Raw genomic sequence first — 72,089 nt, 5'->3', positions numbered from 1 at the left:
CTCCAGATTTTTAACAATCTAAAACTCTGTCTATAGAAGGTTTCTTTATAAATACAAAAAATGTAAAGCACACTAAATATTCATCAGTAGGCTGTATACCTAAACCCTGAAATACTATTCATCAATAAAAAGAATTACTGTAACAAGTAAACACATGAAAGAATGAATCTCAGGGACATTATGTTGAACGGAAGATGCCAGACACAAAGTATATACGAGATTGGACAGTTAAGTTCCCGAACTCATCCTAGAAAAAGTGCTACACACCTCACTGCTGAATAGCACTACTGTCACCTTCAAAGTACTCGCCTTGGGAAGATATGCACCAACACCAGTGGCTAGTCCACCATTCAAAGCAATTTTGGAACTCTTTCTCTGGAATGGCCATCAGAGCTGTCGTCGTATTATCCCTGATGTACTGAAGGTCATCAAAATGTCTTCCTTTCAATATTTCCTTTATCTTTGGGTAAAGAAAGAAATCATTGGGGCCCAGATCAGGTGAGTAAGCAGGGTGTTCCAATACAGTTATCTGTTTCCTGGCTAAAAACTCCCTCACAGACAGTGCTGTGTGAGCTGGTGCATTGTTGTGATACAAGAGGCATGAATTGTTGGCAAAAAGTTCAGGTCATCTAACTTTTTCAAGCAGCCTTTTCAGCACTTCCAAATAGTAAACTTGATTAACTGTTTGTTCAGTTAGTACAAATTCATAATGAATAATCCCTCTGATATCCAAAAAAGGTTAGCAACGTCGTTGCAACAAGTTTGCAAACTTAATTGTCACACCTCATACACTACATGATTTCACTTATATGTCTCGGAATAATCTGCTTTAGAAAGCAAATCAGAAATTGCCTGGGGCTGATACAGGAGGAGGAATTAGCTTCTTTTGGGGGGGAGGAAATGAGAAATTTTATATCTTGATTGTTGTAGTTGATACAAAAGTATAAACAATTGATTAAACTTATCTATCTATATACTTAATGGGTTTATTTTATTCTTAAGTTTTTACTTTTTAAATTGTACTGTGTACTACACATAAAATTTATGATATTAAGCATTTAACCTGTACAGCTTAGTGGTATTAAACTTATTAACATTTTGCAGTCATCACCGTCATCCATCTCCAAAGCTCTTCTCATCTTGCAAAACTGAAATTCTTTACCTACTAAGCAACAATTATTCCTTCTTTCTTATCCCCAGCCCCTGGCCACCAAAATTCTATTTTCCGCCTCTGTGAATTTGACTACTCTAGGCACTCATATAATTGGAATCACACAGTATTTGTCTTGTTGTGATTAGGGGTGTGTTTCATTTTATACAAATTAAATCTCAGTAAAGTTGGTATATTAAAAATATATATATGCAAAATATTTGTGTAGCCATTAAATTAATGTATTATCTACATAAAGTATATCTATACTGTATTTTTAGTATTTTTCTCAAGTTTCTTTTTCCAGCATATTCTTACTGTACGTAGTGCTTGATATTATTTGTTATATTTTTCAGACTTTCATGTTCTGGTAAGTAAATTGGCATACCCAACAAATTATTTTCTGTAGACCAAAATAAAAAATATTCTTCCCACATCTGCTGAAGTACCTGGAAGCCTTAGATCACATCTTCTAAATATAGGTATAATATTGATTCAATATTTTTAGATAGAAAATATATAGTTCAGTTTCAATAATTTTATAAGCCCTAGCTCTCTTTTCTTTCATTAAGAATTGATATTTTCAACAAATATTTTTACTAAACAAAACTCATATATAAGTTGTCTGTGATTTATTTAAACGTTTTGCAAATTTTGATAATATAAACAGTAAGCCTTCTAATTCTCATTCCATTCCAACAGATAACATAAACTTATTCAATCAAAAATAGAAGCACCATCAAGGTTTTACCACTCTGATATTTTCTAAAAAGAAAGAAAAAAAATTATACATATTAAAACATGCTAAAAAAAGCCACTATATTTCAAAATGTGTATTAACGGAGCACATATAGACAGACAGATAGACAGGAGACATACAGACAGATGTAACTTCTTAATATTGCCAGTTTCTTTCCATGGGGTTTATGCCATTTTGCATTCCTTCCAGCAGTGTATTTACATTACAAATACTTTACATATTCAACAATGTAAATTAAGCAGGAGGAGAACACTGAAAAATTAAAAACAAATGGAAACAGATGAACCTAACTGTGCATCAAATTGATACCATATTCCCACAGAAAAGTGAAATTGTTCCAAGTGATTTCGAGTACAAAACTCCTGCATGGGATGTCTCACAGGGAAAATGAGATGTAATAAACTTTAAAATTCATTCAATTACTTAATTTTTAATAATAATGTTGGTATTATGATGTTGACATTATGATATATATATATATATATCCTTGATAAACCTGGATAAAAATAAATGAATCTGTTAATGTTAGTAGGAATAAAGGTTTTTCAACACAAGGGAAAAGAGATATAAATGTAAAAGAGGCATTGATGTAAAAAATAAACTTCAAATGTTGATTTTCATTGGGATTAGTCATTAAACCTCAAGGATCATAAAATTATTGATTTTTCAGTTGAAAAGAAGCTGAATGTCCAACTTATATTTTATAGCTAAGTCTCTTTTAAAAAATCCTCAGTGATTGATTTCTTGCTTCTTTTTGAATTACATTGGTGCCAAGGAAATGATTCTATTGTAGATTTAATATTAGTTCTGTGACAAAGTCCTCACTATCTCTACTAGATATTACTTAGAGAATTAGCTAAATCTCTCCAATCCCCTTCATCTATAAATGGAGATGATAAAATTGACAGGATTCATTCCTAAAAGGATTGGCCAGGCTGTCGGAACAATGATCTCTTATTACCAAGTCCTTCATGGCATTATCCAGGCACAAGGTCTTACATAAGAGTCATTTTTGTAAGTAATACTGAGATTTGGGGGTATTCTGGCACATCCCTCACCTTGAAAACCTTGACATTCTCTGAAGTAATGATCTGAGTGTTAACTTTTTGATAGTGTGGACAGTGCCTGCCTGCCACCAAATTGGTTTTAGATACCATACAGTACCTGTCAAGATGGTTTTTAAACTGGAAAACACCATAAAGAGCTGGTTATTATCATATTACTAAAATGAGCCATTTCAATTTTGTGTAGTTGGAATTTCTATAAATCTCCATAGCTTGACCTGAAATCATTCTCCTTGTAACTTCATTCTCATCAGTCTTTGTTCTGCCCTGTGGGATCTACTGAATGATTAATCTGTCTCATTGAAGGGAATACAAACAAAGTTGATCAATCAAAATAATAGAAAATATAAGTACTCAGTTCCTGCCTTCTTATGAATTATTTTATTAAATCACCAATGTGTACCCCTTACACACATGCATACAAGGACAGCCTTACTACCTACTTCTTTCCTTTATTTGCTCTGTGTTTTATTATAAACTGTCTACTAAAGAGTGACTATGGTTCCAGTTATGCAGTATTACCCCAAGACTTGTCATCTCAATAACTCTAATAGGTGGTTTCTTCTACTGGAACTATCTCCCTACAGTGATGATAATCAGGATTAATTCCTACCTTTTAGGGTGTGACTATTCTATACTTCCACATATGCCAACTTCTCTGCACATTTGTAGTTAGTTAATTAAGTAATATCCATGATATTCAAGAGGATTTAGACAGTTTCTGTTTTTTTTGTTCACTATTTCCTTTGTCTATTACAATGACTGACAAAGAGAAAAGTTATCTAAAAAAAACAAACCCTAATTTATTGAATGATACACCTTCATGAACCTTTTAGTAGTCTTAAAAATGGAGGCAATCTCCCACTTCGTCATACCTTATCACATAATTTTCAAGTTATACATAATCTAGTTATAGTTTTCATTATAATTGTGCATGTCACAATTTAACCATGTATTTATTATTCACCAGATAAATTCTTTTGATTACAAATACATGGGGGAAACAGAAAAATCTGTCAGTACAATATTTCGATTTCCAACAAAATGCAGCATAATATGTCAAACATAGGTGAAGTTGAAAAGACATTTTATAAATAAGTAAAAATGAAAAAATATATACTGCTCCTTACATATAATTAAAGTAATACCAACATGTATGGTGAAATATATTTTCTTAGTCCATCATAATCACTTACAACCTCCTGTCCTTTCTCTTCCCTCAACTCTGTCTTGTTCCAGTGGCTTATATGTACCAAATAAGTTAGAAATATGAGGTTCTACCTAAATAATTTAAATAAATTTAGCAAAACTAACCAATTTTGTATGTATATATATATGCACATAGGTGATCTCTTGGCTACCTTACTGTGAAGATATATATAGTATATCTTTTTTTGTATATGTGTGCATCGCAACATATACAAGATGTGATCAAAATATTTGGTGGATGTTTAAATAAAAAAAATTGTTACAATAAAAGACACATTGCCATTAATCTCCCTCAAAATACTTCCCCTCACTTCAGACACACTTATTCTATCGTTCTTGCCACTTTCTGAAGCAGTTCTGGAAGTCCTCTTTTGTGAGTGCTTACTTCACCCTCCATCATGACAATGCTCCATGTGACACATCACGTCTGGTACAGTAATTTATGTCAAATAAAAACATTACAGTGTGTCCTCATCTACCTAATTCACCAAATCTGGCACCATGCAACTTCTGGCTCTTTCCCAAAGTCAAAATGACCATGAAAGGAAAATGTTTTGAATCCATTCAGGACATCGAGGCAGTCACAACAGCACCACTAAAGACACTCATGAAAAAAGACTTCCAGAACTGCTTCAGAAAGTGTCAAGTGTGTTTGAAGCGAGGGGTGCATTTTGAGGGGAATTAATAGCAATGTGTCTTTTACTGTAATAATTTTTTTTTAATTTAAACATTCACTGTATTTTGTGATCACACCTTGTATATGCATCACATTAGGTCAAGAGAACACATATAGCTTACATTAAAGTCCTTCAAATCAAGGGAATATTATAATAATACAAAATAAATATATCCATGTAATTCTCAAGAGCATTTAATGCTAATTATGTATATTATCATGATAGAAATAAAAAAAAATACTCCTCGAATTAGGTGGGAGAAAGAGGCTGCTTTCTTTCTTTTCAGTATTTCAGAGATAATTTTATAGAAAAGATTAATGGAGTAGCTATGTAGAGAAATAACTAGCCACAAATCCAAAGTAATTCATCCAATAAAAATTGTAATACAAAACAATTATTTTCATTCAGTAAATAATTATTACATATTTTCTAAGTTTCAGGTTCCGAAGTAAAAAGCTCATGAGAAAAGAGGACAAAATATATAGTAAAACATGATTGTGACTCTTAAGGAAATTGTGTCTTCAAATTACTCTAGCACAGTGGTGTCATGCGTAAGGTTCTATGGATCCCAGAATGAGATGGTTAACTGGAGGGGGAAGTTAAGGACATCTTCACAGACACAGGGTCATTAGAACTGAGCATGAAAGAATGAAGTGTTTACAAGATGTCTACATGATGGAGAAGATGGGGTAGGTTGACCTCATCCAAAAAAGTAAATGGTGTGATCAAAGGCAGAATCAGATGTGATACAGATGTCTTTGGAGAAACTATGAGAAGTTGCAGTCATTGGAGCCCCATAGCATGTAAAGAAAGGAATGACAGGGATATAACTAGAATAGCAGAAAGGTGAGGACAGTGAAGGAAAAAAAATGCACACAAATACATTTTCTTTTGGGATAAAGAATGATTGTAGATTAAAGTTGAGTTGTATCTGTGATATGTGATACTATACTGTAAGATAATGCTACTGCATGAGTTTCTATCGCAGCATTTGAACAAATTTGAGAATACACAAAACACTTCTTGAAATTACTCAAATATTGTTAATATTTGAATGGATGAGTATTTCTTAGATATGTATCTAATTTTCTGATTAAGTTAGTATCCTTCAGGCATTTATATTGATTATTAGTTCCCAGAGTCTGTGGTCAGATGTGTGATCAGCTACTTCTGAAGGGACAGAATGACAAATTAAATAGCTTTTTTAGATATAAGTCTGTTCTTCATAATAACTATTTTACGAGAAGTGAAATATTTTATAAGATACTATTAGAGAAGTATTTTATAAGATACTATTCTACGAGAAGTGAAGTATTTTATAAGATGTATGTAAAGATGAAATTATAAGTATTATTATTAAGCACTGAATAAAATTACTAACAAATACGAATCACTTTAAAAAGATATGCCCCTACCATTTAATTTAATTTTATCCAACCTGATTTAATTTACAGACTGAACATTAAATGTCTACTCTGCTTGTGACTGGGAATACAAAAATAAGTGAGACAAAAACACCTTGAAATACAATTGTTGTAATAGTCCCAATAATCCATCTTCTCACCATTGCCATGTGACACCAGGTACTTTTATACTTCTCTGCGTTTATTTAAAAGGAATAGTATTCTTTCTTTTTTCAATTTGTTAAAGTTGGGCTACTTCTCAACTCTACAAGTCCAAGCCTAAATATCATGACTAGAGTGTAAACACTTTTGTGCAACTCAACCTTATCTTATTTGCCTTTTATTCACAATACCTAACATGCATTTTCTTATTCAGTGAATGATTGTTTAATAAATGAATTAATAAGCACATTTTAAGTATATATATTCCATCTCACAGATATAATTGACACAGACAACTGATTGATACAATTGGCTCACTCAAATGTGTTCCAGTCGACCTATAGAGACAGACAATTGAATTGCCTTAAAGTGCACCCCCAAATTACACTATCCTGATAAAAATATTTCATTAATTTCCAGCACCCACTAAGTTATAGATAAATTGTTTATCTTTGCTCATTTTATGACTCCACTAACTTTTTCAGAGAATTACACTACTTCTCTAAATTTACACTTTGCTTTGTTCATACTATACTAATTAGCATCCCCCCCATTTCAGGTATTCACATATTTTGGCCTCCAAAATGTGTTCATTAAATAGAATTTAGAAGGTAAATTAGGGCTGCATTAAGGCAATATCCTTTTTTTTTTTCCACAATAAAAATAAAGTCTATAGAGAAAATCAGTCTTCAGAAACAATACTTTTTGGAAATAGAGTTTCTAGAAAATCAAAAACAGAAACAGATTTAACATACAATGTGATTTGATGAAGACTAAAAGTAAATTTGTTCTTCTTCAATACACAATAGATTTTTCAGGAAGAACATAGTCACAAAACAATGAAAGCAAAATACCTTTCCTCCCCCTCAACTATTACTAAATGGATCTCTCAGAATTTCTTTGTTATTGTTACCAGCCCATGAGTGCTAGCAGTTAAGAGATAATTGCAGAGCTGGGGGGATTCTAAGAATAATCTCACCCAACATTCTCTCTGAAACATGTGATATGCATCCATTTTAGATGGTAGAGGCTAGTAATTAAAACTTTATAATAATAGCTATTATCGTTTTGTTATTTGTTATTTAGCTGTTAATTTCTTTCTTCAAATAAAGTTTTATATTTTTAAAAAATTGTGAAGAAGATATGCCAAAAGCCTTGAACCCCTGCATTCCCTTGAACAAATCAACCACTGTAGTGATCTTTGAAACTTGATAGATCCCTACATTTTATTGAAAAATTCTAATTTAGGCAACCCTGTATGTCAAGCTTGCCAATCTAAAAGAATCCCTTGGAGTCTATTTATTGTTCAATCAATAAATACATTTTTTGAATTAACTTTATATTTGTTACCAGGAAAACTGATTTGTCACAATTTAGAATCTTCTTACCCAATAATAACAGATGCAATATATTTAAAAATATAGTTATATTAGTTAAACCAATGAATTATTCTAAAATGTGTTTTTTCAAGAAGCTATCTGAAATGCTAGGGGGTCCATTCCAGAGGGAGCTTTCATGTGGTGTTGAGGTGTTTTATACTCAGTATCCTACTTTAAAGGCCAGGAGTATATAGAGTGCATGTTTTAGATTGTCTTGGCCTGCATTCTCCTTTCCCTTGTTCAACTGAAAGGTTATTTCTTACTATTCTGTACTGTCTGTAACATCCTACACTCCCTGCTTATCCTACAGTAGGATATTTAACTAAGAACTCTTATTATTAATTTTTTTAATGCAGAACTGGAATATATTACCTTCTCCATGTTAGCCACATAAGCTATATTTTAGGAAGAAAGATAAAAAAGAAGGAAGATTGACATAATTTCAACAGCTTTTTAGGTCCTGTTCATCAAAATATGCTAAAATATCATGAGGAAAAAAGTCTAGATGAGAATTTGAGGATGAATTTTTACAAAATGGAAGCCAAAATTTTATGGGTAGGTTTTCATTGTCATGAAGAAATGCTTAAATCAGAGTCAATTATAAAGAAGTTTACACTGTGAACAGGTATGCCAACTTTTATATATTTGAAAATGTTTATTCTTTTTTTTTGAGGTGAGTTTGAGGGAGCAAATAGCCTACTGCCACAATGCAAACCATCATTGGTAAAAGAGGGTTCTAATAAGTAATATGTTTTCTATTGCTTATGACAGTACCCAGTTATAAAATAAAATGTGATACCTGATAAAAAAAATTTTGAGATCAGTGGTTCTCAAACTTTTTGGTCTCAGGAACCCTCTACCCTCTTGAAAGTTATTGAGGGCCCTATAAAGTTTTTATTTGTGTGAAATATATCTACCAACATTTACAGATTAAAAAGGAAAACTGAGAAACTTTAAAAAGTACAAAAATTTATAAGCGCACATTGCAATAGCCACTAGAGCAAAGATGGCATCACATTTCATGTAACCGCTGGCAAACTCAATTGAGCAATTATAAGAGTGAGAGTAAACAGATCAAATTGTGCACATTCAATATCTATAGCTTTTTGTATGCCAGTCATACCTCAATAAAGCAGGTGGGAAAAAAAGTAATGAGAGTAAAAAATGGCAAAAACAAAAACTACTACTATTTTTAAAATTGTTTGGAATTCATAACCCCCTGGAGAGGTCATGGTGAATCCTTGGGGAGTCTCTGGACTACACTTTAAAAACAGTTATTCCAGATTAGCATATAAACAAAGCTTTCAATCTAGAATTGAAACATTTTGGCAATGAAATTAAATGACAGGAAAATATGGATTGAAATGGATTCTAATGTATGTTTTTATATGCAAACGAAGTGGTGATTGGTTCGGTTGACACAGCCAAGTTTTGAGGAACAAACCCAGTGGTGTCATTTTCCTAGTGGGAAGCTTATAGTACTATTATCCAACTTTCAAACAAAGAAAATATTCTTTGCAGTAAGTAGAAATAAAATTTCCTAAAATAATTTAGTTTTTTTTTTATTTTGTTTAAGTATAATTGACATATAACATTATCTTAGTTTCAGGTACACAACGCTATAATTCGATATTTGTCTATATGGCAAGATGATCACCACAATAAGTCTAGTTATCATCCATCACCATACACAGTTACAGAATATTTTTTCTTATGAAAACTTTTAAGATCTACTCTCAGTGACTTTCAAATACGCAATACGATCTTATTAACTATAGTCACCATACTGCTCATTAAATATCCATAAAATTTGTTTTAATACTGGAAGGTTGTACCTTTTGACTCCATCGACTAATTTCACCAACTCCCCAACCCCACCTGTGGCAACCACCACTCTATTCTCTGTACCTATGAACTCTTTATTTTTTAATTTCACATATAAGTGAGATCATACATTATTGAACTCTAAACTTCCCAGCAGTTTTTTAAACAATCTGGATCAATGCAACACTGGGTTTCCAAAACAATTATAGTTTGATGTAGTTCCCAAATACCCCAATACAACAATAACCAGAATTCCCTGCAATCTTAAATGTCTTTTTATAAATAAAGCAAAACAAAACAGGACAATAAGTGAACAAAAAAAAATAAAATAAAACCTTTTTAAAGTGATTTATGTAGGCTCCATATGATATCGTTACTGCATATAGCAGGAATTAAGCTTCTCATTCTCTCACTCCTATAAAGGGGTAATATCATCAGCTTTTAATGAAAATAGAAATGATAGTTACAAATCCCTCTCTTGGTAGAAAGATAGTATATTAGGGAAGAATGAAAATTCAAGTGTATTTTATTAAGGAAGATATTTCATGGGTAATTAATTTCATTTCATCAAATTCCAATTTTAGAATCAGCCTTTACAATGAGGATATTGAGTTCCACTTGGTAGTGTGAAAATAATAGTGTATATGTGTGTGTGTGTGTGTGAGACGTTCATTAAAATCACTAGCAAACTTAAAGAAACATTTACTTCTAACTAAAAATGTTCATCAATGCACAGTATTCTCATTAGAAAATGTGTTTTCAACTCAATTTTTTTCATACAAATTTATACCACTTCAGACAAGTATTTTAATATACTCAAATTAACAACTTGACATTTCAATATTTGAAAATATTAAAATATTTATTATATATTTTAATCAATATTGGGGGGAACTTGTATCCTCTGTGCTGTAAAGTGAAATTATTAATGATTAGACTGGATGAACTGCCAACTCAAAAGTAACTGCTCTGTCTCTTCCCTCCCTCTCTTCATTTTAAAAATAATTAATGAGCTCCACAAATATGAAAATCAGGAAGTAGTTATCAATAACCCTCTAAACAGTGCAGATGTGTTAATCATGTTACTTCCACTAAACGAAAAAAAAAAAAAAAAAAACTCTCTTGTTTTAATCTCCTCCTCTATATGTCCATTTCTACCCAATTTAATGCTAGAATTTCTTAGTAACTTCAAAATTTCTGCAGAGGCCTCCTTATAGTCTGTATTCTATCCACTTAATCAATTCAATATATAGTTGACCCTTGAACAATGTGGTGGATCAGGGGAGCCACCCCCACATAGTAAAAAATTCAAGTATAACTTTGACTTCCCTGAAACTCAGTAGTCTCTCAGTATCTGCAGGGGATTGGTTCCAGGACCTCCACAGACTCCAAAATCCAGGGATGATCAAGTCCCTTATATAAAATGGTGTAGATCAATGTATACAGTTGGCCCTCCACATCTGCAGATTCCCAACCATGGATTGAAAATACTGTTTTTGTCCATGGATGTTTGAATCTATAGATGCTAAACCAAAGGATACAGAGAGCTAACTGTATACTTATTGAAAAATCCTCATATAAGTGGACCCATGCAGTTTAAACCTGTGGTCAACTGTAGTACTGTAGAGACATACAACTTTAAGAAAAGTTGGTATTTGCTAATGGGTACCAAATGTCTTTAAAATGTATACTTGACTCAGAAAGGGAGCACGGGGCTTTCTGGAAATCTATATTTAAAAAATCAGTTTTTGATCTAGCAATGTCACTTCTAGATACCTACCCTGAAAATGCATCTCCAAAATAGGAAAATACATATGCACAAGGCTCTTCATTTCAATTTTGTGTGCAATTGCAAAATGGTAGAAAAAGTCCAAATGTCCATACATGGGGGAATGAGACTTACTTATGATACATCTACAGCATAAAGTAATATGCAGCTCTATAAAAGAATGAGGAATCTATGACCTGATAAAGAGTGATCTCTAGGATATATGAGTATTATTAGCTGAAGAAGAAAAAATGCCAAAAAATATATAAATAAAAATATCTCTAGGATGCTACCATGTACATCATAAAGAAGTAAAAGCAAAGAAAATTGTATCTGCCTATTTTAACAAAAGAAATAGAGGAAGATAAATCGGACGTTAATTACATTACTTACAGGAACAAAAAAGAATGGAGGGGAATAAACGGAGAAATAAGAATGGAGTTACAGGGAAGAAAGGCAACTATGCTTCCCTGGATGGATCTTTTTGTATAGTTCTAACACAATCCCATGGTTAATGTTTCACATATTCAAAAAATGAATAATTGAAATAAACAGAATGAGGGGCAAGTCTAAAATAAAATGCAAACAGTAACAACTGAATTTAACTGAATTATGAAGGGATAATATAACCATACTCTGTTTCACCATGAGCTGGTGAAAAAAGAAATAACATAAGTATATTTGGAGAACAATATTTTGACTGTGCTAGAACGCTAAACACAAGAAGATCTGTATACAGGCACTATATTCTAGTTAGTAAATGTGTTTTCCCCATTTGTTTCAGTTTGTGATTCTGAAATACTTCATGTGTTTACTAGGATTGAATAAACGTAAATTTATTGTGGTTAAGATCCAGATTTATCATAGTCAGAAAAAGTAAATACAAGTAAAGAAAGAGAGAAGACTAGAATCAACCCTGTAATAGTTGGACTGGAACTAGAAGTATTAATATGAATTCATGGTTTTAATTATATATGCAGATTGATAGACATAGAAATAAACATAGAGGCATGGGTATGTTGGTGGTAATATGCATAGCTTTATTTTCCAGCTCAGTCTGCTGACAGGTCCTAGCGGCAATGACGCACCAGTAGCAGAGAGCACTCATAGTCCCAGATCTCAGTTTGGAATAAGTAATAACCCTAAGTTTGGGGCAGAGAAACAACAAAATGGGTCTGGAATATTCTGATATCAGAAAGTAAGGAAGTGTTGGAAAGATGATGGGAAGTTATTGAAAAGACATAGAAGTCACTTGAAGAAACTCCCAATGGTCAAAAGCTAGAATAATTCTAGGAACAAAATAAATAATGATGTACTGAGTTATAACCAATATAATAAGTATCTATGAGTCCATAACCAATATAAGTAAATAGTTGAATGAATAAATGGGACAGAAGAAAAACTATTCCTTACAGTAGAACTGCAATTAGCAAATGTAAAAGGAATGATGGGAATATCAAATTTCCCCATTAGACAAGCATCTCAATACTTCTGCACACAAGAGAATCACTGGATGCTAAAATGAGTGGATGAAAGTCTGATGAGAATAGTGTATATGCAGTGTCAAATATGTCTATACAAGATACGTATTAGTGACAAAGGGAAAACAGTACCTTTATAGTGGAGAAATCTGCAGACACTACCTTAACCAAGTCATCCAGGTTAACATTGCCAGAAATAAAATATTTTGACATGTTCCCCTGAAATGTACTGAAAATGGCACAGTATCACTTCTGTGATATTCTTGCCGAAAATGCATATATTCAATCTAATGATGAGAAAACATAAGAACATCTCAAATGGTACAGTGTGTGGGTTAATTAATATATCAATGTCAGTTTTCTAGCTTTGATATTATTGTATCATTATCTAAGATTTAAGATGAGGGGAACCTGGGTGAAGGATATATTGGAAAACTGAACTACTTTTCACTTTTTTGGTAGGTCTAAAATTACTTCAAAACAAGAATTGAAAAAATAAAAAATAATCAGTTTCAATAACAATGTAGACTAAGAAGACTCTTTAAGAAGATTTATTGCAATAATATTTAAAATAATAAAACACTGGAAATACCATTTGTGTCAAAAATAAGGAATTGATATAACCATGTAATGGCATATTTTGCAGCAATCAAATTGAATTTTAACCAGAATATTTTTGGGACAAGGAAAAAAATGTACATGATGGATCAAGTTCAAATGCTACCAAGGAGTTGTACATGATCATTTTAAATGACATATAAATGCAAAGTTATGCACAAGAAAACCAAGTAGGGTTTTTTAATAAAATTTTTATGTGTCTATTTTTGTGTGTTTAACTTGTGGTTAATGATTTATTTTCTTGTTGATGGTGGTTTATGATTTTCCAAGTTGAGCATGTATTACTTCTGTCACAAGTTTAAAACTTAAACTAATTCCCTAAGCTTTGCTGAAGACAAATAAAATTCAAACTTAAAAAAGTTAATATAAGTAAAAAAATAATTCTGATTATATTTAGACTAAAGAAGATTAAACATTAATCCATTATAGGAAGAGCACATAGCGCCATCATTAAAAGAACATCGTTTTACGTTAATAGTTCTGTGATAGAATCCCTATAATAGTGTGCTTCCTAATGATTTTCTTCGCCAGGAATCCAATCTTTGTGTGTGTGTGGTATTATTGAATGTGGCTCTTGGTTTCTCTTTTTATTTTATTTTTTGTACCTCCATATAACACCCTATATACTTTATTTAAAAAAATAGAAGTCTTTTCAAACTGAAAACCAGGATTTATACCTAGAAATTCCATTCACACAAATTACTCTGCTACCCTAAGCCCTTCTAAGTGGCATCTCTCCAACACTATAGTTTTAGGTGCTTCAAAATGCTATTTTACATTTATTTAATATGCATAGTGTATATATTTCAGTCCTTTGCAATGGGAGTACTGATACATGAATTCACTTCTATCCACATTTTAAAGGTTATCTAATACCATCTTAGAAATACCTTAATATTTCTATTACAATTATTTTAATGAAAATTAAAGCTAGTCAAAAGTTTAGTATACTGCAGTTTTACCTAATTTTCATGATTTGATGTCAGTAACTAAGAAAGTAGAAACATTTTTTGTCACCCTCATTCAAAGAAAAGAAGAATTTATTGTGGTAGGTGCAGTTTTGACAGCCCAAATCGTGGGTTTGAACAAAGGTCTCTAACTTCTATAGTTTCCTGAGAAATCTCTCTTCAGTCTCCAAAAGAGTGGAGAAGAGTTTTTTAGGACAGACTTCATGTAGGATGTGAAACTTGTGGTTGTGCTGGGAATAATGTAAGTAAAGCCCTACCTGAACTAGTATTTCTTGATATCCTCTCTAGATGTGAGATGCATCAATAGAAAAATGTCATATTTTAAAATATTTTCTTTACATCTGAGTTGATTTTACTCAAATGTTTTGGTCAATTACAATCTAAACTAAAATTTTTACTTTTTCTAACTGAGAAATATTGAGAAACATAAACATAATTTGATGCTTGAAAGAAGTTATGAATGACTGAATAAATGAGCAAAGAAAAAATACTTTAGACGTAACTGGTAACCTTTTAAATATATTGCATATGAAAAATTAATTCTTCATTTCATTCGGGGTTAACTAATCCAGAATTAAGCTTTAGTATATTAGGTTGTTGCTAAGCAAGTTTGTTGTGGTTCATAATTTTAGGCCTTTATAACTAATTTATTGTTAATAGAATTTCCTATTAGTCCACAGAAACCAGACTTTGTTAGAAGGAAGAAATACAAAATAAAAGAGTGAAGCTTAAAATTGAATAATTACTCTACACATAAGCCTGCTAGAAAATTACATATGCTATACATGAATGAGCACTGAAGAAATTCAATTTATGTAGGGAAGGAAGGTCATTTTAGGAAATTAATTTTTAATATAGTAACATATTTTAAATTAATAGTAACTTTTCAAATGAAATGGTGATGGTTCCTTATATCATTCTTTTCCAGGAACATTGTTCCTCTCCCCATTGTAAGTCTTCACTTTTTCCCAAGGCAACTGTTTTGCTTTCAATTAGTACAGAACACACAATTGTTGAGTTCCATTAATAGAATGATTCTTCCCACTCATGGTTTTTTTCAATCTGTGAATGAAGGTCATTTAGTGTAATGGCTGGCTTGCCTCATCTCTTTCATAAACGTACAGTGACCTGCCCCAGTCCCGTGTTTCCTAGGGCTGAGTGGGCACGTCCTTCTAACTTAGAAGTTTGTCATTAGTCGGCCCATTTACCTTACCTAGATGTATAAGCACCCAACAATCTAAACTTCATTGGTAATAAAGGAAATAATTGTATCCAACCTCTTTGAAACTAGGTAGTGGAAAGGTATGTTATTTTAGAGATTCCATTGGTAGAATGCAATAAATATCAACTGTATAACAGCTATTTTGCTAAATATTAAGAATACAAACATAAGACACAAGGTACCAACAAAGTAGCAAAGCCAACAGAAAGATAAGCAGATGATTACAAAACCATGTATTAAACGTAATATGGTGAAAGGGTAGCCACGCCCTGTAATGGAAGAATGGAGGAGAAGGCTCTAACATTTCTGCAGCATTTGCCTGTGCTTAATCTTACAGCACAGAAATCAATCACACAGGTAAAGTTGGGAACCAGGAAGAGCATTATTAAACAGGAAAATAAAAATAGTACTTAGTTAAGAAGCAATATGATGTATTCCAGAAAACTGTAAGTTTCTTTTTTTTTTTTGAAACATAGTGAGGTGGATAGGCAGAGGAGATGGGGATAGCAGGAAAGAACAAGGAGGACCTGGTAGGTTACACAGACAAATTACCATACCCACTTTGTATTTTTGTTTTTTAGCTTGATATCATTTATCATTTTAAAATACTTCATGAACTGTTTTGTTGTTGTTTTTTTTAATTGTATGCACAACCATTAACATGTGCTAATGAGACTCTCATCGACTTTTCTGAACTTAGAGTGACACAATCCTCATACGAACATAAGTAAGCCTGGAATATCTAGGCTTTCATTCAAATATTTTCAAAATTATGTTTCACATCAAGATACAACGTGATATAGACTTGTAGATGATGTATTATAGAATTGCATTTTATTTTCAATTTTTATTGGGGAACATTGGCGAACAGTGTGTTTTTTCCAGGACCCATCAGCTCCATGTCACGTCATTGTTTTCCATCTAATTGTGGAAGGCACAGCTCACTGGCGCATGTGGGAATTGAACTGGTGACATTGGTGTTAGGAGCACTGCGTTCTAACCATGGAGACAACCAGCCACCCTAGAATTGTACTCCTGAAACCTATGTAATTTTACTAACCATTGTCACCCCAATAAACTTAATTAGGTACACACACATACAAATATGTATATGAATGATACTACGTAGAGAATAGAATCTTAAAGTACCTAGAATTCAACACTAAAGGAAATTTATAATCTCACCCAATCTCATCTTTTTCCACAGTCCCAGATCTCAAGAAATGCCACCATGACTCAAGCTGCTTCCCAAGAATGAAACCTGGAGGTCACTTTTGATTACTATTCCTTTGTCAAGTCTGTGCTTTGTCAATCAACAAGGCCCACTGATTCTACTTCCTAAAAAGATATACATCTGGCCACTTCTCCAGTCTGCTACCACTCCAGTAGAAGGTGCCACAGCATTTTTCTCCTGAACCACAACAATTATCACTACATGTGTAGCATTTATCTCTCTGCCAACCTTGAAATCCATTTTCTACATTACAGTTATGAGGATCTTTGTAAAACACAAATCTGATAATGTCACCTCCACTATTTAAAACACTACAATGATTTCAGATTGAATCTAGGGTAAACCTTCTTGAGACTGGATCTTTCCTCTCCAGGTTCATCTTCCTCCAATCTCCTCACGGCAGCTGTTTCAGCCCATCCTAAGGGCCTTGCAAATCCACGTTGCAGGATTCAGTCCCCTCTGCTTGGAATACTCATCTTTTCCCTTTCAGCCTAGTTATTTTCTATCTTTCAGATCTCAGCACAAAACTCCCTTGATTTTGTCAAGCACAAAACTTTTAATTTTATCAATCTCCCTGACTCACATCAGAGCCTCTCTAGTGGGTTTTTAAAGATGTCATACAGTTAGGCATAACCTTGTGTCACAGCAGCAATTTCGATACATTTATGCTAAAAACAAAAACAAAAAACCTTTAAGTCTTATAAAACATGTTTCATGAGGCTTTTCTTTACACTCATGAGAATATAAAATCAATGTTTTATCTGATATACAAACTCATACCCATGGAAGATATTCTCTGTGTTTTGATAAGAAGTTCTTAGCACAATACCTGTTCATAGAACATGACCTTTAACATATATGAGTTTCCTCTTTACATTAAATCCTTCTTCCCATGGCCAGGTTATTAGAATTAGACATTTACTTCTAAACAAGATAAATAAAAGAAGAAAATAGAAAATAATTTTAATATATTGATATGAAATTATTTTATGCCAAGAAGGCTAAATATAGCCACTAAAAAAAAGGACACCATAGATAATAGTAAAAATTATTAGCATTTATTACTATTATGTATATGATTGGAAATGCTTTCATATCATTCTTTCAATCAAAAATATGAATTAGCTATTTTAGCTATGAGGAAACAGTGAATTAAAGAAAGGAAGCAAATTTGTCAAGATTAAAGAAAGAACATTTTGGGGCTGACAATCAAATGTGGTTCTGTCCAAAATTTGTGCTCTATCCACTGATGGTCCTATAATAAGTGGAATTCAGTGTCTTGTGTTGCTAAATATAAACTTACATTAAAACATTTGGTGAAAGTCTATAGTTTAAAATTTTACTCCCTACCCAAGGAAAAATACAAATATTTTGTTGTACTTGCATGTAAGAGGAAGACCATGTCTTCACCAAAGGTAAATATTTTGTAATATTAATTTCAAGAAACATTAGAAATGTAAATTTTGCATGAACTTATTCACTTATATGAATTCTGGTATGTAAAAACCACATAAGGTAAAGTTCTATGTCAAGTACGTTTTATTATCAATATATTTCTGTGTATTGACATTTTATATGGGAGGGAATCTTGCTTAAGTCAATACTTTGTAGAAACAAAACACAATATTAAAGAAATATGCAGCATTTAAATTGTTTTACGATCTACCAGGACCTTTTATTTCTACAAATTTTCATCATTTTAATGCACAAGTCCACATTATAAAAAGTATCGCAAGCCCTTGAAAGTAGACCATCTGTTTCTTTCACAATACCAACAAGAATTTGAAGATAGAAAGTAACTAACTGAAATCTGTAAGATATAAAAGATCTACCCTACATGAAAAAAAGAATCTTTCTTCACATAAATTTCTTTCCCACTAAAAGCGGTATGTGGGATTCTGTTTCTTGTGAAGCCCAGAAATTTGACATCTGATAGTAAAACATTTGGAGAGAGTCTGTGTAATTAAACTATATTGAAGGAAGCTGGGAAACTTTATTCCCTACCCACCTACCCACTCTGTAAGTAGCAGGAACTGTAATCGCTTATATTAATGTGTGTGCAGTGTGAGTGTGTGTGTGTGTGTGTGTGTGTGTGTGTGTTGTTTTGGAGAAAAGATTCAGTGCATTGGTTCATCAAATAATGTTTATTTGTCCTGTTTCAATAGCCTAGAAAGCTGGCTAAGACATTTCTGCAGCCACACTTTTATTCTTCCCTATTCATATGGACACACAGCTCTCATGGGCCTAAAGTGTGAATTGAAAGTACTAGAACTGCCCCAAGCGAAGATGCCCCAATCAGTGTTCAGCACTTTTATTTTGGTGTATTTAGTGTCTTTCTCTGAGATTTCCCTCTTTTCTACCTTGCATGCTCTGCAAGCACACATAGAACTATTATTTCCTATAAGCAAATCTCCAAGCAATAGTATTTCATACCAGTTTCAGGTGTATAGCATAGTGATTAGACATCTATATAATTTATGCAGTGATCCCCCCTGCCCCTATTAATCTAGTACCCACCTGGTACTATACATAGTTGTTGCAACATTATTGACTATATTCGCTATTCTGTACTACACATCCCCATAATAATTTTGTAACTACCAATTTGTATTTCTTAATCCCATCACCCTTTTCAGCCCCTAATCAAGCCTCCTCCCCTCTGGCAACCATCAGTTTGTTCTCTGTATCTATGAGCCTGTTTCTATTTTGTTTTTAGTTTGTTTTGTTGTTCAGAGTCCACAGGTCAGTGGAGTCTTGAGAATTGACTGGATTATCACTTCAGCTGGTATGGGCTAAGTTATCCTTCCTAAATTAGAGTAAGTTGAGTTAAAGCATGACCACTGTGTAGTACTCCTCTGCGACCTGAACGCCATTTTGTAATAAGTGCATCTCTTCCCAGGGTAATAAAAGACTGGGAAAGAAAGGTTAGCCCAGGTCTGTGACCTATTTTCTCTCTTCATCAGACACACCCAGAAATAAAGAGCTGACCCAGTCAAATCCCCTTTTAAACATGCATACCCCTTGGTAAACACAATAATGGTATTCATTAGTAAAAGAGACAAAGGAGACCCAGAACTGATGGTGTAGTTTCAGTTCAAAGGCCTGAGACCAAGAGATTCAATGGTATAAACAGTCCAACTCAGGAAAATAAGCAATGCCCTAGCTCAAAGGCAATCAGGCAGGAAGAGTCAACAAAAACTGTCAGATTTTGTTTTACGCAGGCCTTCAACTGATAGGATGTCGTCTATCCACATTATGGTGAGCAATCTACTTTACTCAGTCAACAGTTGCAAATGTTCATCTAGCTTGCGCAAGCACAATCACAACCATACCCAGAATACCGTTTGGCCAAACATCTGGGTACCTCTATGGCCCAATTAAGGTGACACATAAAATTCACCATCGCCTTACCCTGCAAGCATCTTTCAAGTCCACATGGATCGCTTACAACCTCATAGGTTAAATTTGAATAGAGTGTGTCCGACTATAGGGAGAAAGATACAGGGAGCTTTGTTGATGATCTCAAACATCTCCATCTTTTGCCCAGTCCTTCCAATTGCCTGTGTCCTCTGCACTATTAACAGAATTTAGGACTGGTTAAGATCACTGCTTCCTGTGAGTTTGATTTGGTAATCTGACACTTGTGTTACCTTGAAGAATTATAAATTATTTTTTTAAAATGTATTAGACTTCTTCCCTGCCTAAAACTACTCAATTTTTTCCATGTTTTAACAAAATACTTGTTTAAAGAAGCATTGATAGAAAAATAAAACTAAAATGTCATTCTGACTCCTCCCTGCTCTAATTGTGCAAGTTAGTTTTTAAAGCCATTCTGTATACCTCTTTTGATCCCAAGAGTTTTTAAATTCTTCATTATTTTCTAAATGTGGGCTTGACAGACCCTCTCCTTTAAATTGAACATGTATCATTTGGCTGAGGGAGCATAACATTATTTCTCATTCCTGAGATACTTTCTCACATCCCTCCTTTTCCCAAACTGAACCACTCTGTCCTGAGCTTTCAGTTTTTGTTTTTGTTTTTGTTTTTCTCTTTTCTTTCTCTGAATAGGAGAGAAAAAGGTTTATTTTTTCCTTTTGTTCATATAATGAAAGACAAGACAATTTAAATATAAAACAAATATATTTAAATTGATCCATCAAGAGATGAGAAAATCTTATGCAGATTAATATCAGGGGTGTCAAAGAAGGAAGAACACAAACAAACACAGATTTGGTGTTTTTGGAAACACTGAAGGAGTAAATGAATCTTGAAGATATTCAAGATTAGATTCTGACACTAATTGCTTTGGATTTAAATAATCCTCCACAACATTCTTGATATCCCAAAGACATCTAGTAACTTTCTCCTTAGAAATTTATTTTCACAAACACCTAGCTATATTCTGGGGACTTACCCATAGATTCATGTAATCCCATAATTGTTGGTTCTTCTCTACTATCAGGCAGGTATTACACTTGATGGGCATGCGTGACTCTGGTGGAGATCAGATGACAGGAAAGGACAGATCACAGAAAAGATACAAGTCTCAAAAAAAAAAAAGAGGAGGGCGGGGTTGTAACAGATGGAGAGTGGGGAAGAGTAAGCTAGACTCAATACCAACAAATATTATAGATGGTTGAAAAAGTTCAGAGGCAATTTGTGCATGTTTCCATAAACCACCTTAACTCAACTATTGGAGGAAAATGTGGTTGGGGAAAATGGCTGTGTGGCTGTGAGAAGCTGCATAGCTTGGAACTAATATAATAGCACAAGTTCTGGAGACAGGTGGTTACAGATTCGAGGTTAGCCACGTATTAACTGTGTACCTTGGGCAAATTATAGCTGTATGCTTCAATTTCCCCATTTATATTATGGAAGTAAGAATACTATGTTAATATTAAGAGCAATACCTGACACATTAGTATTTGTTAAATAAAAAAACAAAAATGGCTACATATTACCATCAGTGCAGTTTTGACCTTGGTCTTCTCAATCCCTCTGCCTTTTGGCTGAGTATTACACAGACGGTAGGAGCCTTCTCTCTGTTATTTCAAAGTGATTTCTGAGAAGTCCTTCCTTGCAGGAAGAGGAGGGACAACTGGGCATCCAAGAGTCTCCTACACAGACAGGAAGTCGATGGCAGCACGCACCTCCCATGCAACTAGGAAGAAAAGCTCCAAGCAAAATTCCCTGCACAGCACATTTCTTCCAGGTCAACATCAACTGGGTCCAAACAAGATTGAATCCTAGGCTTGTGCCAACGCCCAGAAATTTGCAGAATTACTTGGGGAAAAAATAACTCCATGAAAAACAGGCCATCTTGCTACAGAGCTAAAAGGGATTATTCACTTTGTCAATCATTCAGGCCTCTGTATACTCATTTTATGCTGGTGTCACAGAAGTCCTAGAATCAAAAATGATCAAATAATTGGAGAATTACAAGCCTAGCTATAGGTTACTGTGAGTTTAATTTTCTAAAGTGTTATTTTTAGTATATTTAGGTATATGTAGAAATAAAACAGAAATAAGTTACTGCCATAGGAAAATGTGTGCTTTTATTTTTCTTTGTAACATGAACCTGTTCATGTATTCAGATGTGGAAAGTATGTGCTAGCCGAGGAAGAATGTGTACACATTTCAGAGATCACATAAACGTGTGCTAAGTATCAATTCACTGTAATTTTTAATAAAAGAGCTCTGTAATTAGAAACAGATAAGAAAGGTACTAAATTATTTTAGGAATAATTTTTAGGTTCACTGAACTGAAAAGAAAAAGGTCATTTTGACACCAAGAAATAAATCTCTGAATTTTTAAAATAAAGTTCTGCTTTTTTATATGAATTATGCATTGCCTCCAGTACTTCATTTGATATGTTATGCATTTGTTCCTTCTGGACATTTTCATAAGACCTTATCCAAATGAAAGATTGTGTTCTTTTCAAAGGAAAAAGTGAATAAGAAATAATATACTAAATATTTCACAAGAGAGAATTTAAGCATAACATATTCATTATGAAAAAATCAAATCTGGTATTTGGAACACAGAACATTTCATCAACTAAGACTAAAATATTTGTATTAAATAGTTTGTGAACATGTGGCCAATCATCAAAAATATGTAAAACACATTTACTCAATAAAAGAACTCTTACAGTTTGCTGTCAGTAGCAAATGATTGTGAAGTACAAAAAACAGTGATGGAGACTTCAGGTTTTTAATTAATCATATAGTGTGTTTGTAAGTATTATCGTATTTAGTTGAATTTTATTCATTAAAATATGAATTATTTGGAATTTCTAATAATTCTGAAAACTATGTAAGACAAAATGGTAAAGGTATGTATTCTACACATGCTGCAATTATATTTTAAATTCATATTATATCACGGAAATTTCTCTGAAAGATTATTTTCCTTTCCATTTCTTTCTTGTCCCATCCTAAGCTCCTAACCTCATAGACTATTAATGCATATATTAAATGGGGAAAAAAATTGATTAAATTAATGAAAGTATATGTATTTTTAACTCTTCTGTCCTACATATTCGTGTGTGTCCTTTTTCTCAGTAATTGTGAAAATCTTTCTTACTTTTCACAAAATTTGGAACACCACTGAAATCATTCAGATAGGCCTTATACCAGAAAAATGGCGATTTTATTTAGAAACATACAGAAGAGCTAATCATATGGTGATGGATTTTGTGCGTTAATAGATTTGAACACAACATACTCTAAAGGAAAAGGGCTGTGATGCTGGAGACTCACAATGAGCAGGGTCCTCCCTCCTTAGCTATATATGCAGTAGGCTCAGGCTCCACGAGACTGATTCAATTTCCATCTCTGAAAGATTCACTATCACCTTTCAATAAGTATCACGCCTCAATCAGGAGAGTGCCAAGGAATGGCCTGAATGCTGGTACCAAACGATGGAGGGTGATTAGAGGCCCAGAAAAGACTGACCGGAACCCTGAATGTGAATGACCAGGATCGTGAATGGAAACAAATCAGAATCAGCTTGTTTCTTTGTCTCTTTAAGAAAGTATCCAGTGCTACCTATGGATCAGCTGCAATGGAAAGTTTCTATCCAGACCCAATACTCAAAGCTCTGAAAATACAAAAACATTGAAAGAGTGGGAATTTGAGTGCATTGTCTACACTCACTCTACAATAAGTACTATAGTCAACTGACTCATTTGTTGTGCCACAATTTTTCATAAGTACATTTTTTCATGAATATTTTCATGAAATATCTAAGTTATTTATATTCGTTGAATTTAGATATCTTAAAAAAAAAAAAAACTTTTCCCTCTGGTCTCTTGGAGATTATCATGGATAATATCAAAAAGTTATTGTGATTATTTATTTTTATCTCTGTAAAGACATAATTTCCATTTTCTGTGTATGCTAAAATTCATATACATGTGCGCATGTATGTATATATAACGTGTGTATATATGTGGAAGAAAATTCCTGCTGTCAAAAAAAACAGACCCAAAAGAAAAAGACATTGAAGAAGTGCCACTGCCTAACAGCTGAGTTTAAAGTACTGGAATCAAATAGAATTTGGTTGAATTCCAGCTCTTGTTTTTGCTAATAATGTGTCTTGAGGAAGTCTCTTAGCCTCAGTTTCATTTGACTCTTATGGAACGTGGGAATAACCATATGTGCTCCCAGGGCTATTGTGAAAAATCAGTTATTTAATATGTATAAAACAGTCTTGCATTCTGTTACAGCTCCTTTTCTTCTTCAATCTTTCCTAAAGATTTTTTTTCATGTAGGAGGTCAGACAATTAAGTTCGCGAACTCATTCTAGAAAAAGGGCTACATACCTCATTGCTGAATATCACTATGGTCACCTTCGAAGTACTCCCCTTGGGAAGCTATGCACCAACGTCAGTGCCTAGTCCACCCTTCAAAGCAATTTTGGAACTCTTTTTCTGGAATGGCCATCAGAGCAGTTGTCATATTACACTTGATGTCCTGAATGTCATCAAAATTTCTTCCTTCCAATATTTCCTTTATCTTCAGGTAAAGAAAGAAGTCATTGGGGGCCAGATCAGGTGAGTAAGGAGAGTGTTCCAATACAGTTATTTATTTACTGGCTAAAAGCTCCCTCACAAACAGTGCCATGTGAGCTGGTGCATTGTCGTGAAGAAAGAGCCATGAATTGTTGGCAAAAAGTTCAGGTCGTCTAACTTTTTCATGTAGCCTTTCAGCAATTATAAATAGTGAACTTGGTTAACTGTTTAGTTGTTACAAATTCATAACGAATAATCTCTCTGATATCAAAAAAGGTTGCAATGAGTTTGCAAACTTAATGGTCTGATCTCACAGTTCTTACATCCTCCCATTTCTATGAAGTGAGAATTCTGCACTCAACAACAGCTCAGATAGATATTGCAAATGTGTGGAAACAGCCTGGAAGGAATCATTCAAAACCGTGTTTCATAATTATATCTCAAACAGCCATTGAAGACCAGGAGGTGTGTGTGTGGGATGAGAGCAGAGGTTTAGCACAGAAGTGGGTTTGTATTGTACCTTCTATATTGCTTGATTTTGTTCTAACAACAAGCATGCATTCATACATTATTGGAGCAAGTTTAAATAAAAAAGTTTAGTGCAAAAATAAGACTGACTTAAAAATTACTTAAACTGCCCTTTGGGTAAATTATACAAGGAATGAATACACTATTAACAGAAATTAGGTAAACGGTTATGCTTTGTTTTTCTGGTTTAAAAAAATATGTTTCTTTACAAATGTAACTGAATCATTTTGCAGTCTTCTTATTCAGTTATCAAGATGATTGAAGTATCTGCTGAAGCAACTTTCAGTTCTGTGATTCTTATTGCTACACATGGTTTTGTGATTTGGTCATTGACCAAAATGACATGTCTAGGGTAGGACCTCATTCAAGAAACAATGAAATGACAAAAGGGAAGAACAATGTGGCAAGAAATTGAAATGCCTTTGGAACTATTAGATATTAGCCATTTCTTAAGATACAACAGAATGGAGGTAGTTGTGTTATCAGGAGAGAAGGATCTTTTAAACTTAATTTCTAGAGAGTTCATTTAGAAAACCTTCATTAAATGTTCTTGCCTCTCTCCTGAGAAAAGCACCAAACAAGACAGAAATTATTCTTTAAATCTTCTAATGTACCACCAAAGGGAGCATGCTTCCAAGTCCATACCAATAAAGAACTTAGAGACAATCAAATAATTAGATGCAGTGACAACTTAAAAAATCACACGAATGCTTTTAGAGTACAATTATGCACTGATGTTTCAGTCACTGCTGAACCCCACATGCAACCTTGGTCCAATAATATTGTAATGGAGCTGAAAAATTCCTAAGGCCTAGTGACATTGTAGCTGTCCTAACTTTATGGGACAATGCATCAGTAACGTATTTGTGGTGATACTGGTGTAAACAAGTCTGCCCTGGCAGTCGTATAAGCATAGCACATACAATTATGTACAGTACATAATATTTCATAATGATAACAAATGACTGTATCACTGGTTTATGTATTTACCATATTATACTTTTAAAAATCATTTTAGAGTGTACTCTTGCTACCTACAAAAAAAAAAAGAAGTTTTCTGTAAAACAGCATGCCATGTTATCCCAGTAACAACCTCATACGAGGTCTGGCAATTGACTTCGCGAATTTGTTGTAATGATGTTGATAACATATATATGTATGTATGTATGTATGTATGTATGTATGTATATGTATATATATGTATGTATACATATGTATACATATATATTTCAGAGGGATTATATATCAGAGGGATTATTCATTATAAATTTGTACCAAGTGAACAAACAGTTAACCAAGTTTAGTATTTGGAAGTGTTGAAAAGGCTGCTTGAAAAAGTTAGGTGACGTGAACTTTTTGTCAACAATTCATGGCTCTTTCTTCACGACAATGCAGCTCACACGGCACTGTCTGTGAGGGAGTTTTTAGCTGGTAAACAAATCATTGTATTGGAACACCCTCCCTACTCACCTGATCTGGCCCCCAATGACTTCTTTCTTTACCTGAAGATAAAGGAAATATTGAAAGGGAGAAACTTTGATGACATTCAGGACATCAAAGGTAATATGACAACAGCTCTGATGGCCATTCCTGAAACAGACCTCCAAAATTGCTTTGAAGGGTGGACTAGGCTCTGGCATTGGTGCATAGCTTCCCAAGGGGAGCACTTCAAAGGTGACCATGGTGATATTCAGCACTTTTCTAGGATGAGTTCACGAACTTAATTGTGTGACCTCATACATCTCATGTTTACCACCTCTCTTGATTGCATCATTTTCTCTTGTGCTTAATTTAATTTTGTATTGTTTTGTACAGTAACGTGCTGTACAGGTTTGTAGCCTTGAAACAACAGGCTACACCATGTAGCTCACGTGTGTAGCAGGCTATACCATCTAGGTTTGTGTGAGTGCACTCTATGATGTTCACACAGTGACAACATCACCTAATGATGCATTTCTCAGAACGTATCCCTGTCATGAAGTGGCCCATGACTGTACTCCCTTCCCATGTCTCAGTATTAAATGCATTGTATAGCTTACTTTTGAAAATACCCTCAGCTGTACTATGAGGCTGGCACTTCTACTATGCACCACGAAGGAGGAAAATACAACTTTGAGAATTTTAGGCCCTTGCTTGCGGTTGGTTAGATGACTAATAAGTGACAAAGCCATAACAGGAACCTAGGATTGCCTGATGCCGAACCCTGTAATGATGCATACATTTTGAGGTATAAGCTGAATAAAAACAACTTTTTAAAAATTGGCTTTGATGATTTTTTTAAAGTCCTAAAACTATCGATAGAAAATCATACCCTAAGACCACTAAGCTATGAAAAATTGCATTTAAAAAAATAAAACACAGAGCAGCTGAGGAATTCCCTGCCGGCCACACACACACACAGGGAAGAGGTGCCCTAAGACTCAGGAGAGCTGGACACAGGGCTGGTGGTGCTATTCTCGGTGTGCATATGTGCCGGCAAGGGCAGAAACTGCACTGACTTTGTAAAACCTACTGTCCAGACCCCTCAGCCCCACGCATCTAAAGCTGCAGCCTCAGAGTCACTCTGGGCATCAGGTGACCGGCTCTACCTGCACAATACGCAGGGGATTACTTGGTGGGCTTAAGCCACAACTGGCGCTGTGTTTTTTTTTTTTCTCTTTCTTTCTTTTCTTTCTGTTTTGATTTGTCTTTATATTTTTGACATCTTTGCCTGTGTCGAGTGGGGATTCTGTGCTACAGCAGAGAACAACTTGGAGATTACTTGGTGGGCTTAAGCCACAACTGGCGCTGTGTTTTTTGTTTGTTTGTTTGTTTGTTGTTTGTTTGGTTTTTGTTTGTTTGTTTGTTTTTGTTCGGTGTTGATTTGTCTTTATTTTTGACATCTTTGCCTGTGTCGAGTGGGGATTCTGTGCTACAGCAGAGAACAACTTGGAGATCACTTGGTGGGCTTAAGCCACAACTGGCGCTGTGTTTTTTTGTTTGTTTGTTTGTTTTTTGTTTTTTGTTTGTTTGTTTGTTTGTTTGTTTTTGTTCTGTTTTGATTTGTCTTTATATTTTTGACATCTTTGCCTGTGTCGAGTGAGGACTCTGTGCTACAGCAGAGAACAACCTGGAGATTACTTGGTGGGCTTAAGCCACAACTGGCGCTGTGTTTTTTTGTTTGTTTGTTTTTGTTTGTTTGTTTTTGTTTGTTTGTTTGTTTTGTTCGGTGTTGATTTGTCTTTATATTTTGACATCTTTGCCTATGTCGAGTGGGGGTTGTCGATTGTTTTTACATGTGAATGTATTTGACTTTTTCCTTGTTGTTATTGTTGTGCTTGGTGATTTGCTTTGTTCTGTAATTGCCCTACCAGTGCCCAGCTTAAGAGGCACAAGATTCAACATACCCAGCGGCCAACTCCAGACCAAGCCAGAGTACTACCGGTTTGACCTACAAGTGACACACTCAGAGGGATTCTTTACAGGCACATAGAGGCCAAAGGGCAAACCACATCTAAGCGGTCAATCCTCACGCAGCAGAATACCCTCGTGGGCAAAGCCAAGTCTTACAACTAGTCAGCCTAGGAGTTAACTCCACCTACTCACAAGCGAAAAGCAATTAAGGATCTTCTTTAACAGGACAATATACACAACACAAGAGTCACTTTTAGAGCACACGAGGGAGAAGAACAGTAGTGCAAGTCAAATATAAAGGACATTTATTATATACTAATCCAGCAAGAACTAAGAACTCCAGGGCACCTATCTAATACATCAAGCAAACACAGAGAGTCAGCCAGAATGAGGAAACAAAGAAACATATCCCAAATAAAAGAACAGAAGAAACCTTCAGAAATGGAACTAAATGAAGCAGAGGTAACCAAACTGTCAGAGACAGAGTTCAGAATACTGATGATAAGAATGTTTAAGGAACTTAGAGAGGACATCAAGAAGGATGTAGAAATCATAACGAACAACCAGTTAGAACTAAAGAACACAGTTACGAAATAAAGAACTCACTTGAAGGAATTAACAGCAGGTTAGATGAAGCAGAGGATCGAATCAGCGACTTAGAAGACAAGTTAGCAGAGATCACCCAAACAGAACAACAGAAAGAAAAAGAATAAAAAACAATGAAGATGGTTTAAGAGACCTATGGGATAACATCAAGCGCAACAACATGCATCATAGGAATACCAGAAGGTGAAGAGAAGAAACAAGGGATTGAGAACATATTTGAAGTAATAATGTCTGAAAATTTCCCTAACCTGATGAAGGAAACCAACATACAAGTCCAGGAAGTGCAGAGAGTTCCAACCAGGATAAACCCAAACAGGTCCACTCCAAGACACATTATAGCTAAAATGGCAAAGATTAAAGACAAAGAGAGAATCCTAAAAGCAGCAAGAGAAAGACAGAGGGTTACATACAAGGGAACTCCCATAAGACTATCAAATGACTTTTCTGCAGAAACATTGAAGGCCAGGAGGGAGTGGCAGGAGATACTCAAAGTGATGGAAAACAAAGGCCTACAACCTAGGTTGCTTTATCCAGCAAGGCTATCACTTAAAATTGATGGGGAGATAAAGAGCTTCCCAGAAAAGAATAAGCTAAAGGAATTCATTACCACCAAGCCAGCATTGCAAGAAATACTAAAAGGACTTCTGTAAATAGAAGAAAGGCGAAAACAATTTATCCACAAATTTAAAAATGGCAATAACTATGTACTTATCAATAATCACTTTAAATGTAAATGGTTTAAATGCTCCAATCAAGAGACATAGGGTGGCTGAATGGATAAGAAAGCAAGACCCTTGTATATGCTGTATACAAGAGACTCACCTCAGATCAAAAGACACACACAGGCTAAAAGTGAAGGGTTGGAGTAAGATATTCCATGCAAATGGAAATGAGAAAAAAGCTGGAGTTGCAATACTTATCTCTGACAAAATAGACTTTAAAATGAAGAAAATATTAAAAGACAAAGATGGACACTATATAATAATAAAGGGATCAATTCGACAAGAGGATATAACTCTAGTAAACATCTATGCACCCAACATAGGAGCACCTAAATATATAAAACAGATATTGACTGACATAAAGATGGAGATCAACAGTAACACTATCATAGTAGGGGACTTCAACACACCTCTGACAACAAGGGACAGGTCTTCCAGACAGAAAATCAATACGGAAACAACAGCCTTAAATGACACATTGGACCACTTGGATTTAACCGATATTTTCAGAGCATTCCACCCCAATGCTGCAGAATACACGTTCTTCTCAAGCGCACATGGAACATTCTCCAAGATAGACCATATGTTAGGCCACAAAGCAAGTCTGGATAAATTTAAGAAAATTGAAATCATACCAATTGTCTTCTCTGACCACAGTGCTATGAAATTAGAAATGAACTACAGGAAAAAGACTGGAAGACACACAAATTCATGGAGGCTGAATAATATGTTACTAAACAATGAATGGGTCAAACAGGAGATCAAGGAAGAAATCAAAAGATATCTCGAGACAAACGAAAATGAAAATACAACGACCCAAAATCTATGGGATGCAGCGAAAGCAGTCCTAAGAGGGAAGTTCATAGCACTGCAGGCCTACCTAAAGAAACAAGAAACATCACTAATCAACAGTTTATCTTCACACTTAAGGGATCTGGAAAAGAACAACAAAATAAGCCCAAAGGGAGTACAAGGAAGGAGATAATAAAGATCAGAGCGGAAATAAATGAAATAGAAACCAGAAAAACAATACAAAAGATCAATGAATCCAAGAGTTGGTTCTTAGAGAAGATAAACAAAATTGACAAACCTTTAGCCAGACTCATTAAAAAAAGAGAGGACCCAAATTAATAAAATCAGTAATGAAAGAGGAGAAGTGACAACAGACACCGAGATACAAAAATCCTAAGAAATTACTATGAGCAACTGTATGCCAACAAATTTGACAACCTGGAAGAAATGGACAATTTCCTAGATGCATACAACCTCCCAAGGCTAACTCAAGAGGAGACAGAAAACCTGAATAGACTGATTACCACCAAGGAAATTGAATCAGTAATCAACAATCTCCCAACAAACAAAAGCCCTGGACCAGATGGCTTTACAGGTGAATTTTACAGAGCGTTCCAAAAGAATTGTCACCTATTCTCCTCAAACTCTTCCAAAAATCCAGAGGAGGAAGACTCCCAAACACTTTTTACGAAGCCACTATCACCCTGATCCCAAAATCAGACAAAGACACCACAAAAAAGAAAACTACAGGCCGATATCGCTAATGAACATAGATGCAAAAATCCTCAACAAAATACTAGCAAACAGAATTCAGCAATATATTAAAAAGATTATACACCATGATCAAGTGGGATTCATCCCTGGTATGCAAGGGTGGTTCAACATCCATAAATCAATTAATGTGATACACCACATTAACAAAATGAAAAATAAAAATCATATGATCATATCAATTGACGAAAAAGCATTTGATAAAATTCAGCAGCCATTCATGATAAAAACCCTTAAGAAAGTGGGAATAGAGGATCATATCTCAACATAATAAAGGCCATATATGATAGACCCACAGCTAACATCATACTCAATGGGGAAAAACTAAAACCATTCCCCTTAAAATCAGGAACAAGGCAAGGCTGCCCACTTTCTCCACTTCTATTCAACATAGTGCTGGAAGTTCTAGCCACAGCAATCAGACAAGAAAAAGAAATAAAAGGCATCCAAATCGGTAAGGAGGAAGTAAAACTGTCATTATATGCAGATGATATGATACTATATTTAGAGAACCCTAAAGACTCCACCAAGAAACTATTAGAGCTGATAGATGAATTTAGTAAAGTAGCAGGATACAAAATTAATATTCAGAAATCAGTTGCATTTGTATATACCAATAATAAAACATCAGAAGGAGAAATTAAAAAGCAATTCCGTTTACAATTGCTCCAAAGACTATAAAATACCTGGGAATAAATTTAACCAAAGAAGTAAAAGATCTGTACTCAGAAAATTATAAGACACTGAAGAAAGAAATGAAAGAAGATACAAATAGATGGAAACACATACCATGTTCATGGATAGGAAGAATTAATATAGTTAAAATGTCCATACTGCCTAAGGCAATATATATATTCAACGCAATTCCTATCAAACTACCAACGACATTTTTCACAGAAATAGAACATATAATCCTAAAATTTATATGGGATAACAAAAGACCCCGGATATCTTCAACAATCTTGAGAAATAAGAACAAAGTGGGAGGTATAACAATACCTGACTTCAAATTATACTACAAGGCTACAGTAATCAAAACAGCATGGTACTGGCATAAAAACAGACCCATAGATCAATGGAACAGAATAGAGAGTCCAGAAATAAATCCATGCCTATATGGCCACTTAATCTATGACAATGGAAGCAAGAATGTACGGTGGGGTAAAGACAGTCTATTCAATAAATGGTGCTGGGAAACTTGGACAGACACATGCAAAAAGATGAAGCTGGATCACCTCCTTACACCACATACAAAAATAAATTCAAAATGGCTTAAAGATTTAAATGTAAGATCTGAAACCATAAAATTCCTAGAAGAAAATATAGGAAGAAACTTCACAGACATTACCCGGAGTAAGATTTTTACTGATATATCCTCGCGAGGGAAGTAAGAGGAAAAATAAACATGTGGGATTACATCAAACTAAAAAGCTTTTTCACAGCAAAGGAAACCATCAATAAAACAAAAAGGGATCCTACTGATTGGGAAAAGATATTTGCCAATGATATATCTGATAAGGGGTTAATATCACAAATTTATAAAAACTCACTCAACTCAACTCCTAAAAAAAAAACAACCCAATTAAAAAATGGGCAGAGGACATGAAGAGACATTTTTCTAAAAAGGACACACAGATGGCAAACAGACATATGAAGAAATGTTCAACCTCACTAACCATTAGAGAAATGCAAATAAAAACCACAATGAGATACCACCTCACCCCAGTCAGGATGGCTATCATCAATAAATCAACAAACAACAAGTGCTGGCGTGGATGCGGAGAAAAGGGAACGCTGGTGCACTGTTGGTGGGAATGCAGATTGGTGCAGCCACTATGGAAAACAGTTTGGAGATATCTCAAAAATCTGAAAATGGAACTACCTTATGATCCAGCAATCCCACTCCTAGGTATCTATCCAATTCAAAAATCTTTATGCACTCCTATGTTTATTGCAGCACTATATACAATAGCCAAGACCTGGAAACAACCGAAATGCCCATCAGTAGATGACTGGATTAAGAAACTGTGGTACATTTATACAATGGAGTATTACGCAGCCATAAAGAAGAAAGAAATCTTACCATTTGCAACAACATGGATGGACCTAGAGAACATTATGTTAAGTGAAATAAGTCAGAAAGAGAAAGACAAATACCATATGATCTCACTTATATGCGGAATCTAAAGAAAAGAATAAGTGAATGAACTAATCAGAAACAGTTTTGGAAACATGGAGGAAAAACAGAGGGTTGCTAGAGGGCGGGGGGTGGGGATAAGGGGAAGGTGAGAGGTTTTGGGAACGTACAGAGGGATAGTGGATGGGGGGAGGGGGGTTCACACAGTGTGAGGGATATAAATGATAAATGTCTAAGTTTTGCTTTGTCTTGTGCACCTGAAACTAATTAAAAAAAATAAATAAATAAAAAAAAAAAAAATAAAACACAAAATAGGAAACTTGCCAGAACCCTGGGTGAGAGGTGAAGGAGTGGCATCTTCCAGAAGCGTGCCCAGCATCAGGTTCCTTCCAGCTCCCTCATGCCGGTCTCTGCCCTCTCACTGGCTGTCAAAACTGATGAAAGAAACCACTTACTATGTTTTGGGAGTCAAAACCAACACCACCTAGAAGAATTGAAAAAGGCTTACAGGAAACCGGCCCTGAAGTACCACTCCAATAAGAATCCAAATGAAGGAGAAAAGTTTAAACAGATTTCTCAAGCTTACGAAGTTCTCTCTGATGCAAAGAAAAGAGAAGTATATGACAAAGGAGGAGAACAGGCAATTAAAGAAAGTGAAGAAGGTGGTGGTTTTGGCTCCCCCATGGACATCTTTGATATGTGTTTTTGTAGAAGGAGGAAGGATGCAGAGAGAAAGGATAGGTAAAAACGATGTGCAGGAGCACTCAGTAACCTCACAAGATTTAAATAATGGTGGAACAAGAAAACTAGCTCTGCAAAAGGATGCAATTTGTGACAAATGTGAAGGCTGAAGTGGTAAGGAAGGAGCAGCAGAGTGCTGTCCAGTTGCTGAGGTACTGCTGAATAAGAATTCAGCAGGTAGGACCTGGAACGGTTCAGCAAATTCAGTCTGTGTGCATGGAGTGCCAAGGCCAACTGGAAAAGGGTCATTCCTAAAGAGAGATGTGAAATCTGCAATTGAAAGAAGATAGTTCGAGAGAAGATTATAGACGTTCACATTGACAAAGGCATGAAAGATGGCCAGAATATAACATTCCATGGCGAAGGGGACCAAGAACCAGGACTGGAGCCTGGAGAGCTTATCATTGTTTTAGCTTATCATTGTTTTACTAAATGAGAAGACCTTTTCACGTGTATGGACATACAGCTTGTTGAAGCATTGTGTGGCTTCCAAAAGCTAACACCAACTCTTGACAAGTGAATCATAGTCATCACCTCTCATCCAGGTCAGATTGTCAAGCATGGAGATATCAAGTGTGTGCTCATTGAAAGCAGGCCAATTTATCGTCGACCATATGAAAAGGTCATCTAATCATCGAATTTAAGGCAAACTTTCTGAATATGGCTTTCTCTCTCCTGATAAACTCTCTTTGCTTGAAAAACTCCCATCTGAAAGGAAGGAAGGAAGTAGAAGACTGATGAAATGGACCAGGTAGAAGGGTGGGCTTTGATCCAAATCAAGAAAGATGGCGCCATTACAATGGAGAAGCATATGAGGATGATGAACAACATCCTCTTAATGGGGTCAGAGAGTAGCACTCACTGATGGCATTTTATATACAGTAGTGAGTGAGTGTATAGTAATAAACATATTATGACTATAATCATAATATGCTTACTATTTGCTGTTGTTTTTGTTTTAATATTCAACAATAGTGGTGTTTTAAAAGTTAAATGAAGAATAAACTCATAAAAATTAATAGAATACAAATTCTAGAACAGACTGTACAACTAGGAAATAATATTAGATGCCAAAATATTATAACTTTTAATCTTTAGTTTATAATTATTTAAATTATAATCAGCCGTTAAATATTTTAATACTCATATATACTGCAACTGTTACATATTTTAATATCTATTTTTAATATCTTTGTATATCAGACAATATTCAGCTTTTTATTTGGGGGTTAACTGTCAGACTGACAGCTTTCTACCTCACTTGACTATCGTAACTCTTTTTAAAAATTGGATCTGTTAAGAAAAAATGGTACCCTTGAAAAATTAGGCATAAAGTTATTATATTGTTTCATGACTTATATTTATTACCATTGCTTTACTGCCTGTAGCTTCTGTTACAATGTACTGATTTATTAGGCTACAGTTAGAAAACAATTGCTTCTTTCCACATAATAAATTTAGTCTAACATTATATTTAAATTAAGAACATGCATATTTCTTAATCCTAACATTTAAATGCAAGTAAAAAAAACATTTTAAGGCATATGTTCTATGTTAGACTAGTTTGATAGTTTTTTAATTAATAAATACTAATAGGTGAAGGTGGTTTGAGAGAAAATAGAGAATTTAAAAGATATTATGGCAATCAAAGGACCTATTTTGGGTTATCAAAAGTAAGAAAATCTTGGTTATTTCTTTATGGTTCTTTGAGACTGCGTATTGTCATTTCATATTTTTAATTAAAACTTTGAACTGAAATGTTGGCAGTGTAAGCACAGAGGACTGGCAAAAAGAAAAGCCAAAGCCTAAGGCATTTTTTTGGATCAGATTATTAATAGGTATGTTACGATATAAATCATAGTGTAACATACTTCATTGATGCCCACATACACACACATACACACATCTTTTGAAAATAAAGATAGGAAAAATGTTTTTCTTATAAAATGTCATATTAAATATGTAGATAATGATTTTATGTCACATCAATTAACTAATGTATAGAAAATGAAGCAAAAATGTTTGGGAGAACTGAACAATAGTCAACAGGAAAAAAATGAAATTTCAAATAGTAGAGACAGTAGATAAAAATACTCATTTGTGAGGATCAGAGATAGGTATCGAAACTGAGGTCACATAGTCAAGAGCTCAAAACTGGTGGAAGATATTATAAGAGACCATAGAATTTGGGAACTAGAGAGGGAAAGACAGCAGAAACTACTGGGGCAAATCCTTAGGAAAAGAATTCATAGCTACCCACTAATAGATCAGTATGGGATTTACATGGGGAGAGGCAACTAAAAGCATTACGGCCAGGAGAAGATGAACACAACCAGTAATTTTAGACTAGAAGATGGGGTGACCAGAAGTGGGTGAATGGGTAGAAAGAGAAAAATCACTTGTAGATGGCAATGATCCTTCTGTGATAGGTGACATTCTATGGGTGATGCTTGAAGAATCTTTTTAGGGAGAGATGGTTAATAAAGAACATATCTGGCAGATGAAGGGGATGGATTGATGTTAAGAGAGTGATGCACTTTCTGTACGTGTATAATAGCAACAGCTTAGCATGGCTAAGCATGGGGTGAATGTTAATGAATATTAGGCTGTAAGGTTAAAAACATGGTTTGTAACTAAATTGTTCGACAACCCTTTTTACAAACACGTTTTTAAGTGTATCATTAATAAGTGTATAATTTAATGGAGTGCTATGCTTGACGTGAGGACAAACTAATTTAGTAATGGTATTGAATCAGTGGTTTTCCCATTTTACTCAAATTACATTAGGCAGCTTAAATTGGATGCTTACATTTCCTCTCCAAATTGACACTTTAGCAAAGCATAGAATTAGACATTACTTAGTGTCATGGCTTAAATCGTTTACTATAATTTTTCCTCACATTTTGAAATTTGTTTATTATTACCCTATCTTTTCTTTAAGATTTGGAGACATTGAAGAAATTTAGACATTTATCAATTTCAGATCATTAATTTTACACCTAAGGAAAGTGGATTTAAAAGAGAGAAAGTAAGTAAACGGCCCAAAAAACAGAGCTAATTAATAAAAGAGGCAATGGAACAACAAACAGGTCTCTAGAGTTTCAGTCTGGCACTCCCTTCTGGATGGATATTAAGAGAAAGAAAAAGAATGATGACTAAACCTATAATTCTTGGCTTTAGACTAGCTTTGGACAAACTGTTTGAGAAGCTGGGGCTAGACTGAGTGTGATACTGTGATGGATATCTTGCCTATTTCATGGAGCTTCCAGATTGAATGAGGTGCCTAATTGTTTCTTTTTGGAAACAAGTGACTAAAATGGGGACCTGGCAGTCAATGTGTTTTCTGAGAAGGGTTATCAATGCCCTTGATCTCAAGGTCCAATGTCCAATTTGTGAGAATAGCCTCCATGTGTCCTGAAACTGGGATGATTGATGAGCTGAGAGAACTGGTGACTCCACTTACTTCTTTGAAACTGATTTCCCAGTGTGTGTCTCGTCTTCCATTTGGGCCACGTGGGTAAGTTGGGCAGTTTTACTTTCTACAAAGTATTTCCCCTATTTAGACATCCCAGCTAACTTTGGAAAGCTATCTAAGAGTCCTGTGAACCTCACATTTCTTCATTTGTTATTCACATCTTTTTAAGCTTATTTAGGCTCTTTTGACTACCAAGCGAGCTAATAAAAGGCCATGCGCGTTAGGAAAAAAAAAAAACGTAAAGATTATTTTATGTCTACTTAAAGTACTATATAATAATGGAAATTAAGAGTTATGCTTTTTAACATTATAAAATATGGAACATGGTATATTCTTACTTAGTAACCATACTTCCATTAATGGACAAATTTACATAGGAGGATTCCATGAGGAACAATTTTAAATATCTATTATAAAAATCTGAAATTCATTTTGAAAAATTTTAAAGCTCATTGACATAAATAAACATTTTATATTTTACATGGACTCTAATTGACAACGTGTATCTTTAATCAACAGCTGCAGAGTGCAGAGTGGTGTTTAGAGGTTGTGGAAAACCTGAGGTATTTCTTCAAGAAGCATTTGGAGGCAGAGGGACAAATGTATGATGGTGCTGAGGCTTTGCCCAAGGCACCTTCAATATACTTAAAAGATCGAGCAAGGGACCTTTTTTTTTAGAAGAGTAATCCAATAAACTTTGGCATTTGAGATAGGGTCTGAAGAACAAACAGATTTCTAACTAAAGTGAGGAATTCAGTGATATTAGAAATAGAGTTAATCTTTTAATGTAGCTGATTAAGCAAAGACCTTTCCCACCTTATATTTTCCTGAACAATGACTTGCAATCAGCCTATTCTAAGTTAAGATTCTGTAGTACATCTCTTCTTCTCACCCAATCACACGCTGCTTCTCCACGAAGCCAGTGGCTTCTCGTGCCACAGCTTAAATATAGGTTCTTCAGTACTAATTAGTACCTAGCTTAGTGCCAGTAGTCCAGACAGATTTCAGCAAAAGGGTGTCATGCCTTCAAATTCATTCTTTTGCTTAAAGTGAATTTTCCTTCTAGTGAATCAATGAAATAGCTTTTGTGGTAAAACTTATTTTCTATTCTATGCCACAGAAAGTTAAAGACAAAATATTATTTCATAGGTGCTGTTTTAGGACAGCTGGTAATTGACATGAAACTGCAACATTAACCTGTCATATATATATATATATATATATATATATATATATATATATATATATATATATATATATATATATATATATATATATATATATTCAGTATTTTTGCATATTACATTTAATTTGTGTTCAAATATGATACATTATTTAGGTGGTATTATGACCCAAAGAAAGGTATAGAGATAATTCTTTTAGAATATTTGAAAATGTTGCTTCCATAAAAATCATTTCTTTGGCAGAAGTTATATCTATTTAAGCAGTAATGTGGAACATGTAGTAGGTGGTGATCCCTAAAATGATTCATTTCTTTGGCAGAAGACAGAGTCAGAGTCTGTCTCTTTGAAATGATTATGCCACCTTCTTAATAAACTTATCTGAATGAAAAAATTTCAAGTGTTTTGTAGCTATGTATCGATTGGCTCACCACAAGGCTCTACTCTATTAAAGTAAAAGCTGCATTTGTGTAGGTAGTTTGATGAATTGCCAGTGTGAGGTACAGTTGTAAATTCCTGCTCTACTATGAAGGCATCAAGAGACTTAATCCCCCAGCATGACCTACGGGGGCTTATAATGTCACAAAACAAAGAAAACAAAACAAAACAAAATCCAGAAAGGACTTGAATGCAAATAAAAAGGCCTTAATTTCCTATTTGTAATAAACATATAAGTTAAAGTCAGAAATCTCCTGTAGAATGTGCTTCTGTCTTTATTCTATACAATACTTATCCAGTTACTCTCCTTACACTTGTTACTATCAGAAACAACAGTTCTTTTTAATAGTAGTGTTTCGTTTGTTTGTTTGTTTGTTTTTAAACCACATATGATCTCTTGCCAGTGTGCTAGAAACCCAGAAACAAGATGTCTGGCCAACGTTAATAGCTAGTTTAAGGTCTCTGGGAAGGATATTTCATGTAGTTTTTACAACCACAGACATTTTCTATAACCTCATCTGCTTGAAACACTGTCAAAGACTAACTATTGGAAAGTGCAATTCATTTCAATCTGCCTGCCGCATGTTTGGTACTGCTAATGCAGAGGGAAACATGCAAGCATAAATAAAAGATAAAACAAGAGAGAAACTGAAGACAGAGAGAAAAGCGGGGTGAGCATCGGGATGTGAAATACGCAAACTGTAAAGAAAGAAAGGCAGAATATAAGTTTATATCTCAGGAGTAAAATTGGACCTAAAAGTCCAAAGTATTTTATAACTGCTGTTCATATGTTAATGAAGTCTTCACTGCAAGTCTTCACTTGAAATTTATGTAGCATTGCCTCAAAACCCCAAATCCAAACACCCAGAGAAATCGAAACCTCTCCAAATTGTCTACTTGTTCATAGAGCTTAAGTTCTGATGCCTACTGGTATTGTCTCACTTTTAATTTATATATTTAGCAGAAAGGGGGGGGACTGAGGGAGGAAGGAAGGAAAGGAGTCTGATTAGAGAAGTGCCGTTATCTACTGATCATTCAGGAAAGAAAACTTACGTTGTGATATATGGTCAGCAAACTGAAGGAAGTATCAGAGTGAACTATGATGACTGGAGAAGTCTTCTATGGTAACTGGAGGATATTTAAGATGCTTACACAGCACACTTGAAAAATGAAGGAAATTATCTAATTAATGGCAAAATCAGTAGGTGGGGGGAGTGTCACATGACTAGACAAATCTGATAAAGCTGAATGTAGCACTCTTGGATCCCTGGAGGTTAGCAGTCATGAACTTGAATTTAGATCAATCAGGAGGTATATGTACATTCTTTCAACCATGTTAAAATTTCTAAAAGCAACATAGAAAAAGAGTTGTATTGAATCATGAAATTTGAGATTTGTTTTATGCTATCCGATTTTAGACATGGAGAAATGATCCGGGGGGGGGGATGTCTAATAAAAACTAGATTTTCATTGTTTAGTAGAATTTCCTGAAGATTGTAAAAAGGCAAGAATCCTTAAGGGCGAACTTGGAAGGATACAGTTATGACAAAGAATAAACACTCCACCTACAGACAGATTTATTTTTAATGATGTGTACCCTTTATCCTCTATTTTTCTTTGGAAGTTGTTTTGTGTTGGAAGGATACTGACAGCAGAATGGGAACATTTGGCTGATTAAATTTTTATAAAATCTACTCTCTCTGAGTAAGCCATGAGCTAAGACATTGTTTGACATCCACAGTAAATTCAAATACACACACACACACGCATGCACGTACACACACCCTGTTTCCCCAAAAATAAGACTTATCTGGACAATCAGCTCTAATGCATCTTTTGGAGCAAAAATTAATATAAGACCAGGTCTTATTATTTTACTATAATATAACACCGGGTCTTTAATACAATACAATACAATATAATATAATGTAATACCAGGTCTTATATTAATTTTTGCTCCAAAAGATGCATTAGAGTTGATGGTCCAGTTAGGTCTTATTTTCGGGGAAACACGGTGTGTGTGTGTGTGTGTGTGTGTGTGTGTGTGTGTGTATATATATATATTTTTTTTCTTTTTTCCCTCACAGTCTCCTAAGATTTTGCTGGCAAAGAGCTCAGTCCTCAAACCTTAGAGGCTATAGCTATGGACAGAATTATTTCCAAACATTTCAGAATTTGTTGACTTATCTAGATTTTTATGTTTATAAACCCAACACTCCTGCTTCCCAATAACTTTTTCAGATATAATTTACGTAGTATACCTGTTGTCTCCCTGCTCAGATATTCATTCTGGAATCATTTATTCTGAAACTCTTTATTTTGTCCTCTATGAACTTTTAAGTTTGTATGTGCATTTCCCATTTTAAAAGAGAGGGAAACCCCTGTGACTAGCCATGTCTAACATGACAAAAGTAGAAATAAATAGTACTCTCTCTCTCTTTTATTTTTTTTTCGTGGCAGACAGAAGTGCACTCATATGTATGTAGAATGTTACGGGGTCAAATTATTCAGTGCTTCCCTTCAGTTCAAATCCCTTGAAATACCACTTTCTATCGCCTCCTACTGTTCATCATGACTTACCCTCTCCAGAATGCTTGGCCATGTGGGGCTTCCAGCTCTTGGAAATCACAACAGATATATTTGTTGACAATATATCTGTCTGCTTCAGATTTACTTAAATCCTTGTATTAAAGTCATTGTCTAAATTTTTTTTCTATTACAATGATCTGTTTCTACACAGTTTTCATAATTTGAGTTTATATGCTATGTTAAATATTTTAGGAAAAAGACACTTACTGCTTTTCTTTTCCAGAATTTTGATTTTTAAAAATTTGTGTTATTTTTCCTTCTCTTGATCAATAAGGTAAAAGCATAGTTAGAGAGTCATGTCATAACGACATGAAGTATGAATATTTCTGAATCTGTAGGTGATATTTTATTTATTTATTTCTTTGTTTACTTACTTTGCTTCAAGCCCTGGTAATGTCTAGTCTAAAATCCTAAACAAATAGAAATGAAGAATTACACTAGAGAAGCAGAAGAAATTCACTCATCAGAACAGAGAGAAATATTTTTATATCACACTCTAGCCCAGGGCAAGGGGTTCGGGAGGTGGTAAGGACAATAAAAGAATACAGGTATATTTGGAAGGAAAGGTTCAGTTTTACATTGATGTGACCTGTGACCCTTAGATTTTTGGTGCAGAACCGTCACATTTACAAGACATGAACATTATTAGAGACGTACAATGGAAAATGTGCACCATTATCAACATCAGCAAAATGGTTTGTTGTGTGTATGCAAAGATACATTATCTACTAATAAAGTTTTTATAGCTTAGCAAAGAAGACAAACATCTTAAAGTAAACATGAAAGAAGATGGTAGGTAAAATAAAGTTGGAAAGTACAAATGTAAATGGTGTTGTGTTCTGTGAGAGTACGCACTGGACACGATTCTGCTCTCCTAGCTTCTACCTCCACATCCTTGCCTCCATTCCCAAGAAGAACTTAGTTGTTTCACAAGCTCTCACTAAACACTCACTGACTGGAATTTGGTTGAAGAAAACTTACCTGTAGATATTTAAGCTGCTATTAGAGAGTTCCTTTTGTTTCTTTGTCAAGTTTGGCAGGAACCAGATTTCACATTTAAATATAAATACTTGAGAACAATTTAATAAAAGAATCACATAAAAAGGTATAAGGAAACCACAAAGAATATTACATGTCCACCCTAGGTACAAATGACAAAAGCGAAGAGCCATCACCATGCCTGGAAAGACAGAATCCTATTAAAGGGCCAGTGGAAAGGAAGAAATCACAGTTGGTAAACACAGCTAACCTGTGCATGATGGGAGCCAGAGGAGTAAATGGCCAAACTGATTCCACAATCAGTCTCCTGTTGGACCACCCCATTGGCTAAACCCAACAGGAAGTGAGAGGTTGAGGGAGCCCATTGTTTGGTCCACAAATCTTCCTCTAAGGCAGAGGTGAGAGTGAAGAAGAGTGGAAAACAGATCTAGAGGAAAAAACAAAATGTATCCTGTACACCCTGTGTTCCTTGACTCCGTTCTCAGATCAAGTAAATAAGAGCTAGAAATGTAACATAGATAGCGTAACTATCTATGGGGAAAAAACATCTTTGTAACTATCAAGTATGGCACAAAAGTTTTTTCTTCAGGAAAACAAAAGCAAACAGTAACTGCAGTGTCCTGAATCATATATAATATTACTTCATGTTTGTAAGAAAGTTGTTGGCAAAATAAAAACATACTTCTTTTAAAAATGCATTTGCTCTACTTTTCTCCAAATGTGAAAAGATGTTTCATAACTTCATATTTTAGAAAAGGTCTATGAATTACTTACGGTAATATGGTTTAAGAAGATGTTTGAGCAAGTGTAAATAAAATATTCAGAAGTTTAATAAAGATTTCACTGCAGAGGTTTTTCTTTAAAAGATATTCTTTTAAAATCACTGGTTCACATCAGACCTCTACTAGTCTTAAACAACCACAAACAGAAAACTAAAACTCCTGTAGGCCTTCCCCAACCTATCTGAACACACATAAGGCAGATAAAATGTGTAAGTGAAAATAAACTGTGTAAAATGTCCTCAGCATTTTCTCATATCAAGAAATAATCCCTCCAATTGCAAAAACAAACACAAAACAAAACAAAAAGCCTTATTAGGGAAATAGAGAGATAAGCTAATGATATAATTGGTTATCGTTTTGGATATTGTGATACATAAAAAGGACTCACACTTCTTTGAAGTTTGTTTTCTAGTCCCTAGAAAATGTTATGTAAATTGCACCAATTTTAAATGTCAAAAGAATGTTCAAATGTGCTTCCTGGGGAAAAAACAGAAGCATCTTCCTTGTAAAATACTGAAAATGTCTAACCATGAAAAATAACTTAAAAAATATTTTGTGATAAATTTGCAAAATTAGGAGACAGAGAGAAATACTAGAGAAACACGGAACTATTAAAATTAAAGTTCTATTGCCACTTGGGATTCATTCTGGGAGCCAAGATAAATAATCCAGTTCTTATACTTCTCCAGCAACACAGTTAACTTGGCACTATCAAGTGACTCTGTTTGAGCAACTCAGTGGGATCACTAAAATTGTTTAATACTAATTTTCAAGAAGGTAAAATCGTAACTATCATTCAAATATAAAATGACGACTTGTCAAAGGTTTTATTTAAGTCATTAATGAATGAGGAAATCACTCGAATGTCAAAACCAGTTCAAATGAAAATTTGAGTTATAGAGGTTCATAATTTCTAGGAGACAAATTTCATTTGTGTTGCCAAGAACAAGCATCATTAGCATTGCTATAGGTAGGTACCATTTGTACCGTAATCATTTTTCTACAATTTGAATTTTGTATCTTCAAAATCATCAAAGAGCCTGGCCATTCAGAGACATTCAAAAGTGTACAAGTTTAGAAGATCAGCTAATTCCACCAGACACTGATAACAACATTCCCGAGAAAGGATATCCAGTATTTTTTTAAACACGTTGGCAAGCCATGGATTTTTCCTGAAAAGACATTATTTTGAGGTCAAATCCATCTAACAGAGATTCAGTTGTTAAGTCAATCTTAAATTCTTAGAATAAAAACCAGTTTTCCCATATTCTGGTGTTATTAAAATACTTCAAAGGATTCCGTATCTTTACACTTCCAAAAATATTGTCTCCCACAGCTTCTACCAATATTGCTCCAACAAAAGGCACGCAAGTAGATGATGTTTTGTTTTAAGTACTTATATAAGATAGTGTTTCCTGGAAGTAATCAAAAGAAAAGGGGATATCACACATCAGAGAGCGGCATGGGTTCTGTGCCTCAAAGTCCAATTGCTTATTAAATACCCATTCTTTTTTTTTTTTTTTAAATAAGTGAACTTCTGTATTGCTCCAAATGGGAATCTGCCGAATTAATATGCTACTTTGTCCTCCCCCCAACTGCTTTGCAAAGCAGGGTGTCCAAAGCAATGGACATAAAGACAACTGCTCAAAACCTCAACATTTCATCAACATGGGGCTGAGAAGCTGGGAAACATTTCCTTCTTCCAGCTCAGTGTGTGGACTTGGTGGTTGGATCAGAAACACGAAGGAGTCTGGGACATTAGTAATAATGATAGAGCAGCCATACCATCTTTAGACTATCTAAATTTTAGGTGAGAAAGCTAAATCTTTGCATTATTTAAGGAAAAATTATGTTGACTCTATGTTAGTATCAGTTAAATGCAATCACTAACCGTTCCAGGCCCATATTTCTATATGGTACCCTAAGTCAACCACATTTAGCCATTTTATCATCATGTATCAACCACATTTTGGAATAGAAATTCTGCCTTATTTTAATGTGATGAACATTGGATGTAAAAACTAAACAGATGGGTAGGGTGAATGACAGGTATTTGGAACTGTTACTGAATATAACTTGGCTATATTAAATTTGTAAATAAGTTTTCTCACTCTCTCTCAGGCATGTTGGCCTGTTTTCCTTTTGTCATTGAATTCACCCTTGGTCCAAAGCAAAATTCTATGTTCTACAGAGACATCATAAAAGAATGAAATGTTAACCAAAAATTCTAAAATAAGTTCTTTCTGTCTGGTCCCGTTTGACTTAATTTCTTCCCATTCCCCTCCTCCTCCTCCTCCTCCTTCTTCTTTTTTAAACTTTTAATGATGGGAAATTTCAAACAGAGAGAAATTAGTATTAGTATTAAAAAAAACCCATCACATAATTATTCCACATCAACAAGTACCAATATTACTTTATCTATTCCCTTCTCACTCCATCCCTTCCCTGAGTCATTTGAAATAAATTCCAGACGTCACTTTATTTCATCTATGCATATTTTAGCATGCATCTCTAAAATACAAAACTCTCTTTTTTTTTAACTTAGTCACACTTTCAGGTTCCCACCTAACATTTTAAATAATAATTATTTAGTATCCCTTTGTCATTTTTCCTTACATCTTAGTTGTTTTTACAACTAGGTTGTACTTTCCTACAGAGTTTCCCAGTCTGGATATTATTGATTAATTGTATTTGGTGTGGATTCATATGTTCCTTCTCTTACAATTTTTTCTTGTAAATTGGTAGTTAGATCTAAAATTTGGTTAGATTTAGAGTTGATTTTTTTTGAAAGACTACTTCAAAGGTGGTGGTTTAAATTCTACCAGAAACTACATAATGTCTCGTTGCCTCTTTTTCTATGGTGTTAGCCCGATGATTATTATATAATTTGATCCATTCTTTCATTAGAAGTAGAAAAATAGTGATATTTTAATTTTACCATTCCATTTTAATTTTTGAGCTAGAATGTATCTATTAAAAAAGTCCCCTCATCAACATTTGGTAAATTTGAGGTGGCACTCATAAAGGAAGGCAGGATAAATGCTTAGTTCTTTTCCCTTATTTGTTAGTTTTCAAAAAAAAAATTTAAAATAAATGATTACTTAGAAAAAGAATCAGCAAATATTCTATCCTTTTTCTCAAGTAACAGAGCCTCAATTTCACTCAGTATTCACATGCCACCTGCCAAGTATAATCGAGCCCCAAATAAAATGGGTTTCTATTAGTAAAAAAAGAACATGAGAATGGAAATTGGGTAGTTAATAAATTCAGTCAGTCACACTTACTATGAATGATCGCTCTGCTTGTTTCTCCAGCCTCGCCATTTGTTCCTGTGATTAATGCTTATCCTTCTGGCTCCCCATTATAATTATTCATTAATTTTTATTTTTCTCATTTTGCATTTGTAAATAAATTATGTTACATCCAAACCACGTATCATCTACCTCTTCCCCTGCCAACACACTCAAACACACCTACATACAAAATTTGTTTGTACTCATTATTATATTGATATATCTAAAAACATTATTGTCATCTTATAATTGTTGTCTACAGTAGAAACAGAAACAAATGACTGCCTATACTTCTAAAAGTTCATTACACGTTCTTTTACAGATAAATATTTTCACTTTTACCCATATTACCTAAATTGTACTTTCTTTTACATGGCTATCAATAATGAAAGAAAACCACTTAACAAGACGAAGTTATGTGTCAACTACTTGGCTATACATCATAAAGCATGGATACAACATAATTTCTCTCTCAAGAGTTTGCAATAAAATTTTGGAAATGGACAAGTTTCAGAGTTTATAATCTCACTGGTGGCATTATTCACAATTATGTAAGCATTTAAATGTAAAAGAAAAACATCCCTAGATTATAGGCTCCTATACAACATACCATTTTGGAGTGATAGCTCTAAAGCCAGGCTCTCTGGATTTAAAATTGGAGCCATCGCTTTCTAGATGTGTTATCTTGGATGAGTTATAATTATAGAATTGGTGTAATAATCTTATGTATATAGAGAGCTGTTAGGAGGATTAAATGTGTACATATTTATGTAACATCTGCAATATCACTGTTATAGCCTATATATAATTTTTTAAACAGTTAATAAATCATAATAATTTTGCAATATTTATTGAGTATTTCTAATATGTCAGAAGTCCCCTTTAGTGACATCATTAGATAGGACATCTGGCATATTAGAAATAATCAATAAATATAAGCAAAATCGTTTTGTTTTATTAACTGCTTAAAAATGACATACATGGGATATGAGTGATATTGATTCTTTCATGATTATAAAGCTAATGATATAAAATGAAAATTTTCTTTTACATATTAGATGAGATTTTAAAATGTGTGGTCAGATTCCTCCACTACCACCAATTACTAATAATATGCTTTCAAGTATATGAATTATTTATTGTTGAGACAGCATAGATTTTTAAGCAGTCATCTAACTGACATAAAATATTTTGCACAAATTAAACCTGTAAGTAATGTTTCAAGAAAGTACATTATGTGTAAGCACAATAAGCTTGTAGTAATATACTTCGTCCCATATAAGTAATATGTTATCTATTGGAGTCTGGTAAAATGTTTCAATGGTTATATTGGAGAAATAATAATATCAACAAACACTCTAACAGTCCTTTTATCTAATCGCTTTTGTGCTACACCGGGCATGGTAAACTAGATTTTACTTGTTCTCTGATACCTTAGAAATTACTATCGATTTTATATGTGTTGTGGAAGACATAATACACACCTTTTATTGCAGGTACCCCTTTACGACTAGCACCAGCCAACACCATTCCCAACATATATGGCTTGTTTAGCAACAGCATTAGAAGCATGTTCTACAAACATGGCTGAAAATACCCAATTTAGGAAGAGATGTTTGACTACCACAGAATTGTCATGTCGCTCTCCTAAAAATTAGTATTGGGATTAGGAAAAGTTGAGCTAATTATCTTTATCAAAAATTCAAATATACTCTGGAGTAACTGCTAATGAGTAAGTTTAGCAATCTAATGCAAGGAAATGTGCAGAGAAAAGACATGACTATTCATTAACATTTTTTGCATTTCTTTTGCATTTTCGTTGATTGACTTTTACAACACTCAGCCTGAGCACCATCTACTCATTTGTCTTTCTCTCCTACAGATGTTAGGAGACTGAAATATTTATTACCCAGTCTCTCTGCAGCTAGGCTACATATTTAAACCTTTTCTTGCTGATGAGGTATAAACTTTAGTCCCTTGTAGAGTATTTCCTTTTACCACTTGGCTTCCTATTTATTTGTTTGTTTGTTCATGTGTTTGTTCTCCTATGTATAAAGTCAGACATGCAGGCATGCATACTGATATGCTATGTTCTTTCTGCAATGACAATAACAAAAACCACATGCCAACAATGATGGAGCAAAACATTTAGAAAGAAAATGGTTCTTTGATAGCACCTCTGCCTGCTTATTGAGCAGAACAAATCAATCAGGTCCTCTGTTACCCACAATTTTAATTTATGTGGACCTAAGTGCTTTACTGTGTGAACTCTATTACCTCATTGAATCCTCCCAACTACCAATACTTGATAGGGACTGTTTTCTCCTTCTTCCAGATAAAGAAATATAGGGATGGATATTTACATCATTGTATTAAGGTCAAACTTGTAGTATGTAGAACAGCAAGGATTGGAACCCATGTGGTCTTGATTCTAGAGCCTTCAGTCTAATCATTATACCATGCTTCCATCTACCATAAAAATTCAATAGGAATAGAGAAACAAGGAAACATCTAAGATCTTCTGTGAAACAATATAGGATAGACTAATTCCAAGTTTCATGAAGCCCTTGGAGTTTGTTTATTTTTAGTGTCTGAGATCTAGGGGATAAATAGCTTAATTCATGAGACATTTTTTTTTCCTCTTTACAAAACAGAAATATGAACAGATACCATCCAGTATATTAAAGGACATAACATATGAGTATATGGTAGCTAAAACAATACATGGAAAAAGCAATGTAGTCCCAATGGAATTCCATTCACTTCTCAATGAAATTGAAAATCTTATGATAGACCAGAAAGCAGACTATTTTTAATCTATTAAATTTCAGTTAGTCTCACAGTTTGTAGGGATCACAAATTCTGGCACCACTATTGGATAACTACTATCTATATTAAGATACTTTGAATATTTGGTTTATCTTCCAAACTGCACTTGAAATGAAAAGATCTAACATGTTCATCTTGACTTTCTGTTTTGCAACCTAAAGTCCCAATGAATATCATCCTAGTCAAAGGAATCTGATTTTTTAAGTTGTCTCTGTGCCAGTTCAAAGCATGATGAAGCGACTTAAACTGCATTAGGGTAAACTGAGTTGCAACTAATAACAAATATTTTTGAGCCATTGACAGTCTTCCAATATGACAAACAGTGAAGAATTACAATCTGGTAATTCTCAGTGTTGTATGTGCTTTTTTGTTCATTTGAGTGGCAGTTTGCCATTTTGAAATTTCTTCACCATGATGTAGCGCTTGACCAATTTACCAACTTATGACACTCTTATTATAAATTAAGCACAAGCAATCAAGTTTAAGAGTTAGGTCCTTGAACAAAATCTGATGAAATTTATAGCTTATCCTCCTGCCTCAAAATTTCCATTGTAGAATATTCATCACTGACTAAAGATGAACATAGTACAAAGAAATCATCACTAGACAATAAGTCTCATGTTGACTTTATTGGCTATATATAGCAGTACAGCAAATAAACTATAATCTTAAATAAAAACCCTGTGCATAGTTATGACTCCTCAATTTAGGTAGTTCATAATTGTTTATATGTGGTGATCTTAAGAGCAAGATGTAATATGAAATGCTAAATAATCATCCTCAAATTAAAGTAAAATGCTCCATAAAGTAATTCAGTAATATTATATAAAAGCTCCTAATGGCTTATATAATTCTTAGTAATATGTTTACCATAAAACAGCAAGGCCATAAAAGTAGCAGTCACTTCTGAAAGGTGTTTTCCAAGGGAATCAGCAATTAAGACTACCACTTAACAAGCAGATGTTCAAAGCTTTTATATCTGTTATGTTAATAACCTCAATGGCTAAGCTTGATTTGCAAATGAAATACTTCTAACACCTGGTTGCCTACCCCTATTCCCTGTTGGACTATCTAACAAGCATGTTCCACATGGAAGGAAATTAAGGTAGCACATCACTTTTTGAATCTCAATTACTTATATTCTTATAAAAAGGATCTAAGATTATTGACTAGAGTCAATAATTGAATTCTACAAATATTACAGTCAGCTAGTATACTAGACTCAATTATTTTTAGGGAACTTCAATATTAAGAAATATTGTGTATGTAACAAATATCAGTAGATTAGAAGATTTAGCTATATGATGCTTTCCTCCTATGACATCTTAAGTAGAGACTGTTAAAGAAAACCAGAATTGATAAAGAAATTTAGGCAGTAGTCAGTAGTTAAGGTGGTAAAACAGATTTTATACAGCAACTATTGCAAATGAGAAAATAAGACATCGGTATAGAACTGGGCTCAATTCTGAATACAGCACGAACAGGTGGAGATTTATAGTAAAGGAGCACGGCAGGGGTTAGTGGACAAAAAATTACTAAGAGCAAACGTCGTGGGTAAAGGGTATTTTGGCTAAACTGCGTAACAGGATTCTTGCAGAAGGCAGACCAGAGTGATCAGATATTAGGGTGAGGGATTCTTATTCAACTGACCTAGGAAGATTTTTGCTAAAATTGGGCAATGCACAGACAAATACAGAAGTCCAACTGTCAAAGGCCTAGTTGAGAAGAGGTTTCAGAGGAGCCTGACTAAAATTTGGTCAAGGAGAGAGTCTTTGTCAAGACCCAATGTATAAAATAGTTTTAAAAATATAGCTGTTTGAACTAGGAGACAGGGAGGACTGATTAGCCACTCATTTCAGCTTCCCTTCTTCTGTGTAGGCTGAGATTCGTCTGCAGACATTTCAAAGGTCTGTCTGTGTGAGTTCTGACAATTGCTGATTTTAGAGTTAGACTGAGTTTTGAATTCTCTCTTCAGATCTTACTGAGTATTTTTTTAATAAGTAACTAATTAATTACCTTTTAATCAAAGTATAGTTGACATACAATATCATTTGAGTTTCAGGTGTACAACATAGTTATTCGACATTTATATACTGTATGAAGTGATCACTACGATAAAGCTAGTAACAGTCTGTCACCAGACAAAATTATTACAATACTATTGACTATATTCCCTATGCGGTGAATTATATTCCCATGACTTGTTTCCTTGGTTATTTATTTATTCATTCATTTATTTATTTATTTTAATTGGGGAATATTGGGAACAGTGTGTGTTTCCAGGATTTCAAGTCGTTGTTTTTCAATCTAGTTGTGGGGGGCGCAGCTCAGCTCCAAGTCAAGTCATTATTTTCAATCTAGTTGTGGAGGGCACAGCTCACTGGCCCATGTGGGACTCATACCAGAGACCTTGGTGTTTTGAGCACCTCCCTCTAACCACTGAGCCAACCAGCCGCCCACCAGTGGCTCTGCTCCAAGCTCAAGACGTTGTTTCTCACTGGCCCATGTGGGAGTCAAACTGGCAACCGTGGTGTTACGAACATCGTGCTCTAACGACTGAGCCAACCAGTTGCCCACCTGAGGCTCAGCTCCAAGCTCAAGCCATTGTTTTCAATCCAGTTGAGCAGGGTGCAAGTTCACTGGCCCATGTGGGAATCAACTAGCAACCTTGTTGTTAAGAGCTTGCACTCTAACCATCTGAGCCATCCAGCCACCCCTATTTATTTTATAACTGGAAGTTTGTACCTCTTATTCACCTTCACATTTTTTACCCCTCTTCCCATTCACTTACCCTCTGAGTCTTTTGTTTCTTAAAACAAACAAACAACAAAAAACAGCTTAAAATAATCGATATCTCAAAAGTCATATTTTGGGATGGCAACATTGGTCTCCCTCATTCTGAAGGAGTCTGGAGTCAAACGGGAGAAACACATTTGAAAAAGTACAGTATCAAGGCAATGTATTAAGTGCAATGATAGAAATCAATACACTGTGTTAGAACAGCATAGTTTTCTATGGAGGACTTACATAAAAGGTAATCAAATAATTTGTTAAAATACTGAATCAGATAAGATCACCAAAGCCAAATTTTAAAGCATGTGCATGCCAATCAAGCTTATTATTCAAAGAATGTAATCCTCTCTAGATTGTTCAAAGAGAAAAGGATTTGTAATGGACCATTAAGTGGTATTTAATCATTGTCAATACTGATGAAATGGACTAGTCTGAACTTCCAGAAAAATTTCCCAAAACCATACTACAGGACTGAGCTGTTAATCGAGTTGCTATACCTGCTATCATCAGGAAGCAATTTGCGGGCAAAAAATTATTACTGCAAATACTCATCTAGAAGAATACTGTTCTGCTACAATCCAGAAGCTGCCTGAATCAGGAAGCTGATGCTGCCTTATTATCAGAACAAAATCAATGTTTTATATTCTGCTACTCTCACTCGCCCTAGTTAAGTTCTCATTCAAGACTTCAGTGATTACTAAACTTCCATGAGATGCAAGGGATTACTAAACTTACATGTCATTAGGAAAATGTCATTTTAATTTTCTGACTTCTATAATTCAAGAAGGCGTACTAGAGAGAAGCTGGAATAGATATTAAGTAATCAGATACACACTATGAATTATGCATGATCAATAGAGAGAAAGAGACTGAAGTAACAGTGAGCAAAGGTATTGGAATGTGGTATATAACATGGAGTATGTAAAGAATATAAACACTGATATTATGTCATTAAGTACAACAGAGGAGCCGACTAGAAAAATAGAACAGGTACACAGAGGCCACAATGGAGAAGACCTCCATTACAAAACCCAAATATTTGTTTTCCATGAGTGATGAGAATGTTCTCCTTAAGAACAGGTGCCATATGAAAGACACTGTGTCTCTGAATGCACTGTTTTCTGACTGAAAAAAAAAAAAAAACATTTCTCCTCTCACTAAATCCATTCCTCATATACTCTTCTCTTAAAGATATATGTTTTACTTCCTTGTAACTGATACAATAAAGTGTAAGTTATTAAAACTTGACTTGTAATTCATTTTTTAAGAAAAAACTAACCTTAGAGTTTATATACACTTTGGATTCTCATGTTCATTCAATATATAATCTCTGAGGACTATGAATTTATTTGTAGATAGAGTGAAGCAGGAGACATATATTTCCCTGACACTTTTAGAAAATATCATCAATAGAGTTTGCAGAATATATTTTCAGAAATATGGAGAAACTGAAAATATAATTATATGCAGCTCACATTGTGTGTGCACCACCCAAAGTCAGTTCTGTTTCCAACACCATATATCAGATAATGTATTACAGAATTGTACACCTGAAATCTATGTAACTTTACTAATAATTGTTACCCCAATAAACTTTAATTTAAATATATATATATATATATATATATATATATATATATATATATATATATATAATTAAGGAACCAGGGTCCATAAAAATGGACAGAGTTTTGAAAAGGAACCAAATTGAACCTTTAGAGATAAAGAATATATTAACTAAGATACAACATTATACTCCCAGCTAGGATTTGGAAAGGAATTGTAATTACTGCTCGCAACAACTAGAAAACATACATATATTACCAAAATCATATTTTGAAGACATCAGAAGCCTGGAAAAGCCACAGAGACTAGATGAAAAAAATTCTAGAGAGAAAAGAGACCTCCTGAGATGAGCTGATGATTGGTGTGTATTTTCCCTTTGAGGGCATTTACATATGCTGGGTTCAAGGTGAAGACCAAGTTTGGCAGCCATGAAGATGGCCTCCAATCATCAGCACAACCAGGTTTCCATGCCTTTTTGTAAGTAACTCCCCATGAGTATGGGTTGTATTTACTGACTTGCTTCTGTAAAATAGAACATAGCAGAGTGGTATGATGTGATGGAGCTTTTGTGATTAGAACTTAAAAAGCCGGTTGCTTTCTGTTTCTTGCTTGCCCATGCCTAGGAAAACCCTTTGCTATGTCATGAAACATACCCGTGAGAAGGCTCATCTATTGACGGGACAAAGCCTGCCAACAACCACATGAGTAAACTTGGAAGCGGGTCCCATACCACAGTCAAGACTTCACATGAGACCACTGACATAATTGTACTAAGATTTGACTGACACTTCATGAGAGATCTTGAAACACAAGCATCCAACTAAGTGATCTACAGATTTCTGACTCATGTACGTATGAGATCATCGATTTTTGTTTTTTAAGGCATTACATTCTGGAGTTGTTTGTAATACAGAAATAGGTAACTATTACAGGGATCAATTCTTCAAGAGGACATAACAATCCTAAAGGTATATGCAATTTACAACAGTCTCAAAATAAATAAAGCAAATGTCATGGAGGACTACAAGGAAAAATAGACAAAGCTACCGTTATAATTTGAGATTTCAACACCCTGTTTTCAGTAGTTTAAGAACAACTATTTAGTTATCAGAAAGACAAGAAATACCAACAACTGGCAAGGATGTAGAGAAAGGGAACATTGTGCACTGTTGGCAAGAATGTAAATTGGTGTAGCCACTATGGAAAACAGTATGGAGATTCCTCAAATAATTAAAAATAGAACTAACATATGACCCAGCAATTCCCCTTCTAAGTATTTATCTGAAGATATTGAAAACACTGATTTGAAAAGATACATGTATCCCTACATTCACTAGAGCATTAGTTACAATAGCCAAAATATGGAAGAAGCCTAGGTGTCCACCAATACACGAATCAATAAAGAAGATATAAAACATACATGCACGTGCACAGTCTGACAATGAAGTTCGTGAACTTGTTGCAACAAGTTACTTGTTAACAACAAACTTGTTACTAACCTTTTTTTGCTATCAGAGGGATTCTTCATTATGAATCTGTACCAACTAGACAAACAGTTAACCAAGTTTAGTATTTGGAACTGCTGAAAAGGCTGCGTGAAAAAGTTAGATGAAAATGAGCTGAACTTTTCACCAACAATTCATGGCCCTTGCATCACGACAATGCACCAGCTCACATGGCACTATGTGTGAGGGAGTTTTTAGCCATTAAACAAATAACTGTATTGGAACACCCTCCCTACTCACCTGACCTCGTCCCCAATGACTTCTTTCTTTACCCAAAGATAAAGGAAATATTGAAAGGAAGACATTTGGATGACATTCAGGACATCAAGGGTAGTATGACGAGAAGTCTGATGGCCATTCCAGAAAAAGAGTTCCAAAATTGCTTTGAAGGGTGGACTAGGTATTGGCATCGGTGTACAGCTTCCCAAGGGGAGTACTTCGAAGGTGACCATAGTGATATTCAGCAGTGAGGTATGTAGTGTGTTTTCTAGGATGAGTTCATGAATTTAATTGTCCAACCGTGTGTGTGTGTGTGTGTGTGTGTGTGTGTTAGTAGTTCAAAAATCTTTCCACAAATGGCTTTACCAGTTGGTTCTAAAAACATTTGAAGAGTAAATAAATTGTGATATCATACACATGTCCAAAAGAACAAGAAAAATGAACAGTCTTCTAGCTTGTTTTATGAGATTGGCATAGTGCTGGTATCAAGCAAGATCAGTAGAAAACATTGACATAGGTAAAGCTCAATCATAAACACAGATGCAAAAATCCTTAACAAAATATTACTGACTAAACACAATTCATTGAAAAATAATAATGCACCAAGTTAGTTTTAATTGCAGGATTTTATTCATTAAATATTGAAGTATTGGAAAAGAAATGAAGCTGTCATTATTTTTACATGGTATAATAATGTTGATATCAATCTAAATGAATGTATAGATAAATAATTAGGATTATTTAGAGAGCTCAGCAAAGGTTTTGGTCACAAAATCAATGTACAAACTCAGTTACATTTCTATCAAATAGAAAAAAACAGAGAATGTAATTTTTTTAAAAGACTTTATTTATACTAGCAACCACAACTTTTAAATACTGAGGATTTATGCTAACAAAATAATTACAATATCTGGACAAGGAAAATTCCAAAATATCATAGGAAAATACTGAAGAAGCCCTAAATAGATTTATATGTGTTTACCCTATAAATTACAAAGAAAAAACACAGTAGAAAAATGGGCTATTTGAACAAGCAAATAATTTACCAAGAAAAATTCTCAATGTCACAAAAAATTAGGGAATCAAAAATTAAACCACAATGAGATATCACTTAACCATTGCACAGGAAGAAATGTAAAAGTCTAATAAATATAAGGATGTGGAGCAAAGACCTGCTCACTCTTTCCTTATCGGTTTGTAAATATGCAGTAACATTGTGGAAAATCAGTTGATTTTACCCTAGAAAATGTTGAAATGGATCCATACCTTATGATTCAACAGTTAGGTACATACCTCGTGAGATTCTTGCAAATGTTCAGAAGATATAGATATTCATGAGTAACACAGCAATATGTATAATATCGAATGTAGAACTATTCAAATAACTATCAAGTTTGATATTAATTTGATAATGGATACATTATGGCATATTCAATAAGTGAGTGATATCCAGCAGAGAATATGAATGATCTATACTCATATCCATTACCATGGTAAAACTCTAAGAATATGATAATTAAGTGGGAAAACAAAAAATGTAACTAGTTACATGCATCAATAAGAATGAATTACCTCTTATGAGAAGAATTTTCCCTTAACAACCAAATTGGGTTATTTATATTTATCCGAGAAATACAGCAATCCTTTCTGAATTTCACATCTTTAAGTACCCCTTTAGCCTTAATAATTAATGGAAAATTTTAAGACAGTTTTAACCTCTTTTATTGAGAAAACTATACTGATATTTAGCCCCCTTTCTTCAACTTCTCCAAGTTTTACAAATACAGAAAGAAAACTGCAGAGAAAATGTAATGATCATTATAACCAGACAATTAAAGCCAGAGCTGAGACAAGAGTGAGGTTTCCATCCAGATTATCTGTGGGAAGAGCATCCAGGTAAAATGAAAGCAATTGCATGGACTAATATGGGAGAAGATCAAGTATGTCCTAAGAACAGCAAGAAGGCCTGAGCACCAGCAAATGTGTTTTAAAAATAATATACTAATATATTGATATACTTGATTACATTTTTGGAAATAAGGAATTTTAAAAGTGGGGAGGTCCTTCAAATTGCTAAACAGTAAGTTCGATGTGCAGTAAAAGACATTCAAATATAGTAAAAGTAATTTTAAAAAAATATTTTTAAATATTTCATGAATAAAAGGGCAAAAATAGTGTTTAATTAAATTTTTAAGGTTATTAACATTTAGGTATGCAGGGATATAATCTAGTCTAGAAAAAGTTAACTTATTAAATGCTATTTAATAACTTCATAGAATCATTACATTTCTTTAAAAGTAGAAATTTAATGCATTTTCATCAACTGATATTAAAATCGTTATCTCTGTTAGCTAAGATCTTCTTTTAATTATATTTCTAGTTAGACTTCCATAGAATTCAGTTCACATTCTAGAAACCAAGGAATGGGTGAAGCCCTGAGGAGGGCAGAACCTACTAATTCTTCACATTTATATGTATCCATTTTCCTATGAGGTTGTAAAAAAATTTTTTTGACTAAAAACGGAGTACAAAATGGGACTGGAGGATAGATGCCAGCATGAGGCTCGCACCAAATGTAAGTTATAAGACAAAAATAACGACCGTGAGAAGAAATAGGGGGAGTGAGAGATGTATAGGGTGAAATGTGAGTAACAGATATAGAACGGAAATAGAACTGGGACAGGGACGTCTGATACTATAAAGGGAAAGGAGAAAGACAAAGGAGTATGTACAACAAAAGGAGGGGAATTCTTATATTTAGGCCCTGACTCGCACATCCAGGCTTGTTTTTTTCTGTCCCACACTGCTAGCAAAGTTTTTAGTAACCTACATTAGAGTACAAGTTGACCTAGAATTTAAATTGTTCTGCTTTTTATTTTTAATAAAAATATAAATCCTTCTAATTCTGCCAGAGGGAGCCTACACTGAATCAATGCATGGGTGGTTCTTAAAGCACAGAATTTAACTAGAAAAATCATCAGTTCCTTTTTAAATACATGGGATAGGAAACTTTTATATCTAAATTTCAGGATGATGTGTGTAAGCATGAAAACAAATCAGTCTCTTAGTTCATTATTTAGATATATTATTGTTATGATATTTGACATTTATATTTTATTATTTATTTAGTTTATTTTTTACTGTTTTTATATTAAATATCTCTTTTCTCATTCCTAATATCCTTGCCTTGTTCCTGTCTTCATCTTGATTTTATCACCTTCACCTTCATTTTGAAAAACTGACAAAAGAGCTTGAATAATAATGTTTCCTTTGGGAAATAACACACTGTAATATTTATTCTGATATTGGCAGAATTTTCGAATTTGCATAATAAAATGCTTCCAATAATTTAATATACTATATGGAGCCCTTAGAAAGAAATACGCTTTCTTTATTCAATTCTCTAAGGCAAGCGAGTTACAACTTTTTGTTTTTTTGTGTTTTTTTTTTTCTTTCTGGATACCTGATACTTTATGGTAATCAGATAAGGATGATCAATTATTTGAATACAGGAACACTTAGTAACTCTAACCCAGAATTCAATGACTGTAACAACTAGATTCAAAAACATTACCAGAGCTATACAATATTACAGACAGATATACACACACACACACACACACACACACACACACACACACGTGTGTGTGTGTGTGTGAGATAATAGTGTTTTGGTCCTCTTTATTAAGAAACTAATAACTCTAACCCACTGGCAAACAAGATCTTGGCAGGAATCTGACCACGTATTAGCTCTTTGCAATACCTTTCCTTAACGTATCATGAAGTGTTTTTAGGGGAAAAAAAAGATAAGCATTGCTTCTTTTTATTGTTTCTGCAAATGCTAGGCATATGTTCACTATTATGTGCTTTTCTGTGTCCATTTGATAGGAGGATGTTTTTGTCCTCTCCAGCTATTAATTGCTTCACTGTCATTCTTTTGAATGATTTCTCTACATGTGATCACGAGAGGCACTTTAAAGGCTCTTTGGTGAATAGCTTCTTGTTTTAAGACTGAAAAAAATAAAAGATCTAAAAAGTAGCTTGCAACAATAACAGCTTGCAAATTTATTGTTATTAAGAACATTTCTTACATTTCTTATTATGATTACCTACTTTAGATAATTGGAAAGAAAATTGTGAGTCCAATTTAAGGCTTTTTGAACAAATCTTCCTTTGCATATGACAATTTTCACACCCCATCTACTAAACTTGATCTCCGAAAACCTATCCCTGATGCTAGGGGAGGAGGGTAGAAATAGATTCCAATGGCACACTTCAATAGTGACTCTACTCAAAATGTATCAGGAACAAAAGCCAAACCTGTTTTAAAGTTAATCCTCTTCAGCCAAAACAATAATCTGATTCATAAAGTATGTTTTCCTAAATAAGATGATCTCTAGTCCAGCCTAAGGTAGAGCATTCCCACATATGGAAAGAAGCCAATGAGATGTATCTTAACATCCCTCCCTATCCTGGATTCTTATATAATGGCTTTGAGGTTGATGATTGTACTAATCACAGGAGCTGGGAAAGAATTATGGCTATTGCAGTTGTATGTTCTATGTCAACCTCATTAACAACCTTGAAGATACATTCTTCTCCATCAGGTTTCCTTGGGTTGGAAATAATGGGTACCAATACTGCCTAGCCGTAATCCTGAAAACTGGCATTAACTTGGCGCTGTCAGTAGCCCCTATGCATCCAGGGGGAAGAAAACTTGAATTCAGGCAGCTTTCTATCTAGGGGTTCTGTAAACTAGTGCCTATAAAATTAAAATGTGCATGTGAAGCACTTCAAATCTTGTTAAAACACAGGATTAGCATGTCTGAGATGGCCTCATCTTCTAGAATTCTAACAAGCTTCTGGGCTACGCCAATACTGCTGGTTGGCTGACCATAATGTAAATAACAAGGTTCTTAATAGAATTAAGGTGCTATCTTCTGTTTATTTCTCCCATAAATAGGTTTCTTCTCCTTCAGTGAACGAGGTAGAATGTATTGCATTTGCCTTAAACGTACAGGTGGGCTAATGAGAATGGTAACAGGATGTCAGTCAGTTAGTTGGAAACTCTTCAATACTGAAGAGCCACTGTGTGCACCATTATATGGATTAGAGTATGGAGATCATGTAACTAACTTCCTGTCTAGGGCATTTTGTAAACAAAGGGACATTTTAATAATTATGCTGGGCAACAAGCAACCTGGGAAATAAAAATACGTTCACCCTACTACAAGTGATAAAAAGCTAAAGAACTCTGGGTCATTTACTTCTACTTTACCACATAGACAATTTATTTTTTAAAATGACCTGTATAACTTGTTTCCCAGTATTATATGCTTATAAACATTATTGCTTTCTTTCTTTATATATTTAAAAAATTATCTTCAGATCGAAAGGATTTTTTTTAAATGCATTGCTTTATAATCCCATCTTTCTGAAAATGTAAAAAACATCATTTGGCTTCCATGGGATTATTAGCATGAGATTATTATAAAATTTTTAATAGATAGTTGATTGAAATAATAATTTTCCTGAAGTTCTCAGTTAGAATTGTAGTATATTTACCAGGGAAAATATGAATATTTTTCTCCAAGTTCAAGTTAAAATATAATGTATTTTGCTCTATCTGTGGCAGGTGCTGTTTAGCCTGAATCCTGATGATAATTATCTCATGATGGCAATAAATTGCTGTTGTCTTTTTAAACATTCAGGTAGATGGTGTGCTGGTTGTGTTTAGCATTACTGACTCATTTCAAATATTTTATGGCCTATCATTGTGTTGTCTTACATAGTAAATTTACCACACAGAGGGGATAACTCTTAATTCCACAACAAATATTTACATACTGCCAATTTTAAAAGTTTGGCCTTATAGACACACTTCTTATGCTTATATTTGGCCTCGTACACAGGAGATTTTACTGTAAGTTCATGGTTCTCAAACAAGATTTGTTTAAAAATCACGTTCATTTTATCTCAAGTGATTTATTTTTAAATCCTCTAAGTGAATTTTATGTGTGTGGAATTGCATTGCATCAACTTTAATATCACAGCATAATGCACAGTTTTAAAATCCTGTAAATCTTAAGAGAAACAGTAGAAGCTAAACACGATTACCTGCAGGTGGGTCTTTGATATAAATGAAACAAAGGCTGTGGTTTTCCAGTATAATTAACTAGCTTTAAACTGGCATACGGTAATTTGTCAGCTAGAGATAACCCTTTATTAACACTTTTTAAAACACAGATTCAAAATATAGATATAAGATGCTTTGCTACTTAAATTGGTTGTACAATTTGTTTGTTGTTTTAGAACTATGTAGTGTTGTTAAATTCCTAATGAGTAGTTTAAAAAAAGCTTCCAAGGATACAGCTGCCCCAAAGGAAAATATTCCTTTTAATCTTTAAGTGTTTCTTTTATAGGCAAGTGAGTAATTAAAACTTTTCTTCATGCCTTCAAATTATCCATTCTTTTCCCATAAATTACCAAATAAAACACCCAAAAAAAACCCCAAAACCCTGATTTGATAATTTAGTAAGAATTGAAGTTTCTGTCCTTTACAAAGCAAAACTATTATATGTGTAAATATATTTAAATAATATACAATTATGTTTATAAAATAAGTAGATAAAAACAGATTAAATATCTAAACTCCTATTGGTTAATTAACCAACAAAAAAATCCAATCTTAACTTAAAGTTCATATATATATATCAGTTATCTCCCTTTTCTTCTCAGATGAATTACTTTTATATCTCCTAACAAAACTTTATGCTTATGTGAAATTATTGCACTCTACTGATCTACATGTTAACACATTCTCATTCTTAAATTCTTTGTCCTTTTGATTTATGTCCCAGAAATAAAAGTAGGTTCTTTGCCTATCAATAGCTTTTCCTTATAGTTAAGTTGTTCAATTCTTTAGTTTATCCAGAAAAGACAGGGCTTGCCCAAATCCAAAATTCTTTTAATAAGATTCTAATTCTTAAAGATTTAACAGAAAATTTTTGCTTAAGTTTATTTTTTCATTGTTTTTCATTTTTCCTTTTTTTGTTTTGAAATCAAATCAGGCAGTACATTTGTAAAAAAAAATTACAAAGGATCTCCATACACCTGCCACTCTGCTTCCTCAAATGTTAACATCTTCCTCAATCATAGTTCAATTATGAAAACCAGGAAATTAACAATGATATAACATTTTTTTTTTAAATCACATATACCTTTCAGTTATTTCTTTGTCCTCCGTGCTCTGCTCTACTTGGACTTAACTTTAGTTTTCACACTTAAGGTAGACTTTCTCTTTCTCTAAGTGGTTTATATTAACCCTTGTCCTGTTGTTAGCCTCTTCCTCCTCTCTGTGATTTTTCTTACTCTGACCTTGTTCAATGCCAAGGTGTGGCAGGATAGGTATGTGAGAGGTTGCTTGATGAGATTTGGTGTGATGTTTCCTTTTTTTTATTATTATTATAGGTTTCTGAAGATTGAGCGTTCTTTCTTTTCATATTACAATAGGGGCACTGCACACATATGTGTGTGTGCATATGTTCTGTCTTGTTTTGGAGAAATATTGGGAGATTTGGACCTAGGTAAGTAAATGCCATTGTCTTCAGCTACTGGAAATTCAATATATCTTGATTTATAATTTCAATGCGTTATAGTTAGTACAGAAATCTAATTAATGATTTCTATCCAGTGTTTGAAATGACTATTTGCCCCTTGACGAATATAAATATAATACAAATACTAACAAACTAAATTTCTATTTATTGATGCATCACCCTGAGAAATCTCAGCAGTTACACTTGGAGGTCATATTTCATGCTGAATGATTTCAGAATATATTGAGCTCTGGAGAAACACTGACTGAATTCATATCATCTACTTAGAACTGTGTTGCCTTGGGCTAGTTCTCCAGTTTTTATCAGTTTCATTTGCTCCATAAAGCGAGAATAGTAATGTTCCCAATTCATGGGGGTTGTTAATAAGGATTAAAGAAGATAATGCAAATAAAGCAATTAAAAAAACAGCCTGTCATAAAACCATGGCTCACAAAAATTAACCCTTTCTAGTGATGTTGGCAGCACTTTGAAAAATGTATCTCCTTCTCTCTCTTTCTCTATCTATCTATCTATCTATCTATCTATCTATCTATCTATCTATCTATCTATACATATGTATATGTATATATGTGTATATATATATACATATATATATATATACACATATATGTTTGTGTGTATATATATATATATTATAGAAGCCAGTTATTTCAGATTTAAAAATACCGGTGCTTAATATGATTTAATCCCTTGCAGCTTTAGAACATAATCTTGTTCCTCTAATTGATTAGCCAGTGCTGTTAAATAACTATTACACATTTTTATTAATTGAAGGCTCAGAAGCTTAAAAGTCATTATGACTTTGGAGGGGCTGATAGGTAGCATGGATTTAAAACATGGAAGTATACAGAATTACTGATGGTTATGTTAGTTGTAAATCATCTCTGCTCATTTAATAAAATGAATTCCTTAGGACATCCAGGTCAGAAATGGTTCTACAGGATGAACTGGATAACAAAATATTTTTAAGGTTTTCTTTATGAAAATTTAGGCTGGAAGATAGCAAATTAGACAGTAAGCAGCATCCATAACAATTCCCAAAAGAACTTTAATTTGCTATTATCAGCCTGAGTAACAGTTTCTAGTGGCATCTTATAAAACAGAGGTTTTAAAATTTCTGTGTATCTCATATATATATATTTATATATATGTCTCACCAAAGAATAGATCTTGCTCATAGTGAGATTTTTTTTTAAGTAATAATCTGAATTGTCCAAATGGCATGTCCTGCCTTTAGAGTAAGTTTCTTTCAATAGAATTACTTTTTTGTGTGTTTTATAGTATAAAGAATACATGGTACATGTGGAGAAAATTCACTTGAACTTGCACGTATCTATTTAATAAACACTATTAGTCATGAACAATGTGCAAAGAATGCTATCAGGTTTTATGGGACAAGACAGCAATAACTGCAATTGTTTAGAGCTTAGCCTAACAACAATATTTGGGGCTGGAGGAATATTATTATTGATATTATTTAGAATTGCCAATGCATGGTGATAATAAAATATAGACTGATTTTGGTTGATTTTATTATGTTTCTGAATTATCATTAAGCAATTACCATCCTTATTGCCTGCACTCTGGGTAGACTAGCTTCCATCACTTCACCATTGTTACGTTCCTGCTTGTGTGATCAAAAAAATATTAGGTCTTATTCACTAGGAATGCATGTTCCTTGGAAGGCAGAGGGATATATAAATATTCAGCTTCTAACGTGGAGGGAATGAATTGTAAAAGACCTTGAATGTCCTATATCTCACAAATTAACTACTTTAAAAATCACAATTTCAGAAATCGCAATAAATGTACTGTTTAAGAGAATCCATGAATACATTTTTTTCTGATTATTATTCAAGTGACATAAACACTCATGTAAGTTCATTTAATGTAAAATTGAAGTGGATATTCAGAGCTCTGCTAACAAAGAATGCTGATTTCCTCACTACAGATATGAAGAGGCAATCTGCACAGAAACAAGTGGAAAAGTCATCATGTTGACAACACAGCAAGTAGAGTAGGATCAAAATATTCAGTGGATAATAGTTCTAAAGAATAAAACACATTAGCATGAAAAACTATACCATGCCTAATAACAGGATATAAATGATCTGGTTCTAATCAGTTAATATATTATCCAAATCACTTTTAATCATGATGATTTTCTGTCCCTTTAAGATGACTCTTTAGTTTTGAATTGAACAATGTATTAATATAAGACGTCGAAATATGACTAGTTATCTGAACTAATGATGGAGTTGGGATTTACTCTCTTACCTAACTTAACTTTATATTTACTCAAGAATTTTGAATGCATAGCAAAATGGAGCAAAAGAAAATGTAAAACTAAACAAAACAAAAAACTCAACTTATTCAAAAACTCAACTTATTCCAACGTTAGTTATTTTAGCTTGTCTATGATAGTCAATTGAAATTGATTTAGGCCTTACAACCAAAATTCCATTATTTCATTGTAAATAGTAACTTTTCCCCCAGAAACAACCGACATTTTAAATATAAAGTTCGCATTTATTTGGATGACAAGCTTCTCAGAAGTCCCTTGCTCAAGAAATGTTTGCATACCTCTACTGATAATTCCATCAATTGTCCTCAATACTCTGTATATTAACTTTTATTTCTGTTTTATAAAATCCATAGAGACCAGTGCTTCTCATGTCTGCCTTGACAAGCACTTTCATCTGTAAAATTACTCAATAAATATTTGTGGAATAAAGTTGATAAATCAGTCTGATTTACATTGGCAGCTTTCCAGGCAACAGTCCTCAACTGAGACTACCAAAATTACTTCAGAGGAGCTAACATTATAAATAATATTGATAGATAATAATTAAAGCACTTGTCCTGTGCCAGACACTATGTTTTATATTGTTGACTCATTTAATCCTTACCACAATCTTAGGAGATAGGTCCTATTTATATCATTTTACATAAGAGAAAATTGAGACAGAGAGAGGTTAAGTAAATTGGCTCTAAGGACAATTTTTGCTCTCAGTCTGTTTGCTGATACAGAAAAGATAGTTGAGAGGCTGAACGACACTTGTCATTGCCTCACTTGGTTAGAGGAAAAGCACACTGAGGTCTGGATTCTACTGAGAGTGAAGCCCTCGTAAACCTCCCAGGATGTAGATTGGAAACAGAGCTTCACTCTATGAGAGAAGGGAAACAAGAAGTACACCATCCCTTGTCAGATAGCAGCCCAGATTAGAATCATTTGAGGGGCTTAGTAAATCTCAAGGCTAATCATGGACTAAGATGATGACAAATTTATAGTCTCTTTAGACATCTGGCAGAAACAAATATAAAGCCTCTCAGAGGAAGATAACATCATTCTAAGGCCTCAATTGTGTTTTAAAATAATGACTTTTCAAAACACAATCAACAATAATTTAGGCATTCAATAATATATGATGACATGAAGGAGATCCAAAAGTATTAATAGTAGAAACAGACTATATTCCCTACAAATAATAGAATCACCATAGACTAAAAAATTCATGGATATAAAAATATTTATTAGCTTTTCTCTTTCAGCAAAGAAATAGAAAGTATAAAGTATTTTTAGAGTTGAATAAGACCCAAGTAGAAATAATACAGCTAGAAAATACAAATATAAATATGATGTATTGATAATGGAGAAAGTAAAATGAAATAAGCGTCACTAACAGTCACTTAAAATGGAGTCAGGAGGTCATTGAGGAGATATGGCCTATGCACCTCTCATAGCTCAGTTCTTACAACTATTGTTAAGTTGCCAACCTACTGCTAAACTCAGCTCAAGGCCAAACATTACACACCCTGGATCCATTATTGCTATGTGGACATAGATGGACTTTACTTCCACCTCATCATGGTGACCAGACCAGCTACATTCTTCACCTTGAAAGGAACCAATCCAACTTGACAACCAGCATCTTCCATTTACATAATGGGCCTATCAATCCCAACTGAACTAGGCAACATCCACCATTTACATGAAAGACCAGAATGAGAACAGATCTTAAACTTGTGCCCTTTACAAACCTTGCCTTTGTTGTTCCTTTCAGAGCACCAATTTATGAATCAGTGCCCAGGATTGCAATACTTCCTTTGCTAAAATAAATGTTGTTTTTTTCTTTATTACCGCCTAAACCTCATGTTTGCTTAACAGTATTATATTGATGGTTTTAGAGCATATTAGACATAACTAAAAGGAAAATGAATGAACTGAAATATAGATCAGAAGAAACTATCCAAACTAACAAAGGGAGACCAAATATGTAAGACACAGATCGTAAGAAAGATTCACAGAAAACACAATGAGGACTTCAATGTGTGTTTAATTGGATCCCAGAAGGAGGAGAGAGAGAAATTGTGACAGAATGAAATTTGAAGAGATAATATCAGAGAATTACTCAAAATTGATGAAAAACAGGAAGCCATCAAATTAATAAGCTAACAAAGACTGAGAGGATAAAGAAAAGGAAATCTACACACAGATACATTATAGCAACTCTGCAGGAGACCAAGGACAAAAAGGAAAATCTCAAAAGCAGCCAGAGGAAGTATGTAGAGGGTGCCAAAAAATGTATACACAGTTCGAAAAAGAAAAACTGTATTAAAATTGTAATACTCAATATATACTGATAACAAAAGATGAATACAAGTCACATTTGACTTCTGCAATTACAAGAGGTGCTCAAAGTGGTTACCATCAGTGTCCAGACACTTCTGATGACGGCGAACTACTGCTTGAGCAACACTGACCAAAGGGTCCAGTTGTATACATTTTTTTGGCACCCCTGGTAGAGACTAACTTCTGGAAAGCACAGTTACCTCAATATGATATACATTTTTATTAATGATCTAAAAGAAAATGAGTATGTTCTTACACTTGTATTCCCCATAAAATATTTTTCAAAAAACACATTAATAAATATATTTTCAGACTACCAAAAACAGAGAATTCACAACCAGGAGATCCAAACTAAAGAGATACATATACAATGGAATATTACTCAGCCATAAAAAAAGAATGAAATCTTGCCATTCATGACAACATGGATGGATCTAGAGGGCATTATGCTCAGTGAAATAAGTCAGACAGAGAAAGACAAATATCATATGATTTCACTTATATGTGGAATGTAAGAAACAAAATAAATGGACAAACAAAACAAAAACAAACTCATAGATGCAGGGAACAAATTGATGGTTGCCAAATTAATGTTTCCAACAAATTAATGGTTTCCCTTTATGGGAAAAGTATGGGGGTTGTGTGATTAAGAAGTACAACTTTCAATTATAAAAATAGTCATGGGGATGTAAAGTGCAGCATCAGGAATAGAGTAAATAATATTGCAATAAAACTAGACTTATTGGAGTAATCACTTCATGAGTTATATAAATGTTTAACCACTATTTTGTACAAGTAAAACCAATTTAATATTGTATGTCAACTATAATTGAAATTTAAAAAGTGAAAAGAAAATACTAAAAGATGCTTTTATTAGGCAAAAGGAAAATTTTTCAAGATTTAAGACCAGAAATAAGTGAAGAGATAAAGCAAAAAAAAAACAATGAAAGAAAAAAAAAGTGGATAAATATAAATGAATATTGACTGTATAAAATATTTTGTGAAGTTATATGATAAAAATATTTACAAAATACCACATAAAAAGGAGAAGACTACATGGAGTTAAAGTATTCGAAGGTCATATTAGTAAACGTACCAATTAACATTACATTTTGATAAGTCAAGAAGATATGTTATAATTGCTAGGGTAACTAGTAATATATAAGGAAATATTAGCAAAGATGTTAATTCTTTGCAAAGATAAAAAATGTTTAAAGGTAAACATTCAAAAAAATAAAATAAAATGATTAAAAAAAAATCCCAAAGAAGGTAATAGGGAGGTAGGGCAAAGCACATAAAATATGTAGCAAAGGAAAAGCACATAGTGAGATGGCAGATGTGAATCTCAAAAGATTAGCACTTACATTAAACATGATTAACTAAATTATCTCACTAAAGATGACAATTGTTAAATTGCATTTAAAAATAACTATTGACTGTTTACAAGAGATATATCCTAAAATGTAAGTTCACAAAAAGTTTAAAAGAAAGGATATAGTATATCATTGAACCATAAACAAAGGAAGGTAGTACGGCTCTATTCTCATTCAACAAAATAGACTTCAAGGCCATACAAAAACATTAGTATTAATTGTTATAAAAGCATTAGTAGTTATAAAAGGGTCACTTCATGAGATAAAATGTTCGTTTTTTTTATTTAGCAGGAAAATAGAAGAGTTTTAAATGTATATGCAATTAATATGGAGGATTCAAAATATAAAAAGCAAACATTGCCAAAATTATAAGGGAAACAGACATATTCAAAATATGTACGGTTTATGTGGTATAACAAACATAAAAAATCAGTAACAATATTTTGCTGAGATCATCACTGGTCCAAATGACCACTGTAGGTAAAAACCGTAGGTGATACACTCTTTTCAGGCAAACAGAAAATGTTAAAAATATAGATAGCAAGAGCTCAATAGCAACACGTACTAGTGATTACCATATTAGACACTGCAGCTCTACACATTTCACATAAGACTCTTCGTATTTTATTATAATTTTTCATGTTTAATGGTTATCTTCTCTCTTTTACTCTATAGTAAATTATGAAGGTCATTGGGGCATACATACCCTTGCTCACTAAAGGTGGTAGAGATCATAATTATATTTAGGGTACTTTTCCAAGTAGGATTTCATGCTCCAATGCTTTTTGTGCCAGTCTATCCAAGGTGTATGATTTTTGCATTAATAGAAGGTTTTGAATGTCTGAAATTATTCTGTATCTCCTATATAAAAGGTACACTCAAACTCTTTACTAAAATATCCATTGAAATACTGGAAACCAGGAGAAAAGTAGTTAATTCATCAGAGTATTACCGGAGGAGTGTCATCACTTTTATGAAAAGACAAATTAACCTTGGGTCTGTTACTTGACATGTTTGGAGGCTGGATAGCTAGTGGCATATATACTCGTAAACATTGAGGCTTTTTGATCATGTGAGAGATTGTCATAAAATTCTGTTTTTAGTGATAAGGAATAGGACTCACTACAAACTTTACAATGGAACAGTAGTAATTCCAAGCCGCCTATACTCTTATCAATTGGAGATGTATCATATAAAGAGAACAAGTTCTTAGCAAACTAAATTGGCTTTCACTGAGATCCTTCAATCTGATGTCTTTCACCAGATCTTGAACAGTGTTGCCTACTATTTCCTGGGATGTTTATTTTCTCTCCCATTTCCTTTTCTCTCTTCTTTCTTGTATTGTAGCTATGCATATCCCATAACTTTTTAAAAATATATCCACGTGTGTCACATCTAAATTCTATTCATATATATGTATATATTTCTCTCTCTCTCTCTCTCTCTCTCTCTCTCTCTCTCTCTCTCTCTCAGTTTGGATGTTTTTGTACTAACCTCTCTGTGAGTTCACTAACTCTATTGCTGTGTCCAGTGAGCTACAAAATATACTCAGTTTTTATTTTCAGATATTGTTTCATAAAGTCCTAGAATGTTGATTTCATTATTGTTATTGAATTCACTTCTCTTTTAAAATACTGTTTAATTAATTTTTAACTATCTATTTCTTTAGTTATTTCGGAGTCCTTGATTAATAATTCTAATACCTGGATCATCTGGGGTTTAATCTTTTTTTTTTTTTTTTTTTTTTTTTTTTTTTTTTCTGTTGTGCCCAACATCACAGATGAAAGGCTGCAGAGGGCCTGGGTTAAGATGTCTCCTTCTACACAGAACTAGCAGTTCAATTGTGTACACCTATTGAGTCATGGTTTTAGGCCTCATTAAACTGTCTCATTTAGGTTTCCCTTTACCGCTACAGAAGAGTCTCTTCTACTAGAGCACAGTTATCATTATTAGGGAGTAGCCTTTCCGTAGTCTTGAAAGACTGGTGTTCTGGCTTCGCCTTAAATCAAAAAATTTCCTTGAAATCTCTGCTTCTAGGTGGTTTGGTTTGGTTTTGTTTCAGCAAGATATTTGAGAGTCTCACTGCATGTGTAAGTATAACATAGAAGTTAGTTGAACACTGGAGAATTTTTGCATAGATCTTTGGGGCTCCTTCACAGCTCCTTTCTCCC

At 33.9% G+C, this 72,089-nt stretch overlaps 1 pseudogene; it reads left to right on the top strand.

Annotated features, from left to right (window-relative positions):
- The first annotated feature begins 34,320 nt into the window (after window positions 1-34,320).
- LOC109448117 (dnaJ homolog subfamily A member 1) lies at window positions 34,321-35,479 on the top strand (annotated as a pseudogene).
- Window positions 35,480-72,089: the final 36,610 nt, after the last annotated feature.

The sequence above is a fragment of the Rhinolophus sinicus genome, linkage group LG07, assembly GCF_036562045.2.
Source record: "Rhinolophus sinicus isolate RSC01 linkage group LG07, ASM3656204v1, whole genome shotgun sequence".
Taxonomy (NCBI): domain Eukaryota; kingdom Metazoa; phylum Chordata; class Mammalia; order Chiroptera; family Rhinolophidae; genus Rhinolophus; species Rhinolophus sinicus.
The sequence above is the reverse complement of the archived record's forward strand: the minus strand, read 5'-3'. Positions and strand labels throughout refer to the sequence as shown.